The sequence below is a fragment of the Gossypium hirsutum genome, chromosome A01 (assembly GCF_007990345.1).
Source record: "Gossypium hirsutum isolate 1008001.06 chromosome A01, Gossypium_hirsutum_v2.1, whole genome shotgun sequence".
Classification (NCBI taxonomy): Eukaryota; Viridiplantae; Streptophyta; class Magnoliopsida; order Malvales; family Malvaceae; genus Gossypium; species Gossypium hirsutum.
The window spans coordinates 20,404,019-20,476,107 of NC_053424.1; the positions used below are offsets into that span (position 1 = coordinate 20,404,019).

At 32.8% G+C, this 72,089-nt stretch overlaps 6 protein-coding genes across 10 annotated transcripts; 3 read left to right on the forward strand and 3 right to left on the reverse strand.

Moving 5' to 3' along the window:
- Positions 1–5,677: 5,677 nt before the first annotated feature.
- LOC107917518 (uncharacterized) lies at positions 5,678–6,232 on the reverse strand. Its single transcript, XM_016846856.2, has one exon. The coding sequence runs from the start codon at positions 6,058–6,060 to the stop codon at positions 5,779–5,781; it is 282 nt and encodes a 93-aa protein (XP_016702345.1). The 5' UTR covers positions 6,061–6,232; the 3' UTR covers positions 5,678–5,778.
- A 13,594-nt stretch (positions 6,233–19,826) lies between these two features.
- On the forward strand, positions 19,827–20,726 carry LOC107917112 (uncharacterized). Its single transcript, XM_016846494.2, has one exon. The coding sequence runs from the start codon at positions 19,827–19,829 to the stop codon at positions 20,724–20,726; it is 900 nt and encodes a 299-aa protein (XP_016701983.2).
- Positions 20,727–25,946: 5,220 nt separating this feature from the next.
- LOC107918000 (protein ALTERED PHOSPHATE STARVATION RESPONSE 1) lies at positions 25,947–30,478 on the forward strand. 2 transcript variants are annotated; one of them, XM_041117850.1, is made up of 6 exons: positions 25,947–26,098; positions 27,906–28,264; positions 28,363–28,834; positions 28,916–29,088; positions 29,166–29,389; positions 29,466–30,478. In XM_041117850.1, the coding sequence occupies exons 2-6, from the start codon at positions 28,121–28,123 to the stop codon at positions 30,208–30,210; spliced, it is 1,758 nt and encodes a 585-aa protein (XP_040973784.1). In that variant the 5' UTR covers positions 25,947–26,098; positions 27,906–28,120; the 3' UTR covers positions 30,211–30,478. The 2 variants fall into 2 exon arrangements, with proteins under 2 accessions (XP_040973784.1, XP_016702965.2); XM_016847476.2 differs by having other exon boundaries at positions 27,906–28,834.
- Positions 30,479–31,589: 1,111 nt separating this feature from the next.
- LOC107917971 (ATP-dependent zinc metalloprotease FTSH, chloroplastic) lies at positions 31,590–34,523 on the reverse strand. Its single transcript, XM_016847427.2, has 5 exons — positions 33,249–34,523; positions 32,742–32,988; positions 32,476–32,659; positions 32,115–32,286; positions 31,590–31,991 (listed from the first exon to the last, which is right to left on the reverse strand). Exons 1-5 carry the CDS (start codon positions 34,521–34,523, stop codon positions 31,770–31,772), a joined length of 2,100 nt encoding a protein of 699 aa, XP_016702916.2. The 3' UTR covers positions 31,590–31,769.
- Positions 34,524–35,199: 676 nt separating this feature from the next.
- Positions 35,200–37,746, forward strand: LOC107917375 (uncharacterized). The gene has a single exon (XM_016846733.2). It carries the CDS (start codon positions 35,200–35,202, stop codon positions 36,034–36,036), a length of 837 nt encoding a protein of 278 aa, XP_016702222.2. The 3' UTR covers positions 36,037–37,746.
- Positions 37,747–52,778: 15,032 nt separating this feature from the next.
- LOC107917128 (cytokinin riboside 5'-monophosphate phosphoribohydrolase LOG5) lies at positions 52,779–54,532 on the reverse strand. 4 transcript variants are annotated; one of them, XM_016846512.2, is made up of 7 exons: positions 54,130–54,532; positions 53,940–54,037; positions 53,819–53,849; positions 53,639–53,741; positions 53,492–53,541; positions 53,245–53,388; positions 52,779–53,159 (listed from the first exon to the last, which is right to left on the reverse strand). In XM_016846512.2, exons 1-7 carry the CDS (start codon positions 54,247–54,249, stop codon positions 53,061–53,063), a joined length of 645 nt encoding a protein of 214 aa, XP_016702001.2. In that variant the 5' UTR covers positions 54,250–54,532; the 3' UTR covers positions 52,779–53,060. The 4 variants fall into 4 exon arrangements, with proteins under 4 accessions (XP_016702001.2, XP_016702002.2, XP_016701999.2 ...); XM_016846513.2 differs by having other exon boundaries at positions 53,639–53,738; positions 54,130–54,529; XM_016846510.2 differs by having other exon boundaries at positions 53,492–53,562; positions 54,130–54,528.
- Between the last annotated feature and the right edge of the window lie 17,557 nt (positions 54,533–72,089).

Sequence of the window (72,089 nt, forward strand, 5' to 3'; positions counted from 1 at the left end):
TTCAACATATTTTCATGATAGATTCATGCATTTATATAAGATAACGTCATCACATATCTATAACCAGGTTTGTTGACCATACTAATGGCTAACTTTATATTCATTTCACGTTAACATTTACTTTGTTAGCTTATACATGCCATTGATTTCCAAAATAAAGTTTCTTTATATACCGAAATCCTGAGGTTGACAGTGTGATGTGTCTCCGACCAAATCCGACCTCCGAGCTCTTAACACTACAAAACAGGGAAAAAGGAAACGGGGTAAGCACTTTGTGCTTAGTAAGCTCATGTAACAAGAATTATACTTACCTAATATTTTCAATACAATACAATAAACATCCATATATCCATTCAATGCATTATTACCCTAATATGCACAAACTCAACATTCAAGTTAGTATAATAATTTCCATGTACCAATAATATATACCATGATAGATGAGCTCTTCAATACCATGATTTCCATTTCCTTGTTATTTTTCCATATTTATCCCATTGAATTTCTTGGAATTTTCGATGGATTTTCAAAGGTACACTTTTAGTGTACAATTCCGAGTTTGTCAATTCATATTCATGTGCGCACATTTCCATTTCAGAGAGCACACTCCCGCGAACCTCAACCTTGCAGCGGGATTACCCCTGCAATATAAACTCATAGAGTATTGTCGGGATTACCAGTCCAGGCTAAATCCCCTGCAACGACAATTACTCTAATGAGCTTGGATCTGAATTACCAGTCCAGGCTAAATTCAGACCCTAATTCGGATTACCCGTCCGGGCTAAATCCATTTTACACATATTCTTCGGCTGGGCTATATCAGGATAGGATCACCCGTCCGAGCTTGATCCTTTTTACCGTCAATTCCTTTTCAGAGATCCATCGAATTTTCCTTTCATTCAACCGGGATTTCTTCCCATTTTATCAAATATATCAATGTTTTATTAATTCTCATACAATGAACATTCAAATCATATTCACATCAATAACATACAATCTCAAGCATTTAAGAATATAATTCAAGTTACACGAACTTACCTTGATACTTATTTGTAAACAGTAAAAATCTATTAATCTCGAACTTTTTCCTTTCCTGGATCTAGCTTCGTATTTGAATCTTTTGGTGCAAAAATTATGAAATACCAGCTTAGAGAACCCTCCTATGGCGTTTTTAGCTGCTGGAATTTAAGAGAAATGAAGAGAAATCTAGATATTTCCTATTTAGTCCTAGTTTTATTTAGTTAATTTTGCAATATTCCAATTTTACCCTTAATTTATCAATTTTTCTGCTGATTTCATACCCTTGCCGTCCAGCCCAAATAACTTTTTGGTCTAATTGCCTTTTAAATCCTTTCTCATTAGACTAATAAGCTATTTAATCACTCTAGCAACTTTTACACCTATTACAATTCAGTCATTTTCATTTAATTGACTACCCAAACATTAAAATTTCCTAACGAAATTTTAATACCACATTAATAACATTTCATAAATATTTATAAAATTATTTTCGACTCGGTTTTACGAGATAGAGGTCCCGATACCTTATTTTACCCAATTTCTTCAATAATTTCTTTTTCTAACTAATCACTAAATCGATAAAATTTTTCTATCAATATTTTCATACGATTTTCCTATCATATAAATTTTCAAGCAAAAATATTGAAATAAATTTCTCTTTAAATTGGATATATGGTTACGAAACTATTGTTCTGATAACCTTGAATTTAGGCCATTACAGTTTCTAGGTGACAAGAGGGGGTTTGAAGATGGTACAAATCTTAGGTTCTAGAAATACAGTGAAATAGACCCTGAAGTTGTAATGGGGCAAACCAGTTGAGCAAAATAGGTTGTTTCTGTGGGTTTCGTTGGAAATGCTAGTCAAGCAGGAAGGCAGCATAATACGATGTGATAAAACTCTGATGAATAATGAGGGATAGCACTTTAAGTTTTTTTAAAAAAAGGGGAATCATTCTCATGACATTTCTACATTTATATCATTTATAATACATCTAGTTAGGAGCATTTGATTCATTTCGATCATAGCATCCTAATTATTTGGCATAAGTATAGATATATGAAACCGAGTCTACAGGACATGTCTCAAAATACAGTGTAGTAGCATTGGTAAAGTCAGATCTTATCTCCCTGAAGTTGCAGCAGAATAGATCGAAGATTACAAGCCTTATCTCTCTGAAGTGGCAGTGGAACAGGCTCAATATGCAAGCCTTTTCTTCTTGAAGTTGCAGGAAGCAGGCTAAAAATTACAGATCTTATCTCCATGTATCGGCTATTGAGCAGATCGAGGATGGCGAGCCTTATCTCCATGTATCGGTTATGGAGCAGATTTTAGCCACTAACCTTATATCTTTGAAGTTGCAGAGAGTAGGTTGAAGATACAAGTCTTATCTTCCTAAAGTTACAAGAAGCAGACTGAAAATTACAGATCTTATCTCCATGTATCGGCTATTGAGCAGATCGAGGATGGCGAGCCTTATCTCTATGCATCGGTTATGGAGCAGATTTTAGCCACTAACCTTATCTCTTTGAAGTTGCAGAGAGCAGGTTGAAGATACAAGTCTTATCTTCCTGAAGTTGCAGGAAGCAGACTGAAAACTACAGATCTTATCTCCATGTATCGGCTATGGAGCAGATCGAAGACGGCGAATCTTATCTGTATGTATTGGCAATGGAGCAGAGTTAAGTTACTAGCCTTATCTCCCTGAAGTTTCAGTGGAGCAGGCTCAAAATTACAAATGTTATCTTCCTGGAGTCGCAATAGAGCTGACTGAGGATGTAGAGTGGTTTGAAAACACAATTTCTATACCCCTAAAGATGCAATGAGTTGGAATGGGGCTTTGAAGAAGGTGAACATAAAGAGGATGTGGCGAGACCGGGCAAAATTAGTCTTTTTGTGGTCTTTGTTTCATTCTTGTTACACGATAATGAGCAAAGAGGGCAGCTGTAAGACCCAATTTTAGCCCGGGCGACTTAAATTTGGCCCAAATACAAACCAAGACCCAAAACATAAAGACCCAATTATAACAGCCCAAAACTTATGGCCCAAAACTTAAGCAATCAGAAAACAAGGGAAACCCTAGGCTAATTTCAGCCGCCGCACGTCCCACAAGCGCCATTGCTTCAGCTCACGTTTCCACCTCCCATACTTCACGTTGACACGCCAATGAACGCCCTCTTCACGTCTCCACTTACCTGCAAAATGGGGAATAGCAGGGAACCGTTTGTATTTGGCTATAAAGTCTTTGATTTTTTATTGTAAAGGGGTTTTTTTTAACGCTTTTTTTCAGAGAAATAGAATACAAAGAATACAAAATACACTCAAAAATTAATTGCAAAGAAACAAGTGTAAAGGAAATTTAAGAGCTGATTTTCGATTGATCTTGTTTGTTGAGTTTGTTAGTTATTTTGGTGTGCAAAGAATAATCAAAAGAAGAAGAAAGTGGGAGTACTTGCCAAACCTTCGTGCGTGTAGTCGGAGTTCTCCTCCGTTGGTGGAATCGGCCATCATCTGCGTGCTGTCGACCGCTGTATGGTGGTGGCCTGATGGCTACATTTTTGGGTTGAAACCCTAGCAGAAAAGGTTAAAGAATTTTGGGTTTTGTAAAAGGTTTTTTATGTTTTAAAAAACAAAATAAGAGTTTTATTTAATTTTAAAGCAACTTTGGGGGGAAGAAATAATATGCGTGTTGACCCTATGGATCCGCGCATTTACCCCTTAAATGGGTAATTTGTGCAGTCGGTCCTCCCATTTGTGCCACCTTTAATTTAGTCTTGCTATGTTTTTTTCAAATTTTCCCTGAAACTTGCGCGCCATTTCAATTTGGCCCATGTCTGGATGTTGCATGTAGGGACTTGGATCATTTGCGCTTTTGGTCCCTACGCATTTGTGTGCATTGCGCTTTGTTTTTTTTTTTTTAAATTCCAATGGTTTATGTTATTTATAAAATATCCCTTTTATTTTAACTTTACTTTAATTGAGTTTTTTTTATTTTATTTGTATAATTCACCTCTTTTTTTAAAGATTCACTTAACATTTTTTTCATATTTATAGTTAAAATCACTTTGACAATTTTGTTTTTTTTATAAAAATATTATTTTAGAGCTCTTTCTATATTTTATTTTGTATGATATTACATTTGAATATTCTTATATATAGTTTATGATAAAATTATCTTTATTCTATGTACATTATTGTTCTCGTATTATTTTATGTAAATATTTTCTTAAATTATATATATATTTTAAATTTATTTATATATAATTTGGTTCTCTTTAAAGGATTATTGTATATTTTATTTATTTTAGTATCTTGGTATATATCATTTACACTTTTTTTTCCATTTTCATATATACATCATTAGTTAAATTAACTTGTCTATGTTTTATATTATTTATTTTGAATTTCTTCTTACGTAATATATATTAATAATTATTCATATATTGTCAGTTTTTATATGCATATAAGTTATTTCGAATTTTTACTTGTGTTATTTCTTTGCATATAATTAATAATCTTTAAATTGTTTATATCATTGACTCTTAGTTCTTGTGTTGTTTTGCATATCACATGTTGTCATTGGCTTTCATATCGTTTTCACATATTATTGTTCATACATGTAATTATGTTTTTTTTTATTTCTTGTAATTGTATTATGGTTTCAATTCCCGTGTTTACTCAATATCGATTGTTTTTATCCTCAAGTAAACAAGTATTTTTAATTCGTTTTTGCAACTATCAATTTTTTTTTAAAAAAAAAACTTCTAAAACAAAGGCAATGTTTGACGTTTAGAAAATTGAAAAATCGTGCCCTAACGTGCTGGGCTTTGATTTTCTGCTTGCTCAAAATAGTCAAATATTCCTTTAAAATTTCATTCATGTTTTCTAAATTTTAAAATAAGGCAATATTCTATGTTTGGAAATTCGAGAAATCATGCCCTAACGTGTTGGGTTTCGTTTTTTCGTTGGTCCAAATAATTGAATACCTTTTTGTTGCGTTTTGGAAATCATGAAGTGATCTCAGTTTTTAGAGGCTTAAAATATCGTGTCCTAACATGCTGGATGTGATATTTTATTTCTTTGAAATGAGTAAATCTTAAAATCCAGTTCGAGTTGTGCACACACTTTTAAGGGGATCGTATTTCAATTTTTTTTAAAATTTTCAACATTAAAAAATTAATTAGTCAATTGGTACCAATTTTGGGCGTTACGAGGTGCTAACCCTTCTTCGTACGTAATCGACTCCCGAACCTTTTTTCTCGATTTTCATAGACCTAAATATTGTTTTAATAAATTAAAATGTTTTATTAAAATGATCAAGGTAATCCGATCACACCTCAGAAGGTAATCCGATCACACCTCAGAAAGGATCGATGGCGACTCCGTACTTTATTTTAAAATCGAATCCCGTTTTTCCAAAGTAAAAATGGTTTCTACAAGCTTCACCAATGTGCATAGGCTTAGCAGTAGAGTTCATGACATGATCAACCATTTCTTTTTTTAATATTAATCTCATTATTATATAGGCTTAATATTCCATGACAAATATCGTTCTTGAAATTCATGATATATATTTACTGTAAGTATTAAAAATCATAACTCCCAAATTCCTCCCGTACGAAAATATAGCCTGACAACTGGAAAACAGAAACCAAAATATGAGAGCATACCGTTTAATTAATTATTAATTCACAAGCTTAGCCAAACAGTCGAAAAGAAAACTAATACAGAGACTAAATTATAAAAGCGGCGGCGACGATCTACTGGATATAAGATTGGCCGGTGATATCAATGTCTCGATCACCGGATGATGGAGGGGGTTTGTGCTTGGGCTCGTTCTTGGCTTCATTGGGCCCATCAGCACTTTGGGTCTCACTGGCGGGCGGGTTTTCCGGTTTCTGCGCCTGTTCCTGATCGGTTCCGTACAATCCGCCACCATAAGCATTGTGTGTCACTGGATGCATGGGTGAAATATGAGGAGGCTGATGACTCTCACTCTGCTCTTTTCCTTTCCCTCCTCCTGTTTCACTTTTCCTTTCCATTCTGATTGTGAATTAACAACAAGTTGACACTTTCCACCGTTTTTGAGTCTCTGATCCACTTCCCTTGCGTTCATTTTATTGCATTTTGCCCCAGCTCATTAAAAAAAAGGGCTAAAGGACCGAGTGGCACGTGTTATGTTAACTGCGTGGCGTTTGGAGGAGGCTACAACTTCATCCATAGCATACAATACAAGGCTAGCGATAAGTTTTATGCTGTTTGGGCCATAATTAATCTTGTTTTCGAGGCGCACAGCTATAGGCCCATCCCATGCGTTTTAGAGGCTTAAGTGCACGCCTCGGCTCCATTGTTTTAGGGTCTAGCCTAGGTGGCACCCTTTATGATTTCACCTATAGGAATGCTCTATTTTGAAAAGAGGGTGATGATCATTTTCTCAATTTTGAAAAGAGGCAGATGTTGTTTAAGGAAGTAAATAGTTGGTTATAAAATGTATTTTATTTTTATGAGAAAAGATCATATTCTTGAATTTATGATTAAAGAATAAGATGAGCAATCACTACAATATTTTTTAAGGAGATAAATGGTTGGCTATAAAATGTGTTTCATTCTCATGAGAAAAGATAGGACCCTCGAGCTTATGATTAAGGAATGAAATGAGTAACCACTGCACTACGCTTTATTGTATTTTTATTTTTACTTAATGGTCCTACATAAAATAAAATTGATCAATTTGTTGAGAAAAATTATAATTAAATAAATCTTTTAAACAAATATTTGCATTTAAAGTTTGTGATCTTATATTCCACTTAAGAATTGATTTGAAGTTTAATAAACATGAATGATAATTAGATAAATAAGGAAATATATTGGATGGGGAGGTATCATATTCTCACATCCCACATGTTCGGAGTGTGTTGTTGGTCTTTAGTAGGTGGTGAAGATGCCTTCCAATCATCTCATCTCCACCGCACCACGTGGGCTGACTCACACCAATTCTAAGCTTGGAATAAATGATTGAAGGACCTGAGAGTCCCTCCATTGTAAAGGGAATGACGCACAAGCTCAATAATTTTTTTTAAATTTTAATTTGTATAAATAATTGCAAGATAAATTTATTCTTAAATTTTAAACACAAATATAAAACTCTAAAATTGTAGGCACAAACATTAAATCTTAAATTTTTAAATCTTAATTTCAAAAAAGTTAAAAAGTTTAGACCCTATTAAACTTCAAATTTTAACATTATAGATTAGGGGCGAAGTCAGAAACTATTTTTAGAAGAGTCGAAATTAAATTGTAATTTTTTATGATAGTAAAATTTAATTTCACAACTTTAATAATCTATATCTTTATAATTTTTAAATAATTAAATTAAATTTTTATTATTTTTAATATAGCCAATATATAATTTTACCTTTACTAATTTAACATTTTAAAAAGATTAAAAAGCCTACATAAAAAATTTTCTATTTTAAGAGAGACCGAAGCCTTTACCAACCCTCCAAATTCACCCATGTTATAGACCCTATTAAACACTTAAAATTTAAAATATAAATGTTAAATTCTAACTCTTAAATATTAAATATTAAATATTAAAGTTTAATTGTTTATATAATATCATTACAAAAAGCAAAACATATTTACAGCTAAAAATGTCCCGTACATTCCAAAAGAATGACAGTCAATTATTTTACCTTTTCCCTACTGATATTTCGAAGATTTGCAACTAAATAGAGGTGTGCATAGGCCGGGCTCATAAAATATTTCTGTCCGTTTTCAAGGCTTGGCCCGAAATATAGGCCTAAAAATTTGTCCAAGCCCTGCCCGGGAAAAAATGGTAGGCCCGAGTCCGGCCTAGCCCGGCCATATTAATTTTTTTACTTTTTTTATTAAATAAAAAATTTTAAAATATAATAAATCAAATACATTTAAAAATATTAAAACAAATATTAAAACAAAAAACAAATAAAAAATGAGACTAAAATAATTCTTAAAATAATACATAAATTAAAAATATAATAAAAAGTAATTATATTAAAATTGAAAAATTGAAACAAATTAGAACTAAATTAAGAACCAAACTATATTAATAACAAAAGTTTTACAATATCAAAATAACATTAAAAACAACAAAAAGAGTAAAGTAAAAGTACTAAAGTTACTTAAAATTAAAAATAAAAAAATTTTAAAAATAATTTAATATTAAAATCGGGCCGGGCTGGAACCGGGATAAAAAATTTTACCCGGGGCCCAGCCCGTTTTCTAAACGGGCCTCGTTTTTTGTCCAAGCCTATTTTTCGGGCCTATATTTTTACCCAAACCCTCCTAGTTTTCAGGCGGGCCTTCAAGCCGGGCCGGGCTGCTCGGCCATGCACACCTCTACAACTAAATTAAGGTGTGTTTTTGTGAATTATTTTACCATAGATTTCAAAACACTCCTTCTAAGTTAATTTTTATATAAAAATCAACTTAATCAAACTTAATATTATTATATTAATTTATAATTTTAAAATATTAATATTATAATATCAAAATTCTTCAACATGCATATTTAATTATTTATATTTAATAATATAATATATTATTAATATGACTAATACAATTTATTATTTTTAATAAATTATTTAATATTTTAACTTTATTTTAATAAAAAATATATATTAAAATTTCTAAATATATTAAAAATATTTTTTAGATAGTAAAAGGTTAAAATATGCCATAAAGTTATGTGTTCTTCATAAATTTGTAATTTAATCCTTGATATTTTATTTTCAAGAATTTAGTCTCTCTATTTTTCAGATATCAAAATTCAGGTCCAAATATAAACACTATTATTTTTTTTGTCAATTTTGTTGATGTGATAATTTTAAATAAAAAGACTTACTTGGTAGCTATGTAATTAAAAAATGATGTTGTAATGAACCTAAATTTTAATAAATTAATTCTACTAGTGTTAACAGTTGAACTTGAATTTTATAATAAAAAAAAGTATGACTAAATTCACAAAAGTAAAAATACGGGGAGTAAATTCTAAATTTACGAAGAGTGCAGAAACTTATGACATATTTTAACTTGATATAGAATATGAATATTTCAATTATATAAATATGAGTATTTGTTTAAATCATGTTTATATTCAGTTATCCCTTCCAACTATAATATGCCAAAAATTTCAATTAATCTTTAATTAGATATTATTTATTATTAAGTTTATATATGATATTAATTATATTACAAAATATATAATATTTTATTATAAAATAAATTTCAATTATCTAATAGAAATTATACTATAATATTGTTGTTCGTTTCACTACAAATAATTTTTTTTTTAATTTTTCAAAAAAAAATATTTACGCCAAATAAACAAAACTTAAAAAAATATTAAAAAAATCAATCAAAATTTCAAAAATTATTTTGGAGAAACTAATTTTAATAAAATTGGCTTAGTGTCTTGTGACTTAATTTCAGCATTAATTTAAAGATAAGGGTGCACTGCCAGCTTAATTAAGGACTTTTAAACTCCCAATTGTAGTAATGTAGTTGAGGAGTTGAAGGCAGAGCATACCTGTCATGTCTATGGAATTCCATAACTGCTTTGAATCTTTGATAAACAAAATTGGTTGTATGTTTTGGAGTTACCCAAAGACCATGACAAATGGGTCAACGGCAAGAAGGCTTATTGTGCACATGACAATTTGCCAGAATGGTTTTATGTGAATAAATACTGTATATTATTATTTTAATAAAAAAATAAAAAAATATTATAATTTAAATGTATTTAAAATATTTTAATTTTTTTGGGGATCGACTCATATAAATAACGAAATAAAAAAAAGGTAGAGAAAATCGGGCACAAATTTTACGTGAAAAACTCCTCCATAGAGGATAAAAGTCACAGGCAAATGAGGCTTTGGCTTTTTACTAAATGAAAACGAAAATATAATATGAAGAAAATAAACTTAAATATACAAACCCAAACTCTGAAAACAAAATCTTAACTCTTTTCACTAAATGAGTAAACGAACGAGAATATAATATGGAGAAAATAAACTTAAATATACAAACTCAAACTCAAACTCCGAAAACAAAATCCTAACTCTCACAAAACAAACCTAAAAACAAAACCTTAACTCTTATAGAATTCTCTCAAAAGGGGTACAAAATTCTTTCAATAGTTATCACGAAAACTCTCACCAAAACTCAACTTCGACTACATCTTGTTGCCCCCAAAAGAAAAATTATGTAATACTACATCTTCAATTGTCTTATCGAAATAGAGATACAATGCCCCTTTTAATAGGCTAAGTTTAAAGGTTTAAAACGGCTAAACTATTCCTAAAGTAATCAGAGTTCGACTTGGAGAAGAAGTCCTGATTGTCTGTCAAAATGCGATTGTATTACTTGAGGAATATGTTGTGTTGTTGTGACATCCCATATATGTTCATCAGAACGTCTCCCTCTCTTTCAATTGGAGAACTCGTCACATTATCACGACATTCCTCCCCGTGCCTATTTTATCTCTGTCTTTATTAAGTACCTACAAACTGTATGATAAATACGACCCACACCCATAATTTTTATATAAATTTTAAGTTTTAAACATTTGTCTTAGGCCAACTTTGATACAATCACGTATATTGTGTTTTAATTTATCCAATATTGGACGGTTTATAATAATCGTTGAGTTTAATAAAGTTTTGTGTTGGTGTTGATCATAGTGAATTTAGAGCAAACATTATATGATCATTTTGTGTAAAAGTTTAGCTTTAACAATTGTTGATGTATAGATTTTAATCTTTTTTGTTAGTTTTTTTTTTGAAAAAATCATAAATAGAAATACAACTTAAAAGAAATTAAGAGACACTAAAAACTTTATCTTGCTGGATAGTCGTAACCACCACATCAGGAAGAACTTCAAATATTTGGAGGGTAGTTTGCCAAGAAAGATTAATCTTTGCCAATTGGTCTGTAATTAAATTATACTCTCTAGGAACATACTTAATTTCCCACTGATCTTCAGAATGCAAAATTCGTTTAATCAGATAGTTATTTATTTATGGTATGTTTGAATTAATTTTGTGTTTTAAATGATTTAGTGTAGCAATTAATTCAATTTTAAATTAAGAAATAGATAACTGCATACATCTATTCATGCTGTCCCTAAAGGAGACCTAAATTTAAGATTGTGGAATTTTATGACGAATTTATTCTTTTTAGGGATAATTATGGTAATTCCTTAAACCGAATTAATGGATTTTTTCTTTTTTATTTTTAAAAATATTATAAGTTTTAGTTTTTTTTAAAATATAAGAAAATTAAATTTCCTTTCTCTATCTTTGTCACATCATTAACTAACGGCAAATTATACAAAAACTATGCAAATTGGAACAAAGTTAATGGAGGAATCAAAAATTTTAAATTAAAATCACAAAAATCTCAAAATTAAAATATAGGAACAGAATTTTAAATTTTAAAAGACTATAATAACAACTAATAATAAATAACATAAATTTCTTTTAACATTGACAATATTATCCTATGTAAAAAAACATTTGAGGTCTGCTTTACTAGTACGTCTCTGTCTGCTCTCACTAGCAGGTTAGGGTTTTTGAGTTTTTAGTCAATTGTTTGCCTGACGGCGGCCTTAGATCTATAATTTTTTCTTCATTATATTGCATAATCAACCACTCGACAGAATTTCAACTAATATAATGGAATCGGAATTTGCTGGTCTCACGATCAATGAAGAGGAATACACGATTCTTCAAGTGCAAATCGAGCCAAATCCAGACACAGAAGCAGGGGCCTTTCGATTAGTGGGTTGTTTCTTAACGGCCAACATAATTCATTTTCCAGCAATGAAGAGTACCATGGCAAATTTATGGCATCCAGTACGAGGGGTTCAAATCCGAGACCTGGGAGAGAAAATGTATTTGTTTTAAGTTTTTTCATGTTATGGATATGGAGAGGGTTATAAAAGGATCACCATGGACTTTTAATAATCATTTATTGCTGTTACATAATTTGCAATGGGGAGAGGATCCCTTAAAAGTTCCTTTAATTCATGCACCCTTTTGGGTTTAAATTCATGATGTTCCGATGGGGTTTTTTTTACTGAAAATCTGGCAACGCAATTGGGAAACTTTATCGGCATTTTCATGGAGTATGATAGCTCTAGTCTAGGTAAGGAGAACAGGAATTTTATGAGAGTTAGAGTCCAAATTGACATACGACACCCTCTAAGAAGGAAGAAACAGATTATGTTCTATGGGAGTTGCTCATATGTCAGCTTTAAATATGAAAGACTATCGTTATTTTGCTTTTACTGTGGTCGGTTAGGTCATAGTGATTCTTTTTGTGAAGCGAAAATGGCTCTAGGTGTGGAGGTTGCTGAGATGGGGTGGGATTTATCACTACAAGCACAATCTCGCAGAGCTTTAGCGATGACTAGCGTTTGGCTTCGAGAAGAAGGAGAGGGAGCATGGGGCGATAATAGGGAGGAAAGAAAAGTTAGACCCAATACTGGGAGTTAATTTGGAAGGGAATCGGTCTAACACTTGGACACGAGGAAGAATTTCAAGCGACATCGAGTTCATTATTTTAATGGAACATGATCTTGAAGACCAGGTGTTAGTTGGGGAGGAGGGTAAGAAAAGAGGAATGGGGAGATTGAAGACTTTTCGGCTAAGGAGGAGATCAATTCCTTGACAGTGAAAGCTAAAAGATGAGGGGAAAGTAATCTTTTATTATCGGCGGCTGCCAAGAGGCAAGCCGACCAGTCACAATGAAAATCCTAAGTTGGAATGTTCATGGTTTGGGAAATCCACGAACCATTCTTAGACTTCGGCACTTGCTAAAGTTATATAATCTCCAAATGGTCTTCTTTATGGAGACAAAAGTTAGTAGGTGGCAGATGGAACAAGTTCGAAGAAGATGTGGCTTTCTTAACGGTATCGAAGTTGATTCAGTTGGATCCAGAGGAGGGTTATGTCTGGCTTAGAAAGGGGATAGTAATGTTGTGCTGCAAAGTTTTTCGAAACGACATATTGATGATATAGTAGAGGGAGATGGAGAAAGGGGTAAATGGAGGTTTACTGGTTTTTATGGATCCCTTTATTTTCAAGGACGAGATGAAGCATGGAATCTACTACGTCAATTAAACAATGTTGGAGGATTCCCATGGATGGTGTGTGGAGACTTTAATGAAATTATGTATGGGTTTGAGAAGAAGGGAGGCATACCTCGAGAGGAGGGGAGAATGGTTGAGTTTCGTGCAGTGTTGGAGGAATGCAATTTGGTAGATTTGGGATACACTGGAGATTGGTTTACTTGGGATATGGGAAACTTGCTAGAAACGAATATTCAAGAGTGTTTAGATCGGGGAGTTGCAAACACAGATTGGATTTCTTTATTTCCTGAATTTCAAGTCCAACATCTTCCTTACTCCTTTTCAGACCATTGTGCATTATTCATTATTACGAATAAAGAAGAAAGGAAAGACAATTTAAATTTGAAGCAGGATGGATATTGGAAGAGTCTTTTTTATCTGAAGTTAGAAATATCTGGGAAAATTCTAATGGCGATTTATTGAAAAAACTGAATAGAGTTAGAGAAGGTCTTAAGCGATGGGCTACCAGATTCGAAAGAGCAGGAAAGGGAGGAAGGAGGAATTAAATGCCAAATTGGCTAAACTGATGCAAGCTGAAAGAAATGATGAATCATTAGCGGACCTCATTGATACAAGAATCTATCTAAATTTGGAGATTGAAAAAGATGAGCGATACTGGGAGCAAAGGGCGCGAGTGAATTGGCTGCAATTGGGAGATAAAAATACAGCTTTCTTTCACAAAAAGGCTACACAGAGAAGGCAGAGGAATTTTATTCGGAAAATGCAATACGAGGATGGGAGGGTTACAGATGAAATAGAGAAAATAGAAGAGATAGCCAGATCATATTTTCAACAATTATTTTCAGCAGGAAAAAGGGGTAGTTATGATTATATCTTATCCGGAATTGATCAATGCATTTTTTATGAGGAGAATTCCAAGCTTAAGGTGAGGTACACGGAGGAGGAGATTCGCAAGGCTCTAGCAGAAATGGGCCCCACAAAAGCCCCCTGCGAAGACAGATTTCCAGCACTATTTTATCAAAAGTGTTGGCCCGTATCGAAAAAGATGTCACATCATTTTGCCTTAGCCAACTGAACGGAAGTATGAACGTTAGCTCTATTAACAAAACTAATACTGTGCTTATACCGAAAATATCGAACCCCACGAATATTACTCAATTTAGGCCAATCAGCTTGTGCAATGTCATCTACAAAGTGATCACTAAAGCTATTGTTAATCGTCTTCGTACTGTGATGGACAAATGTATTGATTCGACTCAAAGTGCTTTTGTACCCGGAAGATTGATTATGGATAATGTGTTACTGGCCTATGAACTTCTTTATACTTTAAAGTATAAGAGGGTGGGGAAGAAGGGGTTTATGGCGGTAAAACATGATATGAGCAAAGCATACGATAGGGTTGAGTGGTCCTTTGTAGAAGCGGTAATGAGAAAATTAGGATTTGATTCGGATTGGGTGGCTTTTTTGATGAACTGTGTCAAAACAGTAGCATACTCTGTTGGCCTTAATGGTTATATCAGTCAAGACTTTTTCCTCTCAAGAGGACTTAGACAAGGAGATCCCCTAAGTCCATTTTTATTTTTGTTTTGTGGGGAAGGATTATCAAGTCTCATGAAGCTAGCAATGCAAAGAAGGTTGATTTTAGGAGTGCAGTGCCAATTTAATTAAGGGCTTTTAAACTCCAAATTGTAGTAATGTAGTTGAGGAGTTGAAGGCAGAGCATATCTGTCATGTCTATGGAATTCCATAACTGCTTTGAATCTTTGATAAACAAAATTGGTTGTATGTTTTGGAGTTACCCAAAGACCATGACAAATGGGTCAACAGCAAGAAGGCTGATTGTGCACATGACAATTTGCCAGAATAGTTTTATGTGAATAAATATTGTATATTATTATTTTAATAAATAAAATAAAAAATATTATAATTTAAATGTATTTAAAATATTTTAATTTCTTTTGGGATCGACTCATATAAACAACGAAATAAAAAAAAAAGGTAGAGAAAATCGGGCACAAATTTTACGTGAAAAACTCTTCCATAGAGGATAAAAATCACAGGCAAATGAGGCTTTGGCTTTTTACTAAATGAAAACGAGAATATAATATGAAGAAAATAAACTTAAATATACAAACCCAAACTCTGAAAACAAAATCTTAACTCTTTTCACTAAATGAGTAAACAAACGAGAATATAATATGGAGAAAATAAACTTAAATATACAAACTCAAACTCCGAAAACAAAATCCTAACTCTCACAAAACAAACCTAAAAATAAAACCTTAACTCTTATAGAATTCTTTCAAAAGGGGTACAAAATTCTTTCAATAGTTATCACGAAAACTCTCACCAAAACTCAACTTCGACTACATCTTGTTGCCCCTAAAAGAAAAATTTTGTAATACTACATCTTCAATTGTCTTATCGAAATAGAGATACAATGCCCCTTTTAATAGGCTAAGTTTAAAGGTTTAAAACAGCTAAACTATTCCTAAAGTAATTAGAGTTCGACTTGGAGAAGAAGTCCTGATTGTCTATCAAAATGCGGTTGTATTACTTGAGGAATATGTCATGTCATTGTGACATCCCATATATGTTCATCAGAACCTCCCTCTCTTTCAATTGGAGAACTCGTCACATTATCACGACATTCCTCATCGTGCCTATTTTATCTCTGGCTTTATTAAGTACCTACAAACTGTATGATAAATACGACCCACACCCATAATTTTTATATAAATTTTAAGTTTTAAACATTTGTTTTAGGCCAACTTTGATACAATCACGTATATTGTGTTTTAATTTATCCAATATTGGACGGTTTATAATAATCGTTGAGTTTAATAAAGTTTTGTGTTGGTGTTGATCATAGTGAATTTAGAGCAAAAATTATATGATCATTTTGTGTAAAAGTTTAGCGTTAACAATTGTTGATGTATAGATTTTAATTTTTTTGTTTTTTTTTGAAAAAACCATAAATAGAAATACAACTTAAAAGAAATTAAGAGACACTAAAAATTTTATCTTGCTGGATAGTCGTAACCACCAGATCAGGAAGAACTTCAAATATCTAGAGGGTAGTTTGCCAAGAAAGATTAATCTTTGCCAATTGGTTTGTAATTAAATTATGCTCTCTAGGAACATACTTAATTTCCCACTGATCTTCAGTATGCAAAATTCGTTTGATTAGATAGTTATTTATTTATGGTATGTTTGAACTAATTTTGTGTTTTAAATGGTTTGGTGTAGCAATTAATTCAATTTTAAATTAAGAAATAGATAATTGCATACATCTATTCATGCTGTCCCTAAAGGAGACCTAAATTTAAGATTGTGGGATTTTATGACGAATTTATTCTTTTTAGGGATAATTATGATAATTCCTTGAACCGAATTAATGGATTTTTTCTTTTTTATTTTTAAAAATATTATAAGTTTTATTTTTTTAAAATATAAGAAAATTAAATTTCCTTTTTCTATATTTGCCACATCATTAACTAACGGCAAATTAAACAAAAACTAATGTAAATTGGAACAAAGTTAATGGAGGAATCAAAAATTTTAAATTAAAATCACAAAAATCTCAAAATTAAAATATAGGAACATAATTTTAAATTTTAAAAGACTATAATAACAACTAATAATAAATAACATAAATTTCTTTTAACATTAAAAATATTATCCTATATAATTATGTAATTTTGAAAGCTTAAAAATACAAAAAGGGTATGAATTAGTGTTTAGTAAATCTCAAGTAAAAAGTTAAAAAAGATTAGAAATTAATGGACATAAATATTTATAATGGTTGAGCGTCATTTACATTATTTAATTTAATTTCTAGGAAAAAAATTATAAAAATTAAAAAATTAAAAATATGTCCATCATTAGCACCGCCCTTGCCGCCAAACTCTCCCGTGTTGGTATGGGCTCGACTCCAGGGACGCCACCACATGCGGCTCCTTAGCGTCCACGTACGCAGCCTTAGACTTCCTTGGTTGCCCATAGCCCCGTCTTGGCATTGTTATTTATGGTGGAGTTTGTACTGCTAAAAACGTTGTTCAGGGCAGCAATGTAATCGATTTGGGCAAAGCAATTATGCTGGTTACATTGCTTTTACTACATTTGCAGTGGATGGTGTGAATTTAATCTAATATAATAGGAAAGTGGAAAAATAGATTCATCTACTCTAATTTAAACTTGTTAATTTTTTTTAGCGTATTGAATTCTGGATTGACAGTTACCAATAATTGAAAACTTAAAGCATGATAAATTGTTAATTGATGATGGGTAATTTCAAAAGCAGAATTAGAGAAGATTGAATCAATATAGTATTATTGGAATTGAATTTAAGCTAATTTAATTTGTTACAAATTTATTAAATGAATGTTTATCATTATTTATTTGTATTTATTATTTTCATTGAATCTATTAAATAAAATAATAATCATAATTTCGTCTATTCAACTTCCTTAAATTATATTTAAAAAACTAATTACAAGGACGTAGAATATTGTTTCCTAAAAATTTGTGGTCACATTTGTTAAGTTTACTAAATCAGTATATTTGTTTTTAAAATGATTACATCAATTTTTGTAATAAAATTTATATTTAATTTCAAATTAAAGATTATATAATTATTTTATATTCATATTATACTTTAATTTTTTTATTCATTCATATTTAAAATTTTATATTTATAAAATTATTAATTTTTTTAACTATATTATAATTTAATAATATCACATATATAATATGTAATCAAAACTAATATATATTATTGTTGTAACATGATATCAACAACGGTGGAGAAAGAAGAGAAGGGATGGTTTCGAGGAAGGCCATTCACCCAAGTCAGGGCCAAGAGCCGAGAAACTCTTCCATGGATGGTACAAAGCACACAAATGGTTGGACACTGATAGAGGTACTCAAGGGCTGGGTTCAAGTCAGGCCTAATTAAGTATGTTATTAATATATTTTATGCTTGCCCAAGCTTAATTTAGCTCGAAATTTGAATCTAAAATTTTGTCAAAGCTCACCCATATTTGTAAAAAATTAACCTAAGTCCATATAGCCCACCCATATTATTTTTTATTATATTTAAAATTTTTTTATTTTATTTTAATATTTAATAATTTTATACATTTTTTATTTATTAAAAATTTTTATATAGTCATTTTATCATTGTTTTAATGTTTACATTAGAGTAGTATTATATATTTAGTATATGCTTATTTTTTTAATGTATTCTAAATTACATAATATATAAAAATAATATAATATAAAGTATTATAAACTTAAAATGGGCTAGGCTCAAGCTTTAAATGTTCAAGTCCGAGTTTGGCTCATATTTTAAACGGGCTTAAATATTTTTTCCAAGCCCATTTTTTGGACCTAATATTTTTGCCTAAATCATTCCAAATTTTGGGCAAGCCTTTAGGCCTAGGCAGATAGTGCGATCCATAAACAGGTCTAAACACTAAACAATCATCTGAATGATATAAGACGAAGGGTTGTCTGCAGGCCTCTTCAATCAGGGCTAGGGTATAACAATTATAATGTCAATTAGTCGGCTTATTAAGTATTTTTTCAAATAATTTTCACACAAGATATTTTTCATGTTCGTTTTATGATTTATAAAAAATAATTCTTTCAAGATTTGTAATTGTGTTACACATTGATGAACATTTGTTTATGATTTGAAAAGTAAATGGCAGAAGATACTCATGGATTTGGAAGGATGGAAGTAGCTAAATTTTCATCTGTGAAGAAAGGGTGATGAGAGGATTAATAATGTGATTAGAAGCATTTAGTTGACTTAAAGAAAGATTTTAGTATTGTCGTAATTAATAATTTCTGGAGATTCTTAAGCTCCGTGTAATCTTCTTCAATTTCCATGTACGTACCGCGTGAACAAACATTATTACCTCTGCTCCACCCTAACGCCTTTTACTAATCAACTACACAAATTAATTTACTATTTACGGGTTTATTTTTGGAGATCAAAATTGTAAAATCACAAAAGTGCTTCAAGAGTTAAAATTTTAGAGTATTCAGGCCTTTTCTACCCTCAAATGTCAAAATATGAAAGGGAGATAGCAGATTTGCAGGAGAGCAGCGTGTTTATTGTGATTCCGTTCAATTTAATGGTGACAGCTAAAGCCCCTTGAGATTGTTTTGTATGATTAGTTAGTTAGAAAACAAGGGAATTGTGGCATATGCCCTCAGATGGCTCAGCCCCATGCTCTGTCTATTCTTTTCTTTTTAATCATCACCCCCCCCGGGCCATATTAATTAGTAGTTGGAAGATACTGACGGTGGTTGTGTGCGAAATTCACCCCTTGAATTTCAGTAAGGGTCAAATGAATTTTACTAATAGCAGGCAATGCCAGTGCCTGAGTTTTGGGTTTATAGGGTGACAGAGTGTCAAAACCACGTTCTGTCTCCTCTCCACAGGAAATGGAACCCATAAGCGCCTCGGTTTGCAACCCTAAACCCACATGCCTTATTATTTACTTTAATCCTTACTGCCAGCTCCAACACCTAAGATTTATTCGCGGATCCAGTCCCCTCTTATCCATCCCCTCGTGCGCCTTACTTCCTTTATATACTACCAATCTCCCCTTTCGCCTTGTCAAACCACACTACTCTTAACACATTCTCGATTCACAATCAAAGATGGTTGGCGTTTTCAGGCGTTCACTTTCTTTTCCAAACAAACCCACTACCCGTCCTTCTAAACCACCCATTTCTCACCACATTAGATCCATCTCTTTTCCATGCCGATCTCATCCCTTAATTTCCCAACTCAGGGATGAAATCACTGCCCTCAAATCATGGTCTTGGAATCCTGATAACCGAACCTCCGCTTGGCTTTGTGATGGTCTGAGCCGCCTAAAGGACGTTCATGATTCTCTGCACGACTTTCTTCAGCTTCCGCAAACACATCAAGTGTTAAGCCATAAGCGTGAATGGGTTGAGAAACTCCTCGAAGATTTCTTGCGTTTCGTTGATGCATATGGGATCTTCCAATCATCGTTCCTCGCACTCAAAGAAGAGCAACTCGCGGCCCGGGTGGCTCTAAGGAGAAAAGACGATTCAAAGATGGCCGTGTATTTGAAAAGTCGGAAAAAGATGGCTAAAGAGATAGCTAAACTCGTATCCTCGATCCCATGCACCGGTCCATACACAATTCCTGGATCAGCTGTGGTGTCTATTGCAGACACTGAACTGACTGGCATTATCAGCGACGTCATCGAGGTGACAGTTTCAGTCTCGGTGGCCCTTTTCAATGGAATATCCATGTCATTTGCGTCAAGAAAATCGTCATGGATGGGGGTGACATCGTCGAAGAAATCAAAGAAAGTCAAGATGGAGGAACGTATAAAAGAATTCCAAGAAATAGGAGAAGCCAACATGTGGGGTTTGAGGAAGAAAGGAGAGGAGGAAGTGAGGATGGTTTTGAAGAGAATGCAAGACTTGGAAGGGTGCATAGCTGATGTTGGAAGTGGGAGTGAAAAAGCATTCAGGAGTTTGATAAACACTAGGGTTTCGCTGCTCAATACTCTCACCAACTAGGAAGCTGGGATCAGAAAGGGAAAAACAAGTCTCACAGACATAATACAAAATAGAGATGTAATTTAATTTTAGTTTGTGTAAACTTCTTCTCTTCTTATGTCTTTTTTCTCCCCAGTAGAAAGGAATTAAAATTGTGAAAATTTAGTGTTCAAAAGTGGTTGCACAGAGACATGTTTTCAATGGTGTACAGTCGGTAACTTTATTATTATTATTATTTTTGTATGAATTGGCGACATCACTTTGTTCTTAATACCAGATTAATTTGTTCCATTGTTTTGTAATTTATTTTTTGTAAATTTATCAGAGACATAAATTTAACATAAAATAGTAACTAAATAAAATTTTTTCAGTGTTTGAAGTATAATTTGAAAATAACAACTAACTTTCCTTTTTCCACTCATCTCCAATTGAAAGATAAATATTATTAAAAAAAGAATTCCAATTTTAGCAATAAAAAAAAAGATAATGCTTAATTTCTTAATTAGGTGTTCCGATTGGAGTTTTATATTAAAATCAAATGGGGGAAAGAGAGAGTTAAGTCATTAGCTTATAATAATAACAAAGGGGAAAAGTTTTTACCTTTTCGAAAAAAGTGGAGAGATAAGACAATTTCACATTATATTCTTATTCAAGTTAGACAATAAAATTATTTGTTATAAATATTGATGTATTTTTGTAGAGCAAGTTTTCTCTAAACTTAATCAAATTTAAATTTTCAAAATAAAATTTATCTCAACCCAATCCAAATTTAAAAAAAAAATTTAATTCAATTAAATTAAAAAATTTATATGAAAATTACATATTTAGAACACAAATTTTTGCTTAAAAATAACAATTTTTAACTTATTTAAATTGTAAAATAATATTTCTATAATGTCTCAAACTGAATTAGTGCCCGAGTGAATCATGACATCAGAAATAATTAGATTAAATTAAGTTAAAATGCATCCGTTATTACTAAAATTAATAATTAATGAAACAATTTTTTTAAAAAGAAAAAAGAAAATCTGGAAAAAATGTGGTAGTGGGGTAGGGTATACACGTTTGAGACATGGAAGAAAAATATAATTTCATTATAGTACATTTAATAATACTAGATGATTTCATTTGATATGATGATTTTAAAAGACAAAAATGGAAAAACAATCATTCCTTCATCGTGAGTTTAGGAATGGTGCAAATAATTAGGGATAGCTTCAATTCAATGATCCCTTCAACTTGACTTAGAATAGAAATTTTGGAGTCTCCACCGCCATTGACAGCAGATTTTAGGTATGTGCTTGGGCACTCTGCAAAAGCAAAAGTATAGAGATAGCCAGCATCTAACTAATTTGTGCACCCTTAGTTGGTGTCTCAATTATCTTGATCTCATTAGCTAATGAGAAGAATGTGCAATTAATTAAACAAATTAAAGAAATATTTTATCACCTTCATCACCTTTGATTTCCTCTAATAATTGTAGTTATTTGGAAGTTGGGAGTTGGAATTTTGATTTGTTTTTTTAATTAAGAAGTTGTTATTTTGCCAGGAAATCATTTCAATAAAGCAAAAGAAAGAAAGTTAAATATGTTTTTGAGTTAGGGACCTCATCTTTCAATTTTTGTAGGATTAAGGTTGTATACTTGTTCATCATTGAAGACCTGAAAAGTGAAAGGTATTAAGATAAAAATAATAATTCTTATATTGTTTTTTTTAATGTAAATTCTAGTAAGTTTTAGTAAGTTTTGGGTATATGTTACACTCTTACAAGGAGAATTCAAGTTCAAATCTTAGAGACAATATTGTTAAGAAAAACAACCACAAATAGGGATGATAAAACATAAGCCGTGTTATAGAAATTCTGAGTTGCTTTGCTATGAATAGAGTAGATTTTTTTATAAAAAAAAAGTAGATGTGTAGTAAGGCGGGGTGGAAATTTCTTTTTGGGACGGTGGATGTAAAATGGCTATGGTAATTGCTTGCCCTAACCCACCTCACTTCACTTCACATTTGTGTATATATATAATTGTTAAAAGAGTAAAAATATAGAAATGTTTTATAGAGAAACACATTTTTATGTTGCCTCTACAAAAAATTAGAAACACTAGAAATAATTAACAAAAAATTAATTGAAGTAGGATGGGGTGGATGCATATAAAGGTGATAGTAGTTTTAAGATTACACATCCATATTGAAGTAGGGCAAGTGATGGGTAAAAGGTGTCAACTATGGAGTATTTTGCAACATTTGTCACCATCACACTCCATCGTCATCCCTAACCATAAACCCCAAAAAATATTAATATCCAACAATGTTGTTTGAATCAAACTAAATCAGCTAGTTAAATCTGTTAAAAGGGTTAAACTCGTTGACTTACAAATTGATATAGATTGGTTGAAAATGTTTTCTCTACTTTTTTTTATATGAAATTTATGATTTTTAAAACGATTGAATAGAAAATTAATGGTATGATCGATTTAATTACCGACTTAGTTCTGAAAACATCTATCTCTATTACTAGTAATAGGGACTAAAATGATACATTGGGTTTCTCTCTTGTAAATAAATAAAAAAAAGTACAGTCTTCTGGGCCTAGTACTTGTAGTCTAACTTTCAATTTTATTTTAAAAATTGAAACCAAAGAAGGCGGACAATCACAGCCCACTAACCAAACTTGGGGTTTCGTTTAGGCCCCAACTTATTTCCAAAAGTCACTCTCACTCTAAAGCCATGATGACAACAAATTTCTTTTCCTTGTGATTTTTGAAGTAGAAAGATTTAAAGTGAAAATAATTGGATTGCTATAATACTTTTGGACCCTATAAAGTATAAAGAAGAAGAGAGTGTAGTCGAGATGTAGGTGAAGTGGGACATCCACATTGCCATTCCTGTTGTGACTCTGAGATTGTGGGATTTAATCCAAACCCGTGACACTTGTGGGATTTACGTCATCATTCAATCCATTTGTTGCTATGATTACAATGTCCAATTCCACTTCTCAAGTGAGACAAATTTTGGTGCTAACTTTATTTTGAGAGAGAGTTAAAAAGGAAAACCGTTGCCCCATGACCCCTAACACCACTACAACCAACATGGGGTCTCCTCCTTTATTTTATTTTATTTACTCATACTCAGCATCACATCCTGTTGATTGAGCCGTTGGGATCTGAAAATGAATGGCACCTGCAATTTCTGGCTACTAATAATCAGAGAAGTAGGAGCCACCCCTGATGTTGAAGGGTAGACCTACACCTATTCCTACACCTACAATCATGTGATTGCAGTAGCAAAATATGCTTCTAAATTTAGTTTTTTGTTGAAATTTTTCTATTTAAGAAGATTTAAAATCTTTAAAATAAAGTGGAGATTAAATTTAAAATCTAAAAAATTATAAAAATTTGAAGTATATTTTATATTTACACGGTCAACAGCTAAAAAGATAGGCTTTCCTAGTTATTAGGATTTTGTTAAAAGCTTGGGCAGGACCATGCCTCCTCCCCTACGCATTTCCCACCTAACCTTTTTAAACTGTCTGTCTGTTGATATCTGGGTGTTTATGTTTTTTTTTTAATTTTTTTTAAAATATGGTTTTTGGTAATTCAAATTTGCAGTTAGATCTATTTTGGTGTTTATATTTTTTTTGTTCATTTTAAAATTTGAATTTGACAATTAAATCTATTTTTAGTTTCTATATTTAGATTTTGTTAAAGATTTGATGATGTGATCAATGTTTTTAAATTGGCCGGTCAAACTTATTGCAACGAGAACCGGTTGGTATATTGGTTCAAACAAAGAGATTGAACCAATTGTATTAGAAACTACACGAAATAGATAAAAATTGAAATTTGGAACAAAAATCGGTAGTTGAAGGGGTTGAACCAATTGTATTAAAAGCTGCTCGAAACAAGTAAAAATCGAAAACTAGGACAAAAATCAATAGTTGAACAGGTTGTACCGATTTGTTTTTTTTTTTAATTTAATGAATTTTTAATTATTATTGGTCTAGCAATTAAACCAAGTAAATCAATTAAATCGAAAACCAATGGTTTGACTGTTCCAACCACTTATTTAACTATTAGAACATTGTATATGATACTCTAAAATTGTACTATATAATCATCTAAAAATTGATATAAATTATTTGATCTTCAAATAACAATATAACGTAATTTTAGAGTATCACATCATTAAACTTTTATATTTTTTAAATTTAAAAATTAAAATAAATCTAAATATCAAATTCATATACCAAAATTAATTAAATATATATAAATACCATAATAAACTACGTTTCAAGTTCAATGATAAAAAATCCATCTCTTTTTAATTACGTAATTAAATGTCCAAAAAGGTCAAAATAAGAGAGAGATAATGTTGAGATGTAAATGCAGGTAGAAGAGTTAGCAGATTCAAATGGGCATGCGAACGTTAAAAGCTTTCTTGGCTTTAGTTTCAGGTTCTGCAAAAAGTATCATTCCCCAGGTCAGGGCTGGTGAAAGGGAATTTTACCCTAATGGGTTAACAGTTTAAACTCCATTTCCACCTAATTGGACACAGTAAAGATTCTGCTGACACCGCACTCCCGTCCTTTTGGTTCGACCAATGGTAAAAAGTTAAATCATCATCATCATTCACGCACAAAAACAACAAAAAATTAAATGCATCATGATTTCCCTTTATGGTTTATTTTCAAATATGAAATTAATACCAGCTTTTGCCTTGTCAAAATCATCATCATCAAATTAAAATGGCCATATTATAGGATTAAGACGTTGCTGAAAAATTGGGTATCATTCATTTGGTCACTTCCGTATTTACTTCACCACTCTAGTCACCCCTTTTTTCACTCCACAATTAATTAAAAAATTATAGGTCAAAAAGCTACTCTGCTCCCTCTCAATTTTTGATATTCAACAAATTGGTCCCTCTTAAAATGGTGGAGTAATTTAATCTCTACCAATTTCGAAAGTGAGCAGCTAAAAATAATTAATTACAATGTTATATTTTTATAATTGGTATAATAACAAATTTAGCTATCAAAGTTTATACTTTCTGTCAATTTAGCATTTGATTTAATTAATTTATCCCATAATATTTACACAGAATATATAAATATCAAGAGCTTACTTTATTATTATACCAATAAAAAATATGTATAATATTTTATCAACATCAAAATTGAAAGGGACTAAAGATGTGTTTTTACCAAAATTATAATTTCAAAACGGTACCTGCAAGGTTTTGTCAAATTGGAAACCATACCACTCTATTTAAATACACCAGAATCGAAGTGAACCTCATCGCCTCCGTAGCAGCCCAAGTCACAACGAAGTGAACCTCATCGCCTTCATTGAATCCGTCGCTGCTCGAGTAACCTTCAAGGCTTGTATCTGGTACTTTTTCTCTTTTCCTTGATATACCAACACAAAATCTAACTCTGAAAGTTTCTTTTTTCCTTCTTTTCTAATATTCATCAATGAAACCAGTTATGCATGCAGTAACCATATTATTGACATTTAGGAAGATAGTAATTTCTAAAAACTAGTATTGAAAGCTAAAAGCCATACCTCCAACATGAATGTTTTGTTAGCTATGGTTTCCATCTTTCTGTCCGGGTACAACTTTGAGACATCGGAGAGAACCCAATTATAGAATTTTTTTTATAACTTAAAATTTATTAATAATATGTTAGTATAAAAAATATTTTGTTAGAAAGTGATTTTAGATACTCTATAGGGCTAGTGTATAAATAAATTTAAAATGATAGTACAATGATTATTAATTAAGTCATAAGTATACTGATTAAACCCTTTCCCTTTTCTAATAAAAAAGATAATTAACAATTTTATTCATCATAATTTTTAATATGATTCATCAGGATATTATTAAAAAAATATCATATATATATACCATTCACTAACAAAATCCATTTAAAAATGCAAATTATACTATTCGCTTAAATAAAAAAAAAACCCAAATTGTAGTGCTTTTCCTTCTTAGATACCTGACTTTTTTTTTTTAATTTATCATTTTAGGTATCTAAACTTATGTTCTGTTGCTATAATTGATTCTTCCGTTATCAAAATTATTGAGTTAATCGTTGCCTGCCATGTGGTATCTAGGATTTTTAAAAAATTTAAAAAAACAATATATATATAATAAAAGCTTAAAATAAAAAAGAAATATAATAATAACCTGAGTAAAAATAAAATAGGAAAACAAAGTTAAGTTCCATCATGTGGGGGTTTGAACTAATTCTAGTTTAGGGATTCTTTTTTTCCGTTAATCGGAGTTTTAGGTCTAGGTTTATACAGTTTTAATAAACCAACATAAAAATTTTCAACCATTAGCTAATCAATCGTATTCTATCACACAAGAAATAATTTCTTATTGTCTTTTGTTATTAAATTACATAAGTGGTTAATAGATTCTCACACGGAAACCTGTTACAATACTTATATGCTTCTAACCTGAATTTTATTAAAAATGGGAGCAAATGGATTAGTTTGGATCAATATGAAATTATTACCCATGAATATTTCATATTTTCTCAAATGCAAATAAGTTTTGGTGTCTACATGGCAGACAACGATTGAGTTAAATTTTTTTTTGTTAAGTAGTTAAATGAGAAAAACACTATAGTTTAAGAGGATTTCATTTTTGTTTAAACCTACTCATATAAATTGAATTATAGGTGGTGTGATAAATGACTTAATATTAAGTATTCCATTGAAATCAATTTTGCATTTTTTGAGTACATATTACAAATTAAGAGGAGATGAAAAGAACTAACAAGAAACTTAATTAATTATATATTTTTAACCATGATTCAAAAATAAATTATATTTTGGATAGATGAACATTGGATTTACTTTTTTATTTTTCTCAATTAGGAAAAAATGTTAATTTTTTAAAATAAAATAAAAAATGCAAATGACGGGGATCAAGAGTGCAAAAAAAATAAATAAAATGAAAGATATTTTGTAAAAATCCCAGTCATAAAAGCGTACAAAATTGGAGTAAAAAAAAGGGATTTCACAGAGCTGTCGCTTTTACCGGAGGAAATGTGAGTTAAATTCTGAAATTTGAATGCTGTCTGTCACTTTTACTTAAATAAAGGCTATTGAAGAAAAACATGCTTTCAGTACCTTCAAAATCTTGGCTTCTTTGATTTTAAACGTTATTTTATTTTGCATGCAGGCGGAGAGGGGTTCTATTCATGGGCTGCGCCGCCTCTAAACTCGACCAACTCCCGGCGGTCTCTTTTTGCCGCGACCGCTGTGACTTCCTCGACTACGCTCTCCGGCAAAGCTACGCCCTTGCTGATGCACACGTGGCATACATGCAATCGCTCAAGACTTTGAGCCCCACTCTTCGGCATTTCTTCGATCAATGTTTCAAATCTACGTCTGGCAATGACTCCACGGTCTCCACCGAGAAACCGCCGAAGCAAGCTTCTCCCCTCTCCTCGCCGGACCGTTCTCTCTCGAGTTCAAACTCAGATTCGCACATTCAGTTCGATACTGATTTGGAAGAGGATGAGGCAGACAAAGATTTCAGTACTTCTTTAAACGAAATACATTCAAGTTATCATAATCATGGCATCCTTACATCCTATTCTTTGCCTAATCCTAATTACCGCGGTAATACCTACCAGAACAGCGAATTCAGTGGTTCAGGCTGGAAAACTCCGCCACCTCCGGCTCCGAAGAGCGCAGCTTGGGATTACTTGAATTTTTTTGAAGAACTTTACGAGAGATACGAGTTGCCTTATACTTCGAGCAAAGCTGCGAAGAACAAAGAAGGATCTAATGGCGATGAAGCACAGCTAGTAAAACAAATTCATGGAGAAGAAAAATCCAGTGCAAATGATAGAAAAGCAAAAGGAGAAGAAAAGCCGAGAGGAGAAACTGTTTCAGTAAAGAAGAAAGTAGATTCAGCGACCGAGAAAGTTGAGAAGACGACTGATTTAAAAGAACCCAAAGTTCAAAACGATAAACAAAGTGTTTCTGAGGTAATGAAAGAATTGCAGGTTCTGTTTGAGAAAGCTTCTGAGTCTGGAAACGAAGTTTTGAAAATGCTCGACACTGGAAAATTTCGTTACCATCACAAAAAATCTGTTTATCAAGGTGAGGTCTTAAAAATTCCCTTAACAAACAGTGGTTTTGGAATTTCAATTGCAAATAGTTTTGATGGATTGTGTGATGTAGGTTCTACCCAGATACTTCATATCATTACTTCAAATTCATCGGAAACAGAGAACTTACTGTCGAAAGACAAGGTTAGTTCAACGGAGAACGATGAGATTGATAATGCACAGAATCTATCTTCCATTCTCAGGAAATTGTGCATGTGGGAGACCAAACTCTATGATGAAGTCAAGGTATGGGTCATGAATCAACGATGCTTTTGATTTTCACTTTACCTTTTTTAACTTTTCCTTCTACTTCATGTTTGAAGGCTGAGGAAAAGCTGCGTATAATTCATGCAAAGACGTGTAGGCAGATGAAAAGCTTGAATCAGAATGGTGCTAATGCTCGTAGAGTTGATTCCACTAGAACTTTGAGAAGGACTGTATCTACTAAGATGAGAGTCGCAGTTCAAGTTATTGACAAGGTAGCAGTTACTATAAATAAGCTAATGGATGAGGAGTTGTGGCCAGAGGTCAATAAACTGATTCACAGGTACATTGTACAATTCCCAATAACACAATGAATTGGTTGAAGAAAGGTGACTAACTGCAATTTACTTTGTTTTTAGATTGTTTAGAATGTGGAAGGTAATACTAGAATGCCATAGCTGTCAGTGCCAAAAGGTTATGGAAGCCAAATGTTTGGATTTCATTGCTCTGAATGATAAGCTTAAAGATTCTCATCTTGAAGTGGCAATGAGACTAAAGCTTCAACTTCAAAACTGGAGTCTTAGTTTCTTTAGTTGGATTGAAGCTCAGAGGGGGTTTGTCAAAGCTTTGAATGGTTGGCTTCGAAGATGTCTCCTATATGAACCTGATAAAGCAACAGATGGAGTGTCACCTTTATCTCCTGTTAGAAACAGAACACCACCAGTGATTGTGATCCTTAACATGTGGTCGGAAGCTATGGATAAAAATAAACTACCGGAGAAGGAAGTGGGTGAGGCGGTACATGGATTGTTAATGAGTGTAAACCAAGTGGTGGAACAGTATAATGCAGATTTGCAGCAAAGGATTATTGCTGATAAGGATATGGAAAGAAAAGTAAAGATGTTAGAAAAAGAGGGGCAAAAGATGCAAAAGTTAATGCAAGCTCAAGTGAAGAAGATGACACGGTTCGCAAGGGAAGAAAGCGATGTCCTTCTACCGAGAGACGCCACGTCTCGTAGTGATATCAGGGATGCTACTAGTTTAGTAAATGGTCTAAAGCAGATTTTCATGGGAATGGAGAAGCTTGCTAACCATTCCAGGCAAGCTTATGAGGAGCTTAATAAATACATGGAAGAGAGCAAGGCCATTCAAGAATACCCTTAAACATCTCATGCTTAATGTGCAATTGCTTAGTTATTATGGAAAATTATTATATTGTGGTATTGGCAGGGGATCTAAAACTGGCTGATTCTGACTTGGTTTACCCTGATGCATGGCTCTGAAAAAACTCATAGCTATTGCCTTTTTGAAGATCAGGTTTTGATTGTATTTTGTCTAAAATTTGCCAATGTGCTCCGGCAAGGTAGCCAATTTCTTATATCGACAGCACTGTATACTAGCCACCATATCATTGATTTCTTATTCCTTTTTACTTTTCATCCTTCCATTGTTTAAGCAAGTCGGTTCGATAATTAGATGAGTAGAATTTAGATTGTTGCAGGGAAGCTAGTTTCTTGATTACTTTTTAAGGTTAAAGCTATACTTGGCAATTAAATCTATTTAGTTAAATTAAATTATCAGTTCATATTCTCCAAACATATTATTCTAAATGTCTTTACTTCTTTAATTTGGAAATTTTAATCTTGCAAAATGATAGTCACTAATTCATAAGTAGATTTTTAGTAAGTAATCTATGAAAACAATAATACTATGTTTGGTTTGCTGTAATGGAATAGAGTTGTAATTTAATAGAGTTGTAATGAGTAATTCAACTGTTTAGTTGAATGAAATGGAATAGAACTGTAATAGTATTCTTATGTTTGGTTCAATAAAATGACGTTGTAATAGCGTAAGGAAAAAAATTGAAATGATTAGAATACCTTAAAAGAATCTACCTATGATTAGAATACCCTTAACAGAATCTACATAAGAATTTATATTATAGGATTATTATTAAAAATAATTTAATCATATTTTAATATAATTATTTAATATAATTTAATAAAAATAAAAATATATAATTTAATATTAAAACATTTCAAATATTTTATTTTTATATTTTCTAAGTCCAAGTTTTCAAAGCCTAATCTAGAATTTTTTTTTTTTGTTATTCAATGTTACATAAAATAACTATTCTTTAGTATCACCAAAAAATAACTATTACGGGAAGACAAATAATACAGAAATAATGATCGTTTCATTAAATGAATATTATGTTCAACCAAACAAAGAAATAATTTTCTAATTAATGAATAAGGGAGAAATGCTATTCTGTTTACCCAGCCAAACATGATGTTAGTTGGCATGGCATTACTGATTGCACATTTAGTGCATTAAATTTTGAAAAAAACCAAAACTTAAAAAAAGTTAATATAGACTAAAATTATAAAAATAAAAAAATCTAAAGCTGATCAATTTAAAGTACAAAAATTAAATGCAAAACTTACATATAAAGTACGAGGACTACTAGCAAAATTTACACCCAATTTTAATTTAATGTTTATAACAGGCCAAGTAATCATCTATTTTTTTAGACAAAAATCTGTAATAGTGTTCCATTTTCAATTTTCATGGCCACATCATAGGTTTTCTCAATTACAGGAAGAAAAAGTATAGATTTTTTTCATTTTTTTCCCTATCTTATGAAAGCATACACAGATGAATCTGAACATTTAAGGGTCATAGTTATACAAGGACTGTATGGGGACTATATAATGTACAATCTAAGAAACATATAGCTCAGCTTTTCCATCAATGAAGAGGCTCATGAACTCTTCTCCATCAACAGTTTCTTTCTCCATCAGAAGTTGAGCAAGCTTGTGGAGAATGTCAATGTGAGTTGTGATTATCTGCTTTGCCCTTGTGTATGCAGTCTCTACTAGATCCCTTACCTCTGCATCCACCACATCTGCTGTTGCCATGGAGTAGTCTTTTTGTGATGACATCTAAGAATGGAATATACGAGTCAGATTATGTTAAACAACCACCCACAGAACCTCGGAGAGGGCACGAGATCATGCAGGCTATAAATACAACATTAGTAAATATTAAATTGAAGAAAAATTTACCTGTTGACCTAAGAAAGGATTGCCACCACCTCCACCAATGGCAACTTGTCCAATCTTTTTGCTGAATCCAAATCTTTCAACCATCTGCCTTGCCACTCGTGAGACTTGCATAAAGTCATTCGATGCTCCTGTTGTCACATTTTCCTCCCCGAAAATTACTTCTTCGGCAATCCTGCACAAGTAATGAGGAGAAAACTCCTTAAGATGATTTGAGTAGAAAGATGCCGCTAGATGTTCTCGCTTTCTACCTATGGTGGCAGATTCCATTCTATCTCATCCAACACTAAAAGGGGCTTACGATTAAGGTTGGGCATTTGCCTCACACAAAATTTTTAAGACAAATAGAACTTGAGAAACTGACCTTCCACCAAGTGCAACAGCCATCTGGTTCTCTAAGTAACTTCGACTGTAGAGACCAGATTCAAGCCTCTCTTCACTCGGAGCAAAAAAGGTAAGGCCACCAGCTTGACCACGAGGAATGATAGAAATCTTAGCTACAGGATCATATTCAGGCATAAGTGCACCAACTAAAGCATGGCCAGCCTCTGCAAACCGAAGTGCATAAAGCAAGTCAAATACCCAGCATCAAATCATAGCTAAAGCAATAACCAGGGAACAAATGCATACCATGATAGGCAACCAATTTCTTCTTCTCATCAGAGACAACAGCATTTTTCTTCTCTGGTCCAGCAATGATCCTCTCCAGAGCATCAGATATTTCATCTTTGCTTATCTCCTTGAGGTCGCGCCTGGCCGCAAGAATGGCAGCTTCATTCATCAGGTTCTGTAAATCAGCTCCGGTGAAACCTGGGGTCCTCCTAGAGATCTTTTCAAAATCAACATCCTTTGCAAGTGCCTTTCCTCTGGAGTGCACCTACAATGAAGTACGGGAAAGCTTAATAGGATTGAAGGCACTAGAAGTTTAGAACAACAAAGGGCCAAGCAAAGGTTGACAATGAAGTTGCAAGCTAATGACAAATTATTTCACTAAATTTCTAATTGAAAGAGAATTGAAATTTCACCATGACATAACAACTCTTAACACTACTTTCCAAGTGCAAGCATTCATATTCCCCACAATATGCCAAATGCATTGAAATAATCAAGTAAGCAATGTGTTGATAAATGACTAACCTGGAGAATCTTCACTCTCCCAGCAACATCAGGCCTATCAACGGTAACCTGCCGGTCAAACCTACCCGGTCGCAACAAAGCGGCATCAAGAACATCCGGTCTGTTGGTTGCTGCCAAAACAATGACACCAGAATTCCCTGAAAATCCATCCATCTCAGTCAACAACTGATTGATTGTCTGCTCTCTCTCATCATTTCCTCCTCCAAGACCAGCTCCTCTCTGTCTCCCAACAGCATCAATCTCATCAATGAAGACGATGCAAGGAGCCTTGGATTTGGCCTTATCGAATAAGTCCCTTACTCTGGATGCACCTACTCCAACGAACAACTCCACAAACTCAGAAGCAGCGCATGAGAAAAACGGAACCCCGGCTTCTCCCGCTACTGCTCTCGCCAATAGAGTCTTTCCAGTACCAGGAGGTCCAACCAATAAACAACCTTTCGGGATTTTAGCTCCTAAAGCTGTGTACTTGTCTGGGTTCTTCAAGAAATCGACAACCTCTTGGAGTTCTAATTTTGCCTGGTCAGCTCCCGCTACGTCGGAGAAGGTAACACCAGTCTCTGGCACTTCCTGGAACTTGGATTTGGATCGTCCAAAATCCATGGGTCCGCCAAGCCCACCGGGGCCACCTGGACCACCTTGAGCCCGACGGAAGAGGAAGAACAATCCAGCGAAAGCAAGGAAAGGGAAAAGCAAATTCCCAATAAAATTGAAAAGCCCATTACCGGAATCACCCTCGGATACCGAAATATCGACGCCATTCATGGCTAAGATGTCGATGAGGTCAGGGTCATTGGGGACAATCACGGTGGCTCTACGGCCATCAACGGCGGTGAGTTGGAGGGCAGAACCGTCTTTGCTGAACCTGACTCTCTCCACTTTCCCCTTCTTGACTGCGTTCAAGAATTCGCTGTACCTCCATTGGCTGCCCTCCGGAAGATCGGAGGATTGAGATTGAGGCTTGGGAGCAGTTAAGAGGAGGTTTTGGGAGAAGGGCGACTGGTTCGATGGGCTTGGCTTCGTAGGCTGGGCTTCAATTACAGGTGGCGGAGTGGGTGGGGCGTTGTCAACGGCTAGTGCTTGTGGGGCTACGGCAGAGAAGAGTAAGGCAGCAAGAGTGGCATGAGATTGGAGGGTTTTAACAGTGTGGCTAGAGTTGGGTTTCTTGTTGAGGATAGATTGAGTAACCTGCAACTTTCTTGTAGTTTTTGGTGTTGGAGGAGACAGTAAAAGTTGAGTACCAAAGAAGTTAGAAGAGAGCAGAGAGTTAGCCATTGATGGCGGTAAATGAGAGGGGAGACAATCAGATCCTCTTACTATGGGATGGTATGGGTATTAATAGGTTGATTGTTGAGTTGGTGTGTGAAATGAAGAATTCAAATGGTGTGGCTAAGTTGAAGTTAGTGATTTGGGAGGCGTAAGAGAGTTGAATTTAAGCAACGCCAAGGAGTTTGATGTCGCTGGGCTTGCGTCTACGTGTTCCTCCTTTTGTCCATCCGTTTTAAATATCTTCTTCCTCACCTCTTCTATCTCTCACATAAAATTCAATGCCTTTTTTTTGTCTTTACATACCTTGTAATTTATTTTCTAATTTCTTTGAGGAAATTGTTGGGACTTCCAGTTGATATACCATTTGCCTAATTGCACACCTACCAACTTACATCATTATATTTAAGTTAATGATTTGGGTTTTTCTTCTCTATTTAAATGCCTCAAGGTTCATGAATGTTAAACCATAATTCTACCGGTCGCCTCATGTCTTGCAGCCATGGAGCACTCGCGTTATATCCATAATTGAGTAAGCTGTAGAGCTGCCCCGGAACTCACGACATGACAGCCAATGCAAGCTTGGAATTATAGAGTTTAACACTTATCCCTTTCTCCTTTATATATATGTATATATATAAGATCAATTTGGGTTGTTTACAAAGCACAGAAAAGAAACACATAAATGGCTGCCTCAACTGGCCATGTTCGTTCAAGCAGTTTGCCAATCAATACTCATCCACTAGTTGTAAGTGTTGAGGAGCAGTTAACCAGATTGAGGGCATCACAACAAGAAACATCCTCGTCCATGAGCAACAGATTGGGAGGTTTAAAAGAATTGTACCACCGAGTTGATGATTTGTTTCAATTACAGTTTCCCAGAGCTCTTTGTATTGAACATTTAGAGGATGTGTTGGATGGATCTATTAGAGTATTGGACGTGTGTGGCACCATTAGAGATGTTTTGTCTCGGATGAGGGAGGGTTTGCAGGGACTTGAATCCTCCCTCAGGCGAAGAACTGGCCGTGAATCCTGCTTGGAAGGTGAAATCAGAGCTTATATGGACACCAGGAAAGAAATGAATAAAATGATCAGAAATTTGAAGGGAATGGACCGGAAATGTAAATCAGTGGTGTTGGACAATGATTCTGAAATGGTGGGTGTGGTGAACATGCTAAGAGAAGCTGAGGAAATTAGCCTTTCAATGTTTGATTCCCTCTTATCTTTTCTTTTGCTTCCAAAGCTAAGATCAAAGCCTACCGGCTGGCCTATTGTTTCAAAATTATTGCACTCGAGGCGTGCTTTGTGCGACCGAATGGAAGCTACTGAAGCCGAGAAACTAGAAGTCGAGTTGAGTCTCTTGAAGTCAAGCAAAGACATCAAACTTGAACAAGTGCAAAAATTATTGAAAGATCTTGAGGCATTTCAAGCTACCATCAAAGAAACAGAAGGGGATTTGGAGTGCATCTTTAGACAACTATTGAAAACCAGAGTTTCCCTTCTCAACATATTAAACCACTAATGACCAACAAAATTTTGTAGCATATGATTTTGATCTCAACTGTACACATATACAGCATAAGAAAAGCAATATATTGGAAATTTTTCATCTCCAATTGCCTCTCTTTTTCTGATTTTTTCTTATTATTAATATTCCCATACAAGGGCTAAAAATCCCAGCCACGCTTGAAATGACCATGGGTTTTATGGATTGGTGAGAAACCGAGTCAATGACCTCTCAGCTAATGGTATGTGCTTATTCATCAAAACCATGCGCATGTACTTCAACTCTATAACGAGCTGTAAAGATTCCATTGCGGCACCACATCGTTTAATTGTTACATGGAGATCTGCGCAATCTTCATGATTATTAGATTACAATGTTGATTGTCTACTGCCAGGAAGCCATGATAGCTTGCCACTCGTGCATTTCATTATTTTATTCCTTAACCAATTCATTTTATGGTGTCGCTCTTATTAATATCCAAACGTACTGTAGTGTAATTTCAGCAACTGTCAACTCAGCTGACTGCTCTTCAACATGACCAATATACGACTCTGTGTTTTCTTATTAGACATTTAGGTGGCAGAGCCTGGCTTTTTGGAATTGATCTCATAATAAAATATTACGCCCCATTGAAGGATGGTCATGATCCCTTGAACATCCTAAAGAGCCAACTTCCAGTATTCATTTCTATCAGATTGTCTTTCACATAATTGACCCTATGCCAGAACCAACATCCTGACTATAAAGAATTGCTCTAATGGCTGTCATGGGAACTAAAGAAAAAAAGATTCCACTTGTTGGAAGATGCTAACCAATGACCGTAATTGGCGCACTGTCCTGTCATGGAACAAGGTTTTTACGAACTAGCAATATTATAGTGTGGGCTGTGGCTTCTACATCTTAATGTCTGGGGGGACAAAGTAGCTAATATCCTAATATGCTACACTGATGAAAGAGATGCCTTCACCTTATATAAAAGCTGCCTCATTGGAATGACTTGATCATCTAACCTTGAATTGTGTGCATCTCAAGAAAAACAGAGAAAAAAATAGAAGCTCCTATTACAACAATGAAAGCTAAATCCCATGCTCGTTCCAACAGCTTGCCATCCGAATCTCACCCTGTTGTAGCCGATCTTGAGGACAAATTGCGCCTGTTAAGAGCCTTGGAAGCAACATCATCTTCTCTATCAAGTCTATGTAAGAACTTGGCTGCTCTAGAGGAGATGTATGAATGTGCTGATAACCTACTTCAGTTGCAAGCCACCCAGAAGGCTTTCTCAAATGAAAGACTACATGATAAATTCGTAGATGATATGTTGGATGGATCTCTTAAGTTATTGGACACATGTAGTTCATCCAAGGATGCTCTTTCTCAGATCAAAGGTTGCGTTCGAGATCTTGAATCGTCCCTCCGCAGGAAGATTCGTTGCAAATCAAGCCTAGTGAATGAGATTAGGGACTACTTCATCTCAAGGAAACAAGTAAATAAATTTGTTTGCAACTGCTTTGGCAACATGAAGAGGATGCAAAAAAGCAACGCGACGCTCGTGGAGAGTGACGATGACTTGGCGGCCATGGTGAATATGCTCAACGAAGTTGAGGCTGTTAGTCTCACAGTGTTCAAGTCCCTATTGTCATTTCTCTACTCCCCAAAATCAAAGTCAGCTGGTTGGTCCTTAGTCTCAAAATTGGTCCAATCCAAGCCCGTATACAAAGAAGATAACATAGATAATGGTTTAGAAGCTCTAATTATTAAGACCAAATCAGGCAAAAAAGAAAGCATTGATATGACTCAAGTGCAGACGACCCTGAAGAATTTGAAGGCCTTTGAATCAGCAATTCAAGAACTTGAAGAGGGATTAGAGTGTGGCTTTAGGTGTTTGATTAAAACTAGAATGTCCCTTCTCAACCTACTCAACCATTAATGAAACTAGTGATATCCAACGACATCCCGGATTTTTTTACAAGGGGGCTTGTCTGCAAATAGCCGTATATTTCTACAGATTGAAAATGTAAATTATGAAGCCAAAGAAGGAATCTTTTCCCCAAAATCTCATCATCATTACTATTATTACTTTTCAAAATTCTTTTATCCTGAAAACTACTGATCAAAAGACATGAAGAGTAGGAAGTGAGAATGAATCATTTTTATGTGTGTGGCACTAAAGTTCAGGATCCAATCTTTAACATTAGCATTAGACATTGCTACCAAGGCCTTGAAAGGAACTGCCATGCCATCCACTATTTCCCCTGTATTCTCAACATTATCCAACAATACGTGCATATAACTTCTAATACAAATTTAAGCTCTAATTCTCCTTTAATTGATTTCATGTATTCTCTGTTAAACCTGTACAAAGCTCTGCTAACATTTGCATTAAATAGAAAGCTTTATATTGAGCTCATGTAGATGAAACAATACAATGAACCCCTATAGCCAAAATTAGTGAATAATGTCATCTTTGCTACAGCAATGGATTCCCAATGCTGTATAAAGTCTAACCTCTTAATTTCAATTTTGAGGTCATGGGCATATGAACTAGCACTGAGTCCCGTATACGGCTATACCTTTGAAAGCTTCAGATTTGGGAAAAGCTTGTAGAAAGTGAGTAAAGGGACCATTGTGATTTTAGAGCAACCAAAACCTAAAACCTCCCCTCTCAAATTTCCAGGAAAAAAATGAGGACCATCCGTGGGCAATAATTGGCATTTTGAGTTCAATTGATCCATAGTTGAAAAACTGAAGGAAAAAAACAAAGTACAATGATCCTGTGGTTATAAAAATGAATTGTTGAGATTGCACTCAGCAAAGTGTCACAAAGTGTTAGCTTTTGGACATTCTCTTTAAAACAACCAAATATAAGGAGCAAAAAAAAAGAGAGTCTTTCATATCTAACTATAAAAATCGAATCAAATCAATAATTAAGATTGATTTTATCGAATTCTAACAACTTTAAATTCTATACATTTTTATCATTTAAAATTTATAATAATTATTCTAGTAAAAATATAATTTACTATAACCTTAACAATTTAATCAGAATTCAAATATATAAGTCTTGAGTCTCTGGAATGATCCTAAAACATGAAAAGTAAAAAGTTTACGCATAAGTTACAACTTCCTTTATGCGAGCCATGACAAAAGCAAGTTGATAAAACTTGTCATGACTGCATAAGAAGAGTGTGGCCTATTGGCGATGGAATTGAGACAATAAATTCTTGAATAGTCATTAAAGTTTTAATGACTTCCTATTTTGATCATTTAATTTTTTTAAATTAATTTAGTAAGCTAGGAAGTGTTCTTCTTTTGTGTTGTATAATAACAATTTTAATTTTACACAATTTATCAATTTATGCTTAATCTAATAGAAGAAATTTACCTTCAATGATTAGATATTAATATTTTCAAATATATATATTTATAAAAAGATTCAAAATACAAAAAATATATAAAAACCAATTTTCCATTTCTATTTGGTCTCTCATTGTTAATGTATGAGATAAGCTAAGTTGTTGTAGTCAGTTACAATTTGGTATATTGTTAATTCTAGCATGTAGATAAGTACCATTCTTGTATAGATTCATTCAAGCAATAATAACAAGTATATTCAGTCAATTCTATTATTGTATTTCTTTTTTATTCTTTTGTATATTTTAACATGGTATCAGTCGCCTAACGATTCTGGATGTTTATTCATGGCAAACTCTACTGATTCTACAGCTGCTAATCATGGCAGTCCTATTCTCTCGGGTGTCTAGTTAGTTCAAACCTTTCCTAGACATGATACGGTGAAATTGGATGAAGAGAATTTCGTTCAATGGCAGCAGCATATTCGGCTAATAATTGAAGGCTATGAGCTTCTCGGTTACCTGGAAGGGACGTTACTTATTTCGCCTCGGTTCATCTTTTCTCTCGACAGCATCCTCACTCCAAATCCGAATGTATCGATCTTCGTTCAGCAAGATAAGCTTCTTGCTTCATGGCTTCTTTCTACTATTAGTTCCTCTTTGCTTTCTGGTTTTACATAGACCAAATCTACCTACGATGTTTGGAGCACGACAACTCGTCTTTTCGTGGCGGTCATTGGCGCAAAGGTCTCTCAGATCATACATGACCTTCATTCCATCAATAAAAGAGCAATGTCAATTAAAGAATATCTCGCGCGAATACAAAATACCTGTGCCCTGCTTGAGGTCTCTGGATCTGTGGTTCCGGAAGCAGAGAAGGTGGAAATCATATTGGCTGGTCTTTCTTCGAAGTTTGATGCCATATTAACGCTAGCATCCTTCTCGACAGAGGCTCTTTTTTTTTCTCAAAAACTTGTTGATGCTTTGTTGAAATTTGAGAGCAGACAATCGCGTGCGGCGACAGAAACATCGATCCATGCAAACCTTGTTAAGACCGCTCTGTCAACCGTGGTGACTGACTCCATGCGCAGAGGTAGTTCATTTTCGTCTCTAGCGCGAGGGCGTGGGTTTCACACTCGTCTACAGTGTCAAATATGCGGTCCTTTTGGACATATGGCGCAGCGGTGCTATTATCGTTTTAATCAGGATTATGGCGGCCCCTCTGCTCCGACTCTGACGTTCTCTGGTTGTGTAGGTCACAGATCTCGCTAGGGAGGTTCTGGTGAAGGCTGGTGCCCACCGGTTCGTGATGGACCACCTGTTATCGCTGGCTCTGAGCCGTACTTTGGGAACCCGATAGCGGCACAAGGCGAATCTCCCTATGGCGCTGCGTGGAGAGGATCGTTTGCTGTTAGGTTTTCAAAACCATATTTTCAATATCAACATGAGGCCGGTCAAAATAGGGTCTTTAGTGCTGGTCTGGGCCTACACCATAATTGTACTGTCCCCTCCTATGATGCCCACGTATAGCAAGATTTGGGCTCCCACTTTCAGCGTGAATTGCCGTGTGAGATAGGCCCTCACTTTGGGCCAGGTGTAGGCCCCCAATTTGGGCCAAGTACTGGTCCTCAATTTGCTCAATCTAGTGGCTCGTGTGTTCAAGGCCGTGCTTATGGGCCATATAATAGGCCAACCCTTTCGGCCCCTAATGTGGGCCCACATTTGAGCCTACCGCTAACTGTGTTGGGCTTAAGACAGATAGAAATCTTTTTGTTCCAAATATGGGGGTCGATGTACTGTGGCGGACCAAACCGAGGGCTCATGTTCACGATATTAATGCTTCACCGTGTGTCGGTTTACCATGTATTCCAGATTTCCATGCCTCTGATTTTTTGACCACATCCGAGTCAAATATTAAAACGACTCAATATGGGTCTAATTTTGATACTGAAGATTCTTACATTCCCCTGCCAGTAGGGACGTTTTCTTGGTGTCTTGATTCTAGGGCCACACATCATGTATGCCGAGAAGCTACTGCTTTGCACGAGTCCACACATACTCAGGTAACTCTCCTCTTCTTATGGGCGATGGGACAGCTACAAAAATATCTTGTGTTGGGGACTCTATTTTACCTACGAGGAGTAAGATTCTTCACTTGTCTATTGTTTTGTGTGTTCCAAATATACGGAAGAATTTATTATCTGTTTCTCAGTTTGCACGTAACAATAACGTATTTTTTAAATTCTATCCAACTTATTGTAATACCCCGAAAATTTTTACAGTAAAATATTGTCCGTGATATAGTAAAATAAGGAAATAAAGTGACAAAAAGGGAAATTTTGAGTTATGTCAATATTGGGAAGTATATTATGATATATTAATTCAAGAAAGGACTAAATTGCAAAGATGAGAAAAGTCTTGTTGCGCAAGAGTAAATACTTAAAATTTAAGGGGTTGAAGTGTAAATATAAAAAATTTGAAGGACTAATGGTGCAAATATTTTAAGGGTGGAATGGTTTAGAAACCAAGAAAAATTGATGAATTAGGACCAAATTGAATAGGTGAAAATTATGTGGGACTAAATCGTAATTTTACCAAATTAAGTGATGACTCAAGGATGGAATTCTAAAAGATCATGAAGGGCAAAACGGTCAATTAAGTAAGAGAGAGAATTCTAGAATGTAATGATTATGTTGATGATATTAATTAATTAGATAAATATTATTTTATTAATATTTTTATGAGATATTTATTATTATATTATTATTTATTTAGTATAAAAGGAAGGAAAGATGAAGAACTATTATCATCTTTCCTTTTCCATGCAAACCAACGTAAGAAAAGAAGAAGAAAAGAAGTTTTCTTTCTTTACAATTTAGTCCTTCCACCAAAAATTCATTATTTTCACCTAAAAATTGAAAGAACTTCCATAACCATCAAGAGAGAAAGATAGCAAGGAGATGATGGGGAGCAAGAATATCATGTTGGATTCAAGAAATAGAAGCTGGAGGAGAGAGAAAAATCAAGTTAAAGATTGAAGCCAATAAGAAAAGGTAAGAACATCAAGATTTCAATATATTTTTAAGTTTAATATTGTTGAAAAAGCATGGAGTTGATGTTGATTTAGAGTTTTCTTATATATGGTCTTATGTTATTGTCATGTTAGTGAAGAGAAAATAAGAGAAAGTGATGAGAAATAGTGTAGAAAAAGAAAATAAGGGTGTTATAAACATGGTAATTAATATCTTGCACTAAAACAGTTCTGGACAGCAGCAGTAGTCTAACTTTGAAAAATCATCAAAAATTGTACAAATCGAGTTATAGGATGAATAAAATACTAAATTAAATCTTATTGAGTATAGTTTCTTATAGAATAAATTATGTAAGAAATGTAATTGTAAATCATGAGATATAAAAAATGTTTTAAGATAAGGTCAGAATAATTTTGGGTTCCCCTGTTCTGACTTTGAAAAATCATCAAAACTTGGATAAAAATAATTATGGGTTTAAATTTATATGTTTAGAATCCTTAATGAGTCTATTTTCAATATAAATAAATGGGAACATCATTTGAATTCTGTACGAGGAGATAATAATTTTTTAGTGAAGATGGGTCAGAACTGTCAGATAGCAGAACAAGAGTAAATTTAATGAATAAACTTTACTTATTGGCTAAACAAAAAATTCTGAAACTTTTATTGTAAGAATATATATGAGTCTAGTTTCAGGTAAAATTAGCGGATCTTAATTTGGAGTTATATATCTCCAGATATAAATAATTTAGTGACTATGACACAGATGGACAGCTTGAATATTCATAAAAGTAAATAATAAATATTATAGATAATATTACTTACAAGTGTGTTATATACATTAAGGATGTGGAATGGAGAGGAGGAGGAGGAAAATATATATGAATATTCAGCCAGCATGGCTAATTTGCATGTTTTAGGCTTAAGGACTAAATTGAATAAAAGTAAAACTTCAAGGGGTAATTTTGTAAAAATGTCAAAGTGACCAAATTGAAGGGAATGAATTGTTTCATTATCTAAATTAATAAATTGAATGAAATTGTCAATTTAAGATCGGGTGAAAATTGGGAAAATGGTAAATTACCAAAATGCCCCTGAATCTTGATAGTTCTGCAAATTCGCCAAGTAAGTTCGTGTAACTTGAATTATATTCTTAAATGCTTGAAATGTATGTTATTGATGTGAATATGATTTGAATGTTCATTGTATGAAAATTAATGAAACATTGATATATTTGATAAAATGGGAAGAAATTCCGGTTGAATGAAAGGAAAATTCGATTGATCTCTGAAAATGAATTGACGGTAAAAAAGATCTAGCCCGGGTGGGTGATCCTATCCTGATATAGCCCTCCCGAAGAATACGTGTAAAACAGATTTAGCTCGGATGGATAATCTGAATTAAGGTCTGAATTTAGCCTGGACTGGTAATTCAGATCCAAGCTCATTAGAGTAATTGCCGTTGCAGGGGATTTAGCTTGGACTGGTAATCCCACTGTAAGGATGAAGTTCGCGGGAGTGTGCTCTCTGATATGAAATGTATAAGATCATGGTTGAAAGATACCATGGCAACGTGATATGAAATGAATAAGATCATGGTTGAAAGATACCATGGCAACGTGACAGAAAATGAGTAAGACCATAGTTGGAAGACACTATGGCATCATATCAAAGATAAATAAGACCGTGGATAGGAGACGCTATGACATCTATTGAACAATTGATTTTCAGGTAATATGTATCAGAAGACGAATGGTTATATGAAATGGTTGTGTGAAATGTTTACAAGAACTGGTTATATGGAAATATATGTACAAGATAGTTGTATGAAATAATTATGAAAATAGATAAACGTAATAAGTATAAGTACATGAAATATAATTTATGTTAAGTTTGATATAAACTATTACCGAAATAAATATACATAAAATATATGGAAATGATGGAGTATGAAATATTGATATAACGAAATGAATGATATATGCTTACGAAGAAACGGTAAGAGCATGATATGTTTCATAACATGTACATATATGATTATCTTTGATATGTTGATATAAGAAAATTATGTAAGTTGAGACTATTATTAAACTCAAGTACGATATGTCGATAAAATAGGTATATCAATGTTGAATTTATATGAAATATGTGCAAGGATACTAACAATGTTGTTGTTTGACGCTTAGACAAGTGCCAAGCTATTGATTGAATGGTAACATGTTTAATTATAAGGAGCGTTGAAATGGTAAGTACTTAGATGAAAATATAATTTAAGATTTTGCGAATTTTTTTTCTATGATCCCGATTTAATTCCGGTTGGTTTCTAATGTGTGTTTTGGGTTTTGAGGGCCCAATAGAGAGGCGTTATGATTATTTTCAAAATATGAATAATAAATGACTCAGAATTGTCTGAAAATGTTCAGTAAACTCTGGTAATGCTGCGTACCTTATTCTGGCAATGGATACGGGTAGGGGGTGTTACACTTATTGTGTAGTCAAGGACATCATGACTCAGGAAATCTTGCTACGGGGCCACACACGTGACGGTCTCTATTATTTTTCGCCGGTCCCTTCTGCTCAGTCTATTGCTGCTCCATCAGCTCATAACACTAGTCTTCATGTTCATAATAATGGTGATAATGTTTTCGCCTTGTGGCACCAACGGCTCAGTCATTCATCTGCCTCTACTGTTAAAAATGTTCTTGATAAGTGCAAAGTTGTTTCTAATAAATTGTATCTTGATAATGTTTGTGTTGTATGTTAAAAGGGAAAATATCATAAACTACCTTTTTTCAAACTCTTCTACTGAATATAAATAAATTTTTGATTTGGTTACCTCTAATTTGCGGGGACCGGCTTTGGTTGCATGTGGTACTAATCTGTATTATGTTTCATTTATTGACATGCGTAGTCGATTTACATGGGTGTATCTAATTCAACATAAGTCTCAAGTAATCGAATGTTTCATTCAGTTTCAAAAGATGCTCAAGACTCAATTTGGGAAGGACATTAAGAGGTTTCAAAGTGATTGGGATGGTAAGTATTGTGCATTCACATCTGTTCTGGCTAAGCTTGGGATTCTACATCGTCTATCCTATCCTCATACTTTTGATCAAAACAGAATTGCTGAGCCAAAACATCGACACATTGTTGAGACTAGTCTCACTCTTCTAGCCCGTGCCAATTTGCCCATGAACTACTAGGGCTTTGCTTTTTGTATTGCAGTTCATCTCATCAATCGTCTACCTACTCCTGTTTTGAAAGGTCAGTCTCTCTATCAAGTGCTTTATGGTTGTGAACCTACTTATGATCACTTACGGGTGTTTGGTTGCTGTTGTTTCCTGTATCTACGACCGTTCACGAGTCACAAGTTAGGGTTTCGGTCTCAGCCTTGTACATTTTTGGGGTATAGTTCTCAGCATAAAGGTTATCATTATCTTACACCAGATGGTAAAGTTATTGTTTATCATCATGTTGTATTTGATGAACGATGCTTTTTGTTTTCATCATTTACCGTGGATAATATGAACGCCAGCTTATGTGTCTCCACATATGTCCCTCTTATTCGTTCTATTGTATCTCATCATTCTACCATAGTCGAGAGTCCCACTAGTGTTCATTTACCCGCTCATCAGCCTACTCCTCAATATAGTCCTATACCGGAATACTTGTTGGCTGAGCTAAGGACTGGTCATGAAGATCCCCAGTCTCTACCATCGACTACCGAAAGTAGTCTGTTTACTCCAATCTTAGTTACCTTACCTTCACCGTCTGTTCCATTAAAGAATACTCATAATATGATTACTCAATCCAATGCTGGAATTTTTAAACCCAAGGCTCTATTGTTGAAGCTGTTACCTATGAACCATGCACTGTTGAGGAAGCTCTTGCTAATCTAGCATGGAAACCAGCTGTTCAAGCTGAATTTGATGCTTTCATTGCTAACTCCACTTGGGAACTTGTTCCTATGCCTCATAGACGCAAGGTAATAGGATGTAAGTGGCTCTTCAAAATAAAAATAAAAATTTAGATGGGACTATTGCTCAGCGTAAGGCTCGGTTGACTGTAAAAGGGTGTTCACAAGTTCCTGGATGTGATTTCAAGGAAACGTTCAGTCTAGTGGTCAAGCCTGCTATTATTCGGACCATTCTCTTAGTTGCTGTCTTTCGCGGTTCGTAGATACGTCAGGTCAATGTCAGCAATGCCTTCTTAAATGGTGATCTCACTGACAAGGTATTCATGCAACAATCTCCAAGTTATGTTTAGTTCAATGCAAATGGTGAGCAATTGGTGTATCGTCTAACGAAAGCCCTATACGGGTTACGTCAAGCTCCTCGCACCTGGTTTGACAAATGGAAGAAGTTTCTTGTTTCTATTGGATTTCTCTTATCCAAGTCTGATGCATCTCTGTTTATTCGTGTAACGACTGAGTCCGTCCTCTATGTTCTAGTCTATATAGATGATATTATTATTACAGGGAGTATGGCTACTAGTATAACTAGTTTTATTTAGTTAGATAAATAATTTTCACTTAAGGATATGGGGGACCTGCATTACTTCTTAGGTATTGAAGTTACTTGATCACCTTCTGGAAGTCTTCATTTATGCCAGCGCAAGTACATCAAGAATCTACTTGACAGAAGTAGTTTGACTAATGCAAAAAGTGTTCACACACCAATGATCAATTCGTTAGCCCTGTCTAAAGATAAGGGTGATCGTCTTGCTGGCCCTACAGAATATCAAAGTATTGCTGGTGCGCTTTAGTATGTGGTTCTAACCCGATCGAATATTTCTTATGCTGTAAATCTTGTATGTCAGTTCATGCATGCACCCACTTCAATACATTTGGTGACTTTAAAATGAATCTTACGATATTTGTGTGGGACCATAGATCATGGGTTGATTTTTCATCCATTTGATCGACTATCTCTCATTGGTTATGCTGATGCCAACTGGGGATTGAATTTTGATGATCATCGCTCTACAACTGGATATTGTGTATATTTTAGCCACACGCCTGTTTCTTGGTGTTCGAAAAAGCAACAGATTGTTTCTCAATCAACAGCTGAGGCTTAGTATCAAATTTTGGCTGCAACCACTAGTGATGTTATGTGGTTAGTGTCTCTGTTGACCGAGCTTCAAATATCACCTATCGATTTGCCTAATATTTGGTGTGATAATTTTGGTGCAGTAGCAATTGCTGCAAATCCGGTCTTACATTCCAAGTTCAAATATGTTGAGCTTGATCTATTTTTTGTCCGTGAAAAAGTCACTCAAGGTTTTCTTGCCGTTGGAGAAGTTCCAGCTTGTGACTAGGTCATTGACATTTTTACAAAACCCTTGTCCGTCTCTTTGTTTACTCGGTTTCGAAATTTGCTTCGGGTTTTACCAATTGAAAAGTTGGGTGAATGTTAATGTATGAGATAAGCTAGGTTGTTGTAGTCAGTTACAATTTGGTATATTATTAGTTCTAGTGGTTAACATCAGTTATCAATTTCTCATGTATATAAGTACCATTCTTGTACAGATTCATTCAAGCAATAATCACAAGTATATTCAATCAATTCTATTCTTATATTTCTTTTTCATTCTTTTGTATATTTTAACACTCATTTTTCCATTTCCTTTTCCTTTTTTTCCTTCTGCTCCTAAAAGACACTACGGCTTTCAACATTTGTGTTCCAAGTCTGAATTGAAATCGTAGAAGATGTGGGAGTGGTATTCTCTAAGTTGGATTCTGCCTCTCTTATTATGGTTACCTTGGGGTAGCAATTGAAGTATTCCCTCTTTAGAACTTTAGCATTAAAAAGAGGGTAAATCAAAAAGGGGTAAAATTTCAAGAAATCCTTATTTGTCTTGTTGTCAAAGAAAATTTCTCAAAACTCAAATCGACAATATCTGGTGTAGGTGGTGTGTTGGGTCATCCACTGCCTGATTCACCGACATAAAAGCAACATAGTTTTAAAGTTTTAAATCAAAAGGTTGTGGTAATGGTGGTAGATCCAATTCAGAGTTTTGAAGATTTGGGATATGTGAGGAAAAGAGAATATGAACTATAGAATAAATTACTCAACCATTAAACCCAAATTTCATAAAAAGAAAAATCAAAGGATTAAACGAGTAGGAAAGAAAATGGAGTAGAGAGAAAATAATATTATATTAAATAATAATTTAATTTAATTTTTATTTAATATTAAATTTAAAATTTTTATTTAATTAAAAATGAAAGGTGTCACGATATCATTCACAAAGAGAATCTTTTTATATAAAAATAGAAAATATATATTATAGATATTAACAAATATTCAATTCATTTTTTTTGTATTTTTTTATATTTTGTAGTATATAATTGTTTTTATATTAGTTTTGATTTTTTTATAATTATATATATTTTAAATTTTTTAGAATTAAGACAAAATCGACAGAATATGTAAATATTGAGAGATAAATTCGTTGTTGAACTTTTTAGAATTAGAACCAAATTGATGGATTGTGTAAATTATTATTATTCCACCCAAAAGAAGGCCATGTATGGAACATGACTATAAGTTTGTCTAACTTGTTGATTAGACCTAGGGCTTTAGACGACTATAAAAATTAAAAAGGACAACTATAAAAACAAGCAATAAATAATCGAAAAAAAACAAGGAATCCAAATTAAAAATTAGAAACAATTAATGACTTTGAATACAATGAAGAGGCTTTTATATACACTAGATAAGTACATTAAAACTCTTAAATAACTTTAAATACTTAAAATATACAATATTGGGTTCATATATAAATAAAATTAAACCTAAAAATCTAACCCAATGTGATTTAAACTCAAATTAAAAGCTTGAAACTCATAATTTCCGTAATAATCCTGTCCATAAATTATGTTCGCACAATCTTCACTAAAACGGTCATAACTTGAACTTCCGAACTCGTAATATAATAATTAAAAGTGCGTTTTGAAAATAAAAGATAGATCTTTGAACGCTATGGAAACTACTCAACTTAGAAATGCTTGAATGGAATCCAAAAAGTTGTCACAAGTCAATTGATTCTCCAAACTTGAAAATTGGCAACTTATTTAATAAATTTCACCCCATCTGTGCATGTATCACCACGTTAGCATTTATGTTTGGTAACCAAAATTTTTTAACGATAGAGTGGTTAAAAACAGAAGTTAAGCTGACAAAAATAATTAAATTAACAAAAAATGTTAAGTGACCAAAATACGAACAAGTTAAAACTTAAATAATTATCCCATCAATTTAATTCTTATAATGTTAATAATCCCCTTTATCACAACTCCTTTTGCAATTTTCTTATTTATTCTTTTTCGGCTTATTATAACATTTGGTACTTAAACTTGACATTTTTTTTCTAATTTTGTGCATAAAATTTTTTGTCCAATTTGGTACTTTAACTTGACACTTTTTCCTAATATGGTACCTAAACTTTTTTGGGGCTTAATTTGGTACTTGAACTTGGCATTTTTTTCCCTAGTTTGGTACCTAAGCTATTTTTTAGGTTCAATTTGGTACATAAATTTATTAAATGTTATATAAATTACGCAAAAGACTAATGATGTTAATTTTTTTTTGTTATGCTACAAAAATATTGTCAGTATTAAAGAAAATTAATCTTAAAAAATAGGTATTGAGCTATGCTTAACGAATTAATATTAAATAAGAAAAAAATTTAAACAAAAATGAAAAGAAATTCACTATTTTCAATTAATAAAATAATTAATTAAATAAATAACACTAAAAGTAATTAAACATATAAATACAAAAAAAACATATTATTTATCACATATGGGTCATACATTGATTATTTTTGCTACCTCATAAAAAATTAATGTTGTTAGTATATTGGAGTAATTTCTAAACATTTGTCAAGTTCAAATACCAAATCGAACAAAAAAAGAAGATTAGATACCAAATTAGGAAAAAGAGTTAAGTTTAGGTATCAAATTAGACACCAAAAAAGATTAACTACCAACTTTTAAAAAATTGTCAAGTTTAGGTACCAAATTAGGAAGTGTCAAGTTTAGGTACTAAATTAGGAAAAAGTGTCAAGTTTATATACCAAATGTTATATTAAACTTTTTTTTACTTAAAGTAGAGACATTAATATTGTAGCGAGAGTTCTCCCGTGAATTGGAGGTCCAGTAGACCTGTTTATGGGCCGGGCCACTCGAAAAGTGGGAGGATTTGGATAAAAATATAGGCCAGAAAAATGGGTTTAGGCAAAAAAAATAATGGCTGTTAGAAAACGAGTCGAGCCTCGGGTAAGGCTTTTTTTTTGCCTGAGCTCAGTCCGGCCCAAATATACAAAAAAAGAACTGTTGCTTTTTTGTACTGTTCTTGCTTTTTTTATTATTTTTTTTCTATTTTTTTCACTAGTTTGCTAGCATTTCATTACTATGTTGTTACTATTTTGTTGTTATTGTTAGGATATTGTATAACTTTTATTTTATTGTTAATTTTATTACTATTTTAGAGACATTTGATTGTTAAGTTGCACTTATCTTAGTATTATTTAAGTGTATATACTTTTTTAATTTATTTTCAATTTGTTAGGAAATATTTATTTTAATGTTTTTAGTATTTTTTATGTATTATATTTTTAAAAAAATTATGTAAAAAATAATATAATAAAAAATTAATACAGGTAGACAAGGTCGGGCCCGTATTTTAATATTTTTTTATCTGATTCAAGCTTCAACAAAATTTTAAACTCATTTTTTAAGTCAGATCAGGCCCATCCAAACTTAACAAACATACCTAAATTTTTTATTAAATCTAGTCCAACCCGGGATGAACACTTCTAGGGTCCACTGTCGTAAATGTTGATGAGTCACACTTATCATATGGGGATCCATTCCTTCGTCACCCCCATTGAATATCCTCCATCGCATCCTACCAAGACATTCCTTTCACAAAACCAAAAAGTATGTGTTGTCATATGGTATGGATTTGAAAACTATTTTTGTTTGATTTTTTTTCAAAGTTAAATTTTGAATTTAATAATTAGTTTCACATTGAGATTTAATTTAGTAATTATTCTAATATTATAGTTTGAATTTTAGAGTTTTTAAAAAATATTATAAATTAATTTTAAAAAAATCCAAACATTAATGTGAAAATAATTATCGAGTTAAAGACTTAATTTGAAAAAAAAATCAAACCCAAACATAAAAATAATTATAAAATTCGGAATTCAAAAGATGATTTAAACGTTAAGCTTCATAGTAGCATGTAAATGAATGATAACATACCAAACATCAAAATTCAGTAATTATACAATCGTTTGTTTGTTAATTTTAATTAGAGCAACAGCATGTAACCATTTTGGGTGTAAAATCTTATATAAATAAATGATGCAAGTGAAAAAGTTTTGACCTACAATGAGGATATGAAGAGTTGGGACAAGGATTAAGCAGTGGCACCCGACTCAACCTAATCCTATAATATCCTATCGTAACGATAATTATATTAAATATGAATATAACGTCTATATGGGTAATTATATATTATTATTTATTATCATAATATATTAGTATAAATTAAATGTGATCTAATTTAGTTAAAATTTATTAAACTTTAATTATTAAATAAAGTAATGGTTAAATATTTGTAAATACTCTAGTAGTTAATTTTTAATTAATGATAGATTGATTAAAAATAGAGACTAATGTATTAAAGTTATATATTAGGATTATACTTCTCAAATATAATAAGACAAATTTTTTAATTTCCCATCTTAGAAAAGAGAGAATCACATTCTTTTCTAGATTACTTATATGCTAATTTGAAAGATCAAAAACTTAAGATCCGTAAATTTTAAAAAATCGATAAATTTAAGTACGCTTTCGTATCTAATTTTGTTATTAATTTATTCTTAATAATTTAAGATGACCGGTTGATTTATTAAGTTTTATTTCACATTTATAAACAAACTCAATATCCAATCTTGAACGCGATCTTTTTTTTTTTCTGAATATTAATCTAAATGAATAGCATGAGATTTCAAAACCCACAGTGTGGAATTGGAAAATGGAGTCCTCAACGTGCCCTTTCGAGGTTTGTTAAGCCGCCATGATTTTCTTTAGCTATTTTTCAGGCCACTCATCATCATTCCTTGTCAGTATTCTCTCTTGACGGGTAAACCCAGGAAAAGCAAAAGGTAAAAGTGAGGATAACAATTTAAGCAAATAAAAACATATATCGTAGCTTTGCCAAGCTTTTCTTTTATTCCCACCACTCCAGTCCTGATATACTGGAAGTACTACAGTGTATAGACCCCTGTCTTTCCGGTATTCTTTATTCAGCAAAGATTTTCTTTTGGGTCCATGATTTTTGAAGGACTGATTGCACATGAAATTAAACAAGAAGAAAAGCACTCCATTATTGAATCATTACCACCAAACTACAACAATGAAACAAGAGGTTATCTTATCAGCACAGCCAACACTAACAACAGACTCGGAAAAGAGAATAAAAAAGCTGCCTTTTTTTGGTGTTCTTTTCCTTGCTACTTTTACAGAGTAAGCATATGACAATGAAATTACCATCCCCCCCCCCTTGCTACTCATCCGCAGGGTAAACCTAGCCAGTTGAATACTTACATTTGCAGAAAAATCATAGAAAATTAAAAAAGAGAAATTAACAAGCAATTTCAGTTTGCAAAGAAGAGTTGAGCTCCAATTGTTCAGCCTCCCAACTTGCCTTAGCAACAACTCCGTCATGCATTGGCACGTATTCCTATCCCAACAAAAAAGAACATTATCCCAAATTCTTGGAGCAGATATATTAGAATTTATGCTACAAGGAAGCATTGAAAACCCACCTCAAGTTTTTGGACAAGTTCTGTTGCAGAGGGAGCAGAGACGACGATATGACGTTGTGATGGTTTAATAAAGCCATCATCCACGGCTTTGTCCAAGAAGGTCAGCAGATAATTATAATAGCCATCCACGTTAATCAACCCGACCTGAGGTCATGATATGAAACAAAAAGAGAGTTAATTGGTTATTTGGAAAACTGTTACAAGTCAAGAGATTCAGCATCATGATGAGACATGAAATGGCTTTTACAGGTTTGTCGTGGATTCCTAGCTGGGCCCATGTTATGACTTCTAATAACTCTTCAAGGGTTCCATATCCACCTGTTAAGTGATTAATAAAATTACATGGGCAATAGGCATAGTAGTAATAGTATAATTAGGTTTTCATGAGAGAGACCTGGTAAGGCGATGAAACAGTCAGAATGCCGTGCCATTTCAGCTTTCCTTTGGTGCATGTCCGTGACAGGTTTGACCTCTCCTACTGTTTCCCCTGTTATCTGCTGAACCAAACAAAACCATATTTATGCATCACTTCCCAAAGGGACTTAACCAATACAGGAGAGGGTGTAGAGACCACCTCTTTGCTCATCAGAGTTTTGGGGATAATTCTGCGGATAAAATAAAAGAAAATCAACAAATGAATCCAGTAAGTGAAGAAGAAATTAATTAGTCAATATATGCATGTATTGGTTTGGTACCCTAAAACATGACCACCACCTCGGTGGACTTCCTGAGAAACCAAACCCATTAACCCCACACTTCCTCCACCATAAACAAGATCCAACCTCCTAGAGACCTTGAGCCAAGAAATTAAAGGAGGTTTAGTACGTTTTTTGAACAAAACAGAGACAGAAATTAAGAAGGCGGCATTGAAGAATGGAATAATACCAGTTCTTTTCCAAGCTCAAGTGCAGCATCACGGTAGCAGTTTCGCTTACCGGAGCTGCTTCCACAAAACACACAAACCCTTTTGAACCTGCTGGATTTCACTGCTTTATTCTCCTCCATCTCTCCTCTTTTTTTCCCTGCTTTGGGTGTGTATTATTCCTATATGATGGTTTAACTGAAAGGGAAAAGCTATGGAGTATTTACAAAGATTCTTGGGGGCATATCAAAAGGAGGACCCAATACCAAAAGAGGAACATGGAACTACACCATTTATAGCATCTCCCCACAAGTTGTAGTAGTAATGGTTTCGATAATAATCTTGTTACCCGTGGAATCCTGTCGCGCCACGTGGGTATCAAAACCCCGAATGTTTTGCTTTACCAAATTCTCCGACAGGATACTCCTTTTTCTTCCCCCCGCCCCCCTCCCCCCTCATCCATTGGTTACAACTTTTCCTTTTCAACTTTCAAGCCCAACAGCAGAAGTAATAATAGCAAATGATTCAGTTCCAACAAAGACCAAAGGGCAATGTAATGGCTATCTTATTTCATTTTTGGAGTCTTCATTGGCATGCAATATGTATAGAAGCTAATTAAATTGATGCGGCGCAGGGCAGGGCGCTAGCTATATAGATCAGTCCTGCTTGCCTTCGGGCATTGGTAAGTGTTCCCCTGTTCTCAGCACGGCATGCTTGGATCACCATTCCTTTTAAATAGAAAATGGACATCGCCCACTCTAATTTCTAAAAAGTATGTCATTATTTTGTCCTAGCTATACAGTAAAGCCCTGCATGCATGTCAAACAAATGTATAGGCTACCAGATTAACTACGCCTTTTCTTTATTTAATCTTACTGTACGGAGTTTAGATTTTGTGCCTTTTTCAGCGTTAATTTCGACTATGAATGCCAGAATAAGATTTTATTAACACAAATAATGTTAAGAAAAAAAATTTATGCAATTTTTAAAAATTTGAAATTTAGTTCCTATATTTTTATTTTTAGGAATTTAGTTTCTCTACTTTTTATATTTTTAAATTCAATTCCAACTTTTAAACATAGTTTTTTTGTTAAGTTTAGGTTAATTACAAAGTCATTTTTCAATTACATGGCTATTAAGAGAGTATTTTTTTTAATTTAAAAATGTTACGCTAATAAATTTAAAAAAATATATTTAATAGTGTTAATAGTTGGACCTAAATTTTAAAATTTAAAAAGTAGAGAGACTAAATTCTTGGAAGTAAGAGTATAAAAACTAAATTTCAAATTATCAAAAAATACGATGATTTATGATATATTTAAAAAAATTCCCTAAAAACATTTAATTTAGATTTTCTAAAAGTACCAATCAGTACTAATTTATTTAAAAAATAATTAATAATTTTTAAAAACCAAACTATATTACACCAAGTGAAAAAAAATACATAAAAGTTTATTTGGAGAGAATATTCATTGAACTAGTTATAGATGGAGTGATAAAATATTTGCATAATGCCAAGTTTAGTCTATTTGTATCTTTTATCAATTTGACCTTTATTTTATTTTTGAGTTTAATTTAAACCTTAACCTTTTAGAAAATCGAAATTGACCATTAATCTTTTAAAAAGAGTGAAATTGTTTTTTCTTTAACTAAAGTATTAAAATTTTAAATTATTAAACATAGCAGTTCACATAGCAATCCATATGTATTCCACGTTCTCTTTTTCTTTTTCTTTTTTTGAATTTTGATTTTTTTTTGAACATTTTTATAAATTTTAAATTATTTTTTGGAATGGAAAATATGACAAATAGTGCCCTGTTATCATTACGTACACAAACTGTCACATGAGTTGTCATGCCAACATTATTAAAATTTTAATGTTTTAGTCAATATTTTTGTTTTAAAAATGATTTGACTCTTTTTAAAAAGTTAATTGACAAATTTAACTCAAAAAAAGAAGAAGAAGAAATTGACAAAAATATAAACATTAAGAATTAAATTTAGTGTTAATCTAGACTAAATTACTTAAAAAGGCCCATTTCCAAGCATATTTACGGAAATGGGCCGGTTACACCATTATTTATCGGAAAGAGCCACTTTTTGTAAAACATGCCTACGTGGCCACGTTTAAGGGGGAAATTGCCAGGAAAGAGCGCCTCTAAGGGAGCTTTTTTGCCACGTCAGCAAAGCGCTTCTACGTCAACACGTTTTGCTGACGTGGTAAAAAACACTCCCTTGGAGGTGCGCTTTGCTGGCAATTTTTAAACCCCAACGGCTATTTTTTTTTACCATTGAGGGGTCCAACGGTAAAAAAGAGAGTATAAAATCCCCTCTCCTATTATTTCACACATATTTTCTTTACAATTTAGCAAAAAATCTCTACAATTTCTCCCTAAAGCTCTCAGATCTCTCATTAAATTTCTTAAAGCTCTTTATAATTAGTTATTTACTTCAATTTTTTAAATTAGTATTATTTTTTTATAATTTCAAAAATATTTGACCGTGTTAGCAATGGCCGGAGGATTAATTCGTCTTGATCATAAACATATCTCCGTCGAACAAATGAAAATGATAACGGTTTATTTTAAAATTTGAATATTATTTAATATTTTTCATCTATGTAATTTTAATTAATTTGTATTTTATAATTTTTTATAATAGTCTGTAGATCGGGTGTTACAATATTATATTCGTAATATATCTGGTTCGCCATCATCGTTAATAGAAAATTACTTGAGGGAAGCAGGTTTTTGACATGTGGCGACTATAGGTCAAGGGTGCAAGTTGGACCCGAAACTTTTTAGCGCGTTAATAAAGAGGTGGAGACCAGAGACGCACACATTCCATCTTCTATGCAGAGAGTGTACTATCACATTAGAGGACGTCCAGTTACAATTAGGATTGCTGGTGGATGGGGCCGCACTCACTGGGTCTATTCAATCTGCTGATTGGGGAGCCATATGCTACGATCTTTTGGGTGTGATTCTGGACAATATCTACGGAGGTCGGATCGAGATGGGCTGGTTATGAGACACATTCCTAGAGCTGGGGAATGATTTGACTGAAGTAGAAATAATACAATATGCTCAGGCATACATCCTTGAGATGATTAGAGGTTATCTGATGCCGGAATTGTCACGAAACCTTGTACATCTGAGGTGCCTGCTGAAACTTGTTGATTTTAGAGCAGTTGGTGAACTTAGTTGGGGGTTTGCCGTGTTGGCAATATTGTACTGGAAGATGTGCAGGGCGACACCACCAAATAAAGCCAAAATTGGAGGTTGTCTATTACTACTACAATCATGGGCTCGGTTTCGCTTTCTATTTTTACGTCATCGAGTAATCACCCATATACATTCCTACTAATAACGAGGTAAAATTTTTATTTGATTTTACAATTATTCCATAGATTTAAAATAAAATTGTATGCTGAAAATTTATTTAATTAGGTGAAACCATTTGCTGAGTTATGTTGGAATACCTACCGCTCTTGAAGATATACGGCTTCTATTAGACCAACAGTCAGAAGCGCAAGTAAGTATTAAATAAAATATATATACATAAAATAGTCGTTTTGTATTTAGTATTTAGTATTTAGTATTATGTATATCAATAATATTTTTATCCCGTCCATATAGTTTCAATGAACACCATACGAGGATCCGACAATACGGGCTGTAATTCCAGAAGAATTCTTTCAAAATTCGAACATTTGACATGTGAAGGTCCTATTGGTCAATTATGCTACTGTCGAAATGCACCAGATGAATAGAGTGTTGCGACAATTTGGATTTCGACAATCGATTCTTGAGGAACCTGAGGTGTTCGATGACCAGCACAAAATCGACTTACAGCTAAAGAATACGGATTGGCTGGTATTCTGGTCAGAATATATTGAATTTTGAGAAAATCAGTATGATCATATACCTGATCGTGAACCGATCATTATCCCAGAGTTAGTGTATACCCCGGATTACATGCCATATTTACTGTCGGAAGATCAGAGGCATCGACAAATCCGTGTGGAAAGGGAATAACGGGGCCCTTTAAATCCAAAGAGAATGGATGATAGCACGGGCCATAACAGCACCTACACAATCACTGAGCCCATCAACAGCATCGCCCACACAATCACTGAGCCCAATGCCTAAACCGACGACACCCACATCACTGCCTCTTCAGATTATGCCAGGTGCGCATCATAGCCCTTATATGTATCCTAACCCTTATATATTTCATTTTGGAATGCATGACTTGGTGCATCTCCTTTCCCGATGACTCTGACTCAATCGATGATATATAAGCCATCGTCACCACAGGGATCACACGAGGCACCATCCCCGAGCTTATCTCATTACACTCCCTATTGCCTTATGGGATTCAAACACCTCTACCGTAAGTGATGCAAACACTTCCACATTCTTTATTCTACCAAAGTAGGTTATCATCCCAACACCCACAACCGAAGCAATCACAACCCCCGTCGAGCAACCACAACCTCCGTCGAAGCAACCAATAAGGAATCTAGTACGTAATTGTCATCTACCCCTATGTGGCACTGATTCCGAATATAACACCCCTAACCCTTTTCCGGCATTGGAATAGGATTACGGAGCGTTACCAGTCATTACAGTTTATAACATGAATCATATAAAATTATTCATTATACAGTTCAGTAATTATCTTATTGACCTTTTAATGGACATTTGAGGCCCAAAGAAGATGTTTGAAACAAATCAGAACTCGATCAAAAGCTTATAAATTTTTCGTAAAATTTTTAAAATTTATCTTAAGAACAGTACCCACACGCCTGTGTGGTTTAGGGGACATGCTAGTGTCCTTTACCCGTGTAACTCTTTGACTTGTTACTCATGAACAAATTAGTTTCACATGGCCAAGACACACACTCGTGTACTTAGTCCGTGTGGAATTATTTTCAATTCGAATCTAGTGTAATTTTCGCACGGCCAGACACATGCCCGTGTGTTGTGACCGTGTACTTCACACGGCTATGACACAGGCCCTTGTCTCTGCCCGTGTAGCCATACTTGAGTATTCTGTTTACAATATTTAAGATGCTGGGGACATACGGCCTATTCACATACCCGTGTATAAGCTGTGTGTCTCACACGGTCTAATCATACGCCCGTGTGTTAGGCCGTGTGGATTCAAAATGAGCCTTATAGTTTAAGTTTACCAACCTTGCAAACCTTGAATAACAAGCAACTTAAAATCCAATCCTTCAACCAATCCAAAACATGATTAAATGCATCTAAAACATGTCAAAATTGTCAATATAGTGATCTAACTCATATACTTTTATAGATATCTAATATAAATTTTCTAACTCAGTGGTATTTCTATAAACCAACACTTAATTCAATTATTAACTCAAATGTATTTAAACTATAAGATTTCTATTTCATGGCAATAACTATATTTACAACTTATTCTCAAAGAAATATTCAATTCAATTCAATATCAATCAATATCAGTTAGTTGTTCAATATAGTAGTACAGTCATTTAGTAGTTCAGTACAGTAGTTTACCCTTATTAACATAACTCAGACCTAGATGGATACACGGATCCAACCGACACACCAGTACGTCACTCAATGCCTTATCGGCTTTACCGAAGTAAATAGTAGTAGTACGATACTTAGTACCTCATCGGATTAAACCAAAGTAACAGTAACAGTATGACATACATGGTGCCTCATCGACTCAAAGTCGAAGTAACAGTACGACACTTACAGTACCTCCTCGACTCAAGGTCGAATTATCCCTGAACACTTCCAATCCTATGGCATGCCAATTATATCCGACTTAGCCCGACATTGTTAATAGGGTATTCAATTCACTTTCAATTTTCAGATAACAGCCAGTTCACACTTCAATTCAATATTCGCAACTTATTTCGATTCAATACAAAAATTGCAATTCTTACCTCTATCTCACTTACCATACACATTAAATAATAAAAGCAATAATTAATTTTTAAGTTCGGTTTATAGAAATACAAACCGTAATTCTCGAATTACTCTTCGTCAACCTTCTCTTTTCCTTTCTTTGCCGATGTCTCCGGTACTACGTTAGTTACGGAAATTAAACAATTAAAAATTATCAATATACGTTTCAGATTATACATTTCAATTTCTATTCAACTTTTGCCTTAATTTCCAATTTAGTATTAACTAGATTTATCTACTTTCCTAACTCAATTCATACTTCATTTTTATTCAATTTCCTATCATATTCACTCTAACCATCAAATATTCATAGTAAAACCTTAATCTCAAGTTTCTTTCAATTTAGTCCCTCAAACATAATACTTATGGCTTCTTTTACAATTTAATCCCTTAATCAATTCTAAATTGAAATTCATTCAGTTAAATCCCTAATTCAACAATTTGTTCAACATGTATCATGCTTAAAAACCTATGAACTTTCAAAGTATCAACTTAATTTCATCAAAACCTTGTTCTAAAGCTTCTATAATATCAAAATTAAGTAAAAAAGACTTAATTGACTTACCAATTAAAATTTAAAGCTTCAAATCCCTAATTTTCCCTTTCTTTTTCTTTCCTTCTTTCTTTCCCCAATTTTCGTTCCATCTTCTGTTCCTTTTTCTATTTTGTTTCTTTATTTCCTTTTATTTATTTTATGTTTTATTATATTATATTATTATATTATATACTTAAATACTAAGTATAAATATATGTATATTATACATACACATGGAACCTTATTTTTCCACACATTTGTCACTATTTCCTTTATGGCTTTATTTACTAATTTAGTTCCTTCACTTTTCTTTAGTCTATAATTAAATTTTTACACTATATTCAATCTAGTCTTTTTACTAAATCAAACTTAATTCAAGCTAATTCACTTAACCAAAATCTAATTAATCACTTAATTAACATTTGTAAATATTTCTAATAAATATTTACGAACTCGATTTTCGAAAATAGTAAGCCAAAAACACGATTTTTTATACCCATAAATTTCGGGTCATTATACCGACTAGCATATACATTGATTTTTTAAAATATATTTGTAGAAACTGTTTCTATATTGTTTCATTTAATTAAAAAAAGTTATTTTTAATATTTTAATAGTGAATTAATTTTATATTTTGAATAAAATATAAGTTCTTTTGAATAAGGCTGAATAGAAATAATGTAACATCGTTTCATAACAGTAATTATCAACTATTTTGGTTTGAACATGATCGAATTGTATGACTTGGGTTCTTACAATATCCACACAACTTCTGTTGGTTCGTTCTTTCCCGGATATCCATATTATTACGTATTCTACTCGAGGAAGGTCGACCTTTTGGTTTGCGACGCAATTCTCTATCCAGTAACAACTTAAATAGAGCAAGCGATATAGACGACCACTTACGTTCATCTGGGACCGGTGGGAATACGTGTCTCTACACATTGTACATGTTTTCTATTTTGTACACTTCATCGACATATCCCATGGGATTCAAACAGAGATTCTAACAAGCTGCAATTGCATGAGCGCATGGATAACAAAATGAGTCAAACGTCCCACAGTCGTAAGTCATATTTATTAGGTGTACATGATATTGCCCACCGGTAATACATTGGCTCGGTCTGTCAAACTCTGTCACATAAAACCATAGGTTGTTGCGATCGTGACACATAGTGTGCATCGTGTTGGTTTGCGCATTCGCCTTGTTAATTTCTTGTAATACCTTTTGCAACAACACATGGCCTCCCTGCATTTGGCCTTTATAACATGATGCTCGCTTTGGAATTAGTACCGCCGAACGAAAATATGTTTCTTACACAACTGAGGTTATCGGCAAATGACATGTTCCTTTTAGAACAAAATTTATGCATTCAGCCAGATTTGTGGTCATATGACTATATCGTAGACCGCTGTCGTATACTTGTGTCCACTATTCGAAAGGCATGTTACAGAGGTAGCCTGCGCCTTGATCGTTAACTGAACTCAAATTCCCCAACATATCATGAAAACGATCCTTATTGATCTCGTACCCTGCCAATATAAGTTGATAGCGAAAATTACATACTAATATTCCATTCAGAATAAATTGAATATTACAACCAAAAGTATTAATAGAAATTAAATACCCATGTTGGTCACTTGCTTTTGTTCAGTCGTAGATTGATATTACCCATAGTAGTTGGACGCAACATGCCTTAGACAATACCAACAGTGTGTGCAATCCCATAGGCTTCCATGTCGCTCAATTGCGGCTAGTATTCCAGTACCCTGATCCAATATAACACAAATATTAGGTTGGGGGCATACATGCCTCCTTAACCTAGAAAGAAAGAAATCCCAGTCATTAGTTGACTCCCTCGGTGTTATTATAAATGCAATTGAAAGGATTCTCCCCCCACCATCCTATGCCATAGCTAGCAATAGCCAATAGGTGTATCTACCATACATAAAGGTACCGTCAATTTGTACCAATGGCTTGTAGTACACAAATGCGTCTCGACATTGCTTAAAGCTCCAGAAAAAATGCTTGAACACTTGGCATCCACGAAGCAGTTGATTGTTGTAGTATGCAGGGACCGTTTCAAGGCCTATTATGCAACCTAGGACGTACCTCTCCAGCACTTAACACCACTGCCAAACCTCATTACATAAAACGTCCCACCCACTATGCATCTTTTCTAATGTCTTTTGCTGAGCTATCCAAGCCTTGCGGTAAGAGGGCGTGTACCTTAAATGACTACGAATATTGGAAATTATGCATGACACAGAAGTCCTAAGATCTGCCTTCAACATTGGTAGTATTAAGTTAGCTATCATGCTTGAATCCATCTTGGGATGATCTTGTGAAACACTTGTCAACGAAGTATGTTACATAATGTAACATTAAGTAATAACATTATTATTCAAAACCCTAAACACCCAGTGATACTGTACCGATAACACATATATATGGATCTTTGTACTTTTTTATCTCCCACAAGTCTGTCTTTTTCTTAAAAGAAGCTACGATTTTCCATGAACATGTATCGTCTTGCACTGCACACTTTGCCTCGAACTTCTCAGATTTAGATTTAACCACACTATAGTTAACCCCGTGACTAATGCTATATTGTTTCAAAGCACCAAGAAAACTGTCCTTATTAGAAAACTCTTTACCAACTTCTAAATCACCCGAATCCAATGTCGAACCTGTACGGTCAAGCATTCTGTGTGGTAGATCTGAAAACTCTAACACATCATCTGCCGATATATCGACATTATGCATGTGGGCTGGAGGCAAGTACACCCTGAATTGCGGATCTTATTCTTTTTCTTCATTTGAACCCCCTTCAACGTCTTCAGGTTCAAATGGAACACGCTCTGGTTTAGAAATAATGCAACTTCTACACCATTGAGGCCGGCTCTCGAGGTGGATCCATATCGGACTCATTATCCAACCCATCATCATCTGTAACGTATAAGGTCCCATCGCCGGTGGATATCGTAGAGAGTATATCATCCCTTCTTGTGGATGTTTCGTAATATCCCCAATCAGATGTGGATTGCCAACCATTAGAACTTGATGTCATTCCTCAATACGTATTTCCAGCATCGAACATTGACCCATTGATGTGCATGTCCTATCCACTAACCGAGTGTCGTGCAGGAGTTGTGTTTTCCATACTACCACCAAACATGAGCGCTTCCGTGTTCTGCCTCCCACTGACGGAGTGTCGGCTAGGGGTCGTGTATTCCTCTCGAACAGCAGGTGATGTTGAAGTCGCAAATGTTTTAGTTGGCGATGAAAATTGAACATATAACTTAAGATAGGGTGATCCACTAGAAAGATGAGTCTGCACCATCGCCTCAAAGCTACGAACACCTTTGATATCAAATGAGTCATATGTCACGGGATCAATCGAAGCACAAAATTAATACTTGATAGAAGAAACCCTACTTGGTATCGTTCCGAAGATTTTGCACCTAATTTTTTTACAAAATTCTGTAAAATCTATACTCTGGTTAAAAACCATTCACACTATGTTCTCTGATAAAAAGCAACGTTGTTCTCGGTGTCACGGACCTCGCCATTATAGTAAATAACAACACCAATATGGTCACTTATCTTCAATTTCTATTCTGCTTAGCCTCTCTAATTTTACTTGCTGTAATTTATGCATCCTAAGAATGAAGTTTGCCTCGTTTATAAACTAAGGCCAATCATGAACTACTGTAGAAAAAGAGCGTCTATGTGGGAGCTTTTTTCAAAAATTTTGGTGACATTGCATCCTGCTTGAAGCATTTTTCACACTATTTGTTCAGAAACATCTTCTTAAAAATATTTTTCAGGAACTACTATAGAAAAAGAACGTCCACGTGGGAGCCTTTTTCTATAATTTTGCTGACAGTGTATCCTGCTTGAAGCGTTTTTGACACTATTTATTTAGAAACGTCTTCTCAAAATTATTTTTTCACGAACTACTGTAGAAAAAGAGCGTCCACATAAAAGATTTTTTCTGTAATTTTGTTGATAGTGCATCTTGCTTGAAACGTTTTTGACATTATTTGTTCAGAAACGTCTTCTCAAAATTATTTTTTCAGGGTACAAAATAGTCAATTTTGTTAAAAAAATAAACACAATGTTATTTTTAAAAAATCTAAACCTTAATTTAATTAAATTTAACCCTAAACCCTACACCCTAATTTAATTTATTTAAAACCCTAGAATCCTAATTTACTTAATTTATTTAGAAATCATAAACCCTAATTTAACTTATTTAAAACACTAATTTATTTAACTTATTTAAAAACCCTAAATCTAAAACCCTAATTTATTTAGAACCCTAACTTAATTTATTTAAAACCTTAAAAACCCCAATTTACTTAATTTATTTAACAACCCTAAACCCTAATTTAAATAATTTTTATAAAATAATACTAAATCCTAATTTATTTTTAAAATATACTAAAACTCTAAACCCTAACTTGTTTTAACAAAAACCTAAACACTAAACCCTAACTTATTTTGGTAAAATTTTAACCCTAAAAACCCTAAAAAACCCTAGGGAATAAACATGTAAATATCCTTAACATATAAAAACACGGAGAAAAGCGCCCCCCCAAGGGAGCATTTTTTACCACGTTAGCAAAATGCGTTGACGTGGAAGAGTTTTGCTGACGTGGCAAAAAAATGCTCCCTTGGGGGCGAGCTTTGCCAGCAATTTTCCCCTTAAACGCGGCCATGTATGCGCGTTTTGTAAAAAGTGGTCATTTCTAGTAAATAATGGTGTAATTGGCCCATTTCCATAAATATACTTGGAAATAGGCCTTTTTAAGTAATTTAGTCGTTAATCTAAAATATTTTTATATAAAATTTGATCAACACCAAATTCGATAATTGGTCATTCAATTTCAGTGGCGAATACAAGGGGGGGTTGGCAGTGGCCCTGGCCCCTCTAAATTGGAAAATTTATGTTTAGGTCCTTGAATTTTTCTTAAAATTTTAAATTAATAAAGGTAAAATTGTACTTTGGCCCCCCCTAAAATTATAAAAATTTTATTTAATCCTTTAAAAATTATAAATATATAGACTATAAAAAATTAAAATTTCATTCGGCCCCCCTAAAAATTTGTTCTAGTTTCGCCCCTGTTCAATTTATATATTTTACTTTTTTATTTAAAAGTTTTATACAAAATATTAAAAGATAAAAACACGATTAGAAAAATATTTATTATCTGTTGGATAAAAGGCTTTATAGTTATTTTTTAGTGACACAAGTAAAATTAATGTTATAAACTAAATAAAAATGAACTGATGTAATAAATAGCAAAGGCTTAGATATGAGCTCCCAGGTGAGTTTTTTTATCCATAAAATCTATTTGAGTTTAAATGTTTTAGGAAAATGATGTCAGTGGAGTCGCATTTGTCTATTATTATTATCATCATAAAATTTGACATTAGGCTGTTTTTAATGCCCTCCCCAGCCCTCTTTTTCAAGGCGACTAAACAACATTGCCACAGGTGCATAAGAAAAGATTCGCTTGGTTATTCGTGCGTAAACTCCCCAATATTTAATTTTATCCTTCCACACTTAATTTTTATTTTATCAATGTTATAAAATAAAGAGAGATGGAGACAGTAAAGAATAAAAAAAATATAAAAACAAAAAAAAATACTTTATTGATTAAAAGAGGTGATTACAATACTTCATCGGAGTCTCTATCTATATGCATAAGAATTATAAAAGAAGTAGAGATCTAATTCTAATAACTATTAGAATTTAAAGTACATTAAAACTTTATCTTGATTATGATGGTCATCCACTTAATAAGATATTCATAACACTCCCCCTTGGATGTCCATTGGTAGATAATGTGTCTCGTTAAAACTTTATTAGGAAAAACCCTGCGGGATAAAAACCTAATGAAGGAAAAAGAGTACACGATCTATAATACGTATAATATGCTGTCTCATTAAAAACCTTATCAGGAAAACTCAATGGGACAAAACCTCAGTTAAGGAAAAAAAAGTACAACGCTTATTTACTCCCCTCATGAAAACATAACATAGTTTCTCATATTCTACGTATTCAATCTTGAATATTAGTTTTTCAAATGACTATTTGAATGTATTGTTAAGTATTTATACCACCATTCTTTTGAAAATCATGAATGAGGGAAAATTTTAGGGAAACATATTTTGATCTCTTTAGGAATTTCAACAATAATCATAGCAAACTTTAATCATGATCCTTCTATAAAAATACAAATAGGTATTTTGGATCATTTTATAATCCTCTTTCATCTACTATTGACTAAGTCAAATTTACCACATATGTTCAATTATTTCAATTCATATAAATGAAAAATTTCCCGAGAATTTCAATATGCTTCTAGCATTTTAAATCCTTTAAGATTTTAATATAAACTTTACTATATAGTGATTCTTAAAATGTTGTAACAATATCCATTAGACGCAAGTTAAATCATTTATGAATTGTCAATTTAATAATATATCTAAAGGTTATTGCATCCACCACAAAAGAATATTATATCTTTTCATACTCAATGCCAGGATTTAGCGAAAAAATTCATATTTTTATTCTGCTTTTGCAAAACTACTTTCATTGCACCTTTACTGGCTTTATACATTTAGATATTTGGACTACTAGTCCAAAAACTCCATAAATTCAATTATACTTAAGTTGCATCTTTCCATTTTGATCAATTTATTCTATATTTATATTTCTCAATGAATTTATTCAGGATCTTCCTTTTATTTTATTATAATAATACTGCATGCAAAATCATTGTCGACCACTTCTATTATTCGAGTTCACATTTTTTCGAATTGACATAACTTATCGAGATCTCTTATTTTCATTATTTTAAAATTTAGTTTCAGGTACCTAAATCTCTTCTGAAGTTTTACTTATTAGTTATGTCTTGGGTCTCTTCTGGAGCACCCGTCTCTACTATATGACCATCTAGAATAATTTTCATATTTGAAACCGATCAATCTATTATTTATTCCAATTGATTGTCCTACTGGGACTTTGAATCAAATTAAAATATTAGATGGTACATAACACTTGGTTATTCTCATTAAGTTTGTAAATACATCTAACAGTTAACTTGTAATGAGTTATCTTTATTGAACTTCTGGTTTAATTACTCTCCTCTTAACTCATTACAAGTTATTGTTTCTCTCCCCATGTCACAATTAAATCTCGAATTAATTGCTCAAAAATATTATAAGGAGATTCATATAAATATACATTCCCAATCTCTTATGACCTGTGAGTTGTGGTGGAGCAGTTGAAACATATACTGACATATCCAAAAATTGTAAGATGGGAAATATTTGGCTCTTGACCAAAAATCAATTGTAATGGGGAGTATTTATAATTTATTGGCTTGATGCGTACAACATATATATCAATACAAACATGAAACTCATGCTGAAATAGAAAATTTAGTTTTCACAAGTAATGGTTTAGCTATTAGTTGGAGGGATTTGATAAACAATTCAGCTAAATCATTTTGTCTGTGAACATGAGCTATATGATGTTCAACTTTTATCCCAATTGACATGCAATAATCATTAAAAACTTGGGATGTAAACTCACCAACATTAGCAAGATGAATTGTTTTAATTGCATCATCTGAAATTAATCATTTAAACAAGCAGTCTCACAAATGACAGGTTGTGAGTTGATAATGCATGTGATTATTTTGTAGATCCATTTACAAAAATCATATAATATCAAAACCATCCACATGGTAGATGAATGAGCCTGTATTCATTTCAGAAATGCAAAACATTAAATCTCAACTTTAGCTAGTGAGTTTCTAATAATCAATTTTCATTGAGAACAAACAACAAATGAGAATTTTTTAAATTAAAGAATCTTCTGGTTCTTTAATTGAATGTCCATATGAATTCTCAATTAATTTTCAGATCATTTATGATCCACTGATTGGTCACGCCAAGTAGTAAACGCATTTGTATTAGTAAACTTCTGGTTTACTTTAACATATGTTTTAATTTTACTAAATTGTAACAAATTGATAATTTTATTATCATTCCTCTTAATTTTGTATCCACATATAAGTATTATTGTGACATTTACTACTGGAAATGTCTAAATCAATGCGAATATTATAGTGTCACCAAGTCAACGAAATAAATATAATTTCTAAACAATTATATGCAATATTCGCTTCAGGGAATATGCAAAAATCTTCAAATATCTAAAAAAAATTTGCAACTTCACATAATGAGCTTTAGATAGAATTATCATATTTTATTGCTCATAAATAAATATTTCACAGTCAAATATTTTGCTTCCAACACCTTAAAAAAGATGATGACAAAAGAATATCACAAAGATAATCGCAATCAATTCAATTTAATAACAAGAGTAATCAATAACTCAATCCTCCCTTTTTCTCACCCTTTCAAAATAGATATTTATCTTCATTCACAATCTCAATATAATATCCATTATAAATATCTTTTAAAAGTAATGCATCAACCATCATAAATTTTGTGCTTTTTAGATATTGATATATTAGCTCTTCTAGAGCTTTAAACTAATTTTGTACTATCAAATATTGGAATAATATTTGTTTGTTTTAATGCCAAATAAGATAAATATTTTCTATCTATAATGATAGAATTCATTCCTACATTTTCATATCCTTCCTCAAATAATATTAACAGAAACAAACTATTTGGGCATACGCAACAGAGAATGTACTTTATTGATCAAAAGAGGTGATTATAATGTTTCATCAGAGTCTCTATTTATAGGCATAAGAAGTATAAAAGAAGTAGAGATCTAATTCTAATAACTATTAGAATTTAAAGTACATTAAAACTTTATCTTGATCATAATGGACATCCACTTAATAAGATATTCATAACAATCAATTAATATTCCCCACTTTATGAACATTTTTTAATATATAGATTGGCCCTAAATTTCATAATATTTCTCAAACTGGCCTCTAAACCTTTTTAGATCACCTTGATCCTTCATGTTCGCATCCGTTATATAAATCAGTCTTTATTATTAACACTATTAGTTTTATTAGGCTTAATATATAGATTTGTCTCTAAACTTGATAATTTTTCTCACATTGACCCTTAAACTTTTTCTTTAGGATCACATTGGTCCCTAAAGTTGATATCTGCTACATAGATTGGTCCTTACACTAACATAGTTTATTTTTGAAGAATTTGTTGATAATCTTTAATCATTCTTCAAAAAGTTAAAAAAAAAACTTAAACTTTTGAAAAAATATTTAATTTTTAAGAGATATTATAAGTTATAAAAATTCAAAAACTGAATATATAAAAAATTAAGTTAAAATTTAACCTTTAAAGGCTTGCTCTTTAAATATTCAACTTTTAAAAAATAAAATCTAAAATTATATAACAAATAAAATGAAAAAATATACAAAAAAGATAGTCAAAATTTTTAGAAATTTACAAAAGAATTTAAAAAAATGAAAAATTGATCAAGCGTTGATCGAAGTTAATCGAGCTTGACCAGCATTGAATGATGCTGACAGGGAGTTGACCAACTCCAACCGGTCAATTTTTGTTCCTTTAATGTTTAAAATATCTTTTAATTTTTTAAAATTATATATTTTTCAATTTCTTGTAATTTACTAAAAATTTAACCAATTTTTTTTATTTTGTAAACATATTTATTTTTAAAAATTTTAACTAAATTTGTTATTTTATTTTCAATTTATTTATATTCATTTTTTATTTTCATTTTATATATTCTTTATTTTTATTTCAATTTTATATTTTTTTTATTTTCAATATATATATACATTAATTTTTTTGAAGTTTAATGATTTATATATTTCTTATATTTTTTAAAAAAATTAAAGAAATAAAAATTTTAAGGTTTTTTTTTTAAAAAATAGGAATGTTTAAGATGAACCCACGTGTCAGCTCAATGCATGTCCACATCAACAAAATCAATGTTTAAGATGAACCCACGTGTCAGCTCAATGCATGTCCACATCAACAAAATCTTGAAAAAACAAGCGGAGTTAGTGTAGAGATCAATATGTGTAACATATGCCATCTTTAGGGACCAATATGATCTAAAATAATAAGATTAGGCGTCAGTATATAAAATATTGTCAAATTCAAGAACTAATTTATATATTAAGCCTAAAAAAACAATATAACCTCATTTATGAAGTTTTTTTTAATTATTTCAGCATAATAATAGTTTTTATTTTATATTCTTTATTATTTGAAATAATATTTAATAATAATTTTTATCATTTAATTATTTTTAAAATATATTTTTATCGTAACTAAAGTATCCATGATTAATAGTAGTGACTAATCCTCTCATTACTAGTACTCTATAAAAAGATAAACAATTGACTACAAGATATAATTTATTCCTATAAGTGAAAATAGAACCCTGATCACAAAATTAAGATTATATATATAAATTCCATATAAATCAGTTTATCAAACATGAGAACATGTTTCAAACATCATAAATTTTTTATTTTTTAAGCCCAAAATAATTATATTTATCTATCATTATTTTAAATGTTTTATTGAGGAGTGCAGTTATTAAACTACTATCTCTTTTTTTTTTTACATAACAAAACAATAATAATTAATTAAACTTGTCATTTATATAAAATTGTGGTTGTATTACAAAAATTCTCCGGAGCCGAAGAGAAAGAAGGACATTAGTAATAATTGCTGAAACGACATAGTTTGACAATGTTTGGAAATTGAGGAATTTTTATCCAACGATAAAACAGTTTGTTGGGTTGATGATTTCAACAATCGTAAAAGATGAATTATTTTATAAATTTCAAAAGGATATGAGTTGATTATATTTATTCACATATAATAAAATTCAAATTTACCTGTTCACACGTGTACAACTGATAAAGATAAATAAATTCTACATATTAAAATAAAAATATGTAAAAAAATTATTTGAGTGGTAAATTTAAAATTTTATTAATTCAATTGGTGTGAGTTCATATCCCAACATATGCATATATTTATTGGTTTTTATTAAAATAAAAAGACTAATGTACCTTCAAATAATGTTACTTATTTTAATTACAAAATGATTTTTTCATAATTTTCTTTAATATCTTTGATTTACATAAAAAACCTTCAATCGTTCAATACATATTAATATATACATTATTTTCGATCGATATGATAAAGATATCGAATCGATTCAAAATTTTATATGCATGACAAACACAATTACATTAATAAATTCAAATATTGGATAGTTAAAATATTTATAAGAATAGTATAAAATGACTTTAGTTTTACACCTGTATAAATGGAATTATATTATATCAAATATAAATTCAATTTTCACATAATTTGTGATCTATTGTAAGAAATAATAAATAAGCTAAATCACAAGAAAATTTGACTCAACTTATATATCGTACTTTCATTTTGTTCGATTGACCT

What these genes read in the sequence shown, in the direction of transcription:
- LOC107918000 (XM_016847476.2), top strand. Translation starts at nt 27,925, where the DNA reads ATGGGCTGCGCCGCCTCTAAACTCGACCAACTCCCGGCGGTCTCTTTT. An exon ending in CAAAAAATCTGTTTATCAAG is followed by an intron (nt 28,835 to 28,915) that starts GTGAGGTCTTAA and finishes TGTGTGATGTAG; the next exon opens with GTTCTACCCAGATACTTCAT. An exon ending in GTCAATAAACTGATTCACAG is followed by an intron (nt 29,390 to 29,465) that starts GTACATTGTACA and finishes CTTTGTTTTTAG; the next exon opens with ATTGTTTAGAATGTGGAAGG.
- LOC107917128 (XM_016846510.2), bottom strand. Translation starts at nt 54,249, where the DNA reads ATGGAGGAGAATAAAGCAGTGAAATCCAGCAGGTTCAAAAGGGTTTGT. An exon ending in TTGAGCTTGGAAAAGAACTG is followed by an intron (nt 54,038 to 54,129) that starts GTATTATTCCAT and finishes TCTTGGCTCAAG; the next exon opens with GTCTCTAGGAGGTTGGATCT. An exon ending in AACTTGTCCAAAAACTTGAG is followed by an intron (nt 53,160 to 53,244) that starts GTGGGTTTTCAA and finishes TTGTTGGGATAG; the next exon opens with GAATACGTGCCAATGCATGA.
- LOC107917518 (XM_016846856.2), bottom strand. Translation starts at nt 6,060, where the DNA reads ATGGAAAGGAAAAGTGAAACAGGAGGAGGGAAAGGAAAAGAGCAGAGT.
- LOC107917112 (XM_016846494.2), top strand. Translation starts at nt 19,827, where the DNA reads ATGGTTGGCGTTTTCAGGCGTTCACTTTCTTTTCCAAACAAACCCACT.
- LOC107917971 (XM_016847427.2), bottom strand. Translation starts at nt 34,523, where the DNA reads ATGGCTAACTCTCTGCTCTCTTCTAACTTCTTTGGTACTCAACTTTTA. An exon ending in GGAGAGTGAAGATTCTCCAG is followed by an intron (nt 32,989 to 33,248) that starts GTTAGTCATTTA and finishes ACTTCATTGTAG; the next exon opens with GTGCACTCCAGAGGAAAGGC. An exon ending in ATCCTTTCTTAGGTCAACAG is followed by an intron (nt 31,992 to 32,114) that starts GTAAATTTTTCT and finishes TTCCATTCTTAG; the next exon opens with ATGTCATCACAAAAAGACTA.
- LOC107917375 (XM_016846733.2), top strand. Translation starts at nt 35,200, where the DNA reads ATGGCTGCCTCAACTGGCCATGTTCGTTCAAGCAGTTTGCCAATCAAT.